The sequence below is a fragment of the Momordica charantia genome (genome assembly GCF_013281855.1).
Source record: "Momordica charantia cultivar OHB3-1 chromosome 11 unlocalized genomic scaffold, Mcharantia_2.0 BLBB01000011.1, whole genome shotgun sequence".
Taxonomy (NCBI): Eukaryota; Viridiplantae; Streptophyta; class Magnoliopsida; order Cucurbitales; family Cucurbitaceae; genus Momordica; species Momordica charantia.
In genome coordinates, this window is record NW_028275159.1 from 9,741,787 (window position 1) to 9,803,452 (window position 61,666).

Below are 61,666 nucleotides of genomic sequence, written 5' to 3' on the forward strand. Positions count from 1 at the left end.
AATTATCATTATCACTCAGTAAAAGCACGACTCAAATCATTTCTTGTTTTCTTTTGAGTAGGCAAGAAATCATTACTATGAATTAAAAACAATATCTTTTTATTAATATATTATAAATAAATGATTATAAAAAAATGTAGTAAAAAGAAAGAAGCACGAGGTTCACACTACTAGTTGTGTGTAAGTGCCAATAAAGTAAGTCCAAAAAGTATAATGCTAAGACAGTATACTATAAATTAAAGGGGTAATTATAGCAAAACAACAAAACTTGCTCTATCATACACCCCTTTGTAGTTTTTTAAATACTTTATTTATATTTTATGGTAATTAAGGTAGGGTTGGGATGTTTTCTCCTTTTCTTAGAGGGAAATGACCGGGAAATTTATGGTACCTGCTTTATTCACACAATAATTATTTATTTATAAATACTTTAATGTTGTTGGATCCTACTTCATTTTTAAACGATGATGATGTGGCACACAAAATAAATGACATGGTATATGTAGTATAGGGAATTTTCCCTTTGAACACTACGATGAAACCATTCTTGCAAGTTTGTGAGCCTCGACGTTACCTTCACGAAACGTGAAACAAAAATGGAGGGAGGTTGGACTTAAAGATGGGCTGAGATGTCTTTTCAATCTCTCTTTACACAAATATCAATTCGGATTCTATTTCTTCTTTTTAAATTCACTGAATTAAATTATGTGTTTGGTAGATTTATTTTTAAAATATGTTTTTGAATTCTCTGATCAAACAGTGGAAATTCTGAAAATAACATTGGTATGTTTTAAGTGTTTTTTCAATTTTGAATTTGAAAATTTGAAAATGCAAGAATTACAAATTGGAACTTTTATGAACCACATATCCCAAAACTTTTGAAACTTGTAAATTCAGATTCAAATTTCAAATCTGCTATCAAATAGATATCCCAAAACACTTAAAACAAATAATACAACTTTATTTTTCATTGAATTTTTTTGTTTTCAGATCACCAATCAAACGCATCCTAAAATTTTTGGACTGCCCGATTCTTGATTTGAAGATCTAGGTGGGTTCGAAGATGTATGATGTAATGACCCAAATTTTCTATATGTATTTAATAATCTTAAATATATATAATTAATTTTATTAAAATAAAATAAGATAAAAACTTGTTATTTCATCTAAAAAATAAACGATAACTTAATAAAACTTAAGATATAAATCTCTAATAACGGAAATCATAAATTATCATCCTTAAACAAGACAGTAAAAATGTGGTCTAGTCATAATTAAAAGTATAAATTATAAATAAGATGCAAGTGTGTCTCATATCTCCTCCTCGTCAATGCCAAGGTCATCCTCAACGTTGTTCTCGTCAACTACATAACTATCTATGAAAAAAAATTGAAACAACATAGAGTGGGTATAAAAATACCTAGTAAGTAGTTCCCATCATAAGGAATCTTTCATGCTCAAACACACACACCACGGTTATATGCATGCATACCTCAACCCAACATATAAACCAATGAACAACTTAACTTAACATACTTGTGCTTGCTAGCATAAACTTACGTATATAAATCCTTAATTTGGCACCATGCTATGCAGAAATATCCTATACCATAATCGTCAATTCCGCATGTAATATTTATTGGGTAATTACCCCATAAATACCATTAACATGAATTAATTGTTTCCTAGGGCCCAGCCTTTAGCAGAAACCATACATGTCATATCATACATCTAGCTGCATAACATAACTACTTAATTTGGGTATTTCATGCATAACATTAATCTTACCAAATCCATGACACATAAGACTATTAACTCAACTACGAATGCAATGAATCACACGTCATGTCATGCTTTACTATTGAACATACTTAAAATAACATGATAAAGCCACATAATCATAACATGTTTTGCAATGCATCAAATTTTTCAATAACAAAATATATTTAAGCAACATGAATAACATAATTCATTAACAAACTAAGGTCACAAATAACATATAATTCACTTAAAATCAGTCAATAATACAACAAAACATACAAGACGGTAACTTATGATAGAATCCACTTACCTGAACTTCGTAAACTAAAGGTAATTCCTTAAAGCTTCCTAATAACAATTCACACAACTAAAATTAGGATTCAATTACCTAAACTAAGCTTTCTCCAATAAGTTCTCATAACTAGATAGGTTCATTATTCTACTAGTATAAATCACATAATAATTAACCTAATCCATAATAATCATAAAATTAATATTTAAATTTGTGAAAAGTAATTTTAAATCTTCATATTAGTCTCTTAATTTTATACTACAATATCTATAAAAATAATTGACTGATTTTACAAATTTACAAAAAAAACTAGAGAAAACATATAGCATTAGTTTTCACAATTTTAAGCCTTAGGTAAAACTTAATCATAAAAATCAATTTTAATATATTAAAATACATTTTAGGCTAGTTTAAAGGTGCTGGTCATAGTTTCAAAAATTTAGAATTAACAATCCAATTTTTGATACAAAACAAGCTAAAACTATGAAAATAACATAAACCGTTAAAAACGGTTATGAAGCAATTTTATGAACATTTTTAGCACCTTTTTAATTCTGATTTTCAGACCTCAAATTAACAAAAATAATGCCTAAACAAAACCTATTTTATCTTAATAATGAACCCTAAAAATAATTCACACAAGGAAGAATGATGTTTATCGTTAGTACGTTTTTCTCTCTACCGTAAAGAATAAAATGAGAAAATTTTCCAGCAACTAAGAGAACTTGAAATGATGATGGAAACCTTAGAAAAATTGATATGAACATGCTTAGGTTCTATAAAAATTATTAGGAAAAATCTATCGCCAAAACTAGACTAAAAGAAACCGTTTCTCATTGAAAAAGCAAACCAATTAACGACCTTTGTGTAAGGAAGGACAAATACCATAATCTTAATCTTTTGGCATCTTTCCGTGGATTTTCTGAAGGAACTTGGAAAAACAACTATTTCTCCCTCTAAGGTGTGATTTGCAGTACTATGATGGATGATGGAGAGAAATTTTCAGATTTCTTGAACGAAAATGAATAAAACAAACATAGGTAACTTAAGGAGAATGCAAGATGAAACAAACATAAATCTTGGAAGATGGAACAAACTTCTTCTCTCTCCTCATGTATGGTAACAAACTTAATTAATCAATGTGATTTTTGGGTGGAAGGTGGGTTAAATTGTCTAATTATGGTTATTGAGTTAAAGTAAAACTCTCTATATTCCCCCAATTAACTTAATTTGACTAAGATAGAAAAGTAAATAGCAAAAGAAAGGTAATTTGGGGTTTTACTTGGTTAATTACCTTATAATAGAACTTTGGGTAAAATGTATGAAACTTTATAAATACTCAAATAACTCCACTATTATAATTACTATAATTCACCACATTTATTTAATTGCTAAGGTACTATTGCTAATTTTGTTACTTAAGTACAATTATAATCTTGCTAAGTTTATTAATTTCTTAGGCATATTTATTTTTTATTATCATACACAATTAGTTAAACGTGGATAAATCACTCAATTTTGTTGTAAGTTTCTTTTAACATGTAAATAAAATTAACATGAGCCTAATTAGTTAGAGCATAAGAGGCCTACAATTATTAAATAAGATGGATTAAAGTTTATTGATATAAAGTTGATTAGATTTGACTAACTTAACTGAAAGACAATAATAATATAAAGTCACGAAAATATTCTTAAAGGTAATACGGGGCATTACATATGAAATATATGCGGGTATACATTTTCAATGTTAATATTGGTTGATTCTAAAGAATTTAGAGGAAATAGGTTAAAAAAGATTACAAAGTTTTATTTAATTAATCAATTATTTAATTCTAATTTATTATTATAATAAAATTGTTAATATAAAATTCATCATTACTAAATATTATAAGAAAAAAATAATAGTATGTTATATTACAAAATTATATGAATCTTTTTAACCCTGCGTTTGGAACGTGCAAGGATTGCAAATCACAATATTTTCAAAATCATTTTTGTTGTTTGGTTAAAGAAAAAGAAGGAATTTAAAATCATAAAAGATTTGAAATAATGTTTGGTTAAAAGCAACTTTTGACAGATTTGGAAAATTCCAAAGTTCCTATAAAAATATATATTTTTTTAAAATTTAATCACACCACTCCACTACCGTTGTTTTTTTTTTTTTTTGCAAATCCGCTTATCTTTTTTCTGTTGTCTCTCTTCTACCTACATTTTTTTTTTTTGACAGATAGAAATTTTATTAAAGCAAAAGACCGCTATGGGTTAAAGTTCCATAATTCATTCAAGCCATTTATGCTTTTTTGAATTTAATATTCAGCTTCGTCAAGAAGGGAATGGCAAAATTCAAGGATAGGACTGAAGATGTTGTGCGGCATTGTGCTGTTTCATTAGGGTATAATGAGGTTTGTATGATTTTTCTCAAATTAAGTGAGTTTCTTGGTGATGAGAAATTTGGACTATATATTTCTGCTGAAAAGATTAGCTCGTTTTCTTTCTAGCAAATGATCAGACTACACCAAATTCTAGGATGAGATGTGTGAATCACAATAGTTTTGTCCTTTTAAATTTTCAATATGCTCTTCAAGTTGATTGAAGATTTTCTTTTACCAGCAAGAACTACGGGTGTAGATTCCGTGCTGCTTGCTTGAGCTATTTGAGTTAAATCTTTAACATTGATGTCTCCAAGTGGCAGTACAGTTGACAAGAGTTTCCAAGTGGCAGTACAAGTTGGCAAGAACTTTGGGTCTCTCGGTCATACTGGTTTGTCTCAAGTTTGAACTTTCTAGTAAGCTGAATACTAAAAACCCTTGATGTCTTACAGGTTCGTGCTTTGGAGCGGGCGCTGGTGTCCTGGGTATAGGAAAGCAAGCAAAGCTCCGATTCCTAGTTCTAAAAAAAGAAAGAATAATAAAATTCTTTTAACATTGGTATTCTCCAATTTGCCCATCAACTCCCTGGTCCTGCCTTCCTTCATGGTTTTTACTGTTGGTGGAAGTGTCTGTTTAAATAGTTGTGGGTTTTCATCCTTCACGGATGGAGAGATATCCTTTCAGTGAAATGGTTGCCCTCCTTTATTTTGCGAGAATATCCTTCCCACACTCCCACCATAAGTAATTGTTCCATTGCTGACTTTGAAGTTTTCTTCTTTAAATACAGGTACTAATTTTGAGTGAGAGGCTCCATTCGGTAACATCACAATTTGATAAGATAAGAGCCATTCGATTTCAAGATATCATAAACAAAGCAGTACCAAGAAGAAAACCAAACCAGGTAACTAAACCTCGTTCTGCAGATACCCCTGAATATAATAATACGGAGCTGAAGGAAACTACTACTTTTGAGCATGAACCTGTCCGAGCCCAACAGCAACTGTTGGATGATGAAACTCGCACTTCAGGTAATTAAAATATGGAGGGGAAGAGCCAAGAGGAATTTTGATGAGAGTTATATCATATCAATTGTTAATTGAGTCGAGATTTATTCTCTTGGTGTGTAAAAGTTAAGAACTGAAAGGTGTTTTCTTCCAAATTTTTCTGGTTGAGTTGATTAGTCTTCTTGATGCAGTCCAAGAAACAGAAACTAAGATGGTTGAGATGTCTGCTTTGAATCACCTTATGTCTACCCACGTTTTGCAACAAGCACAACAGATTGAATTTCTTTATGAACAGGTCGGATTTTTAACTAAGTTTGTTTTCTTTTCACATTACTTCTCAAATCTCAATGGCTAAATACAATTGCACTTTCCTTTTTGTTGTCTTTCCGTATAAAGTTCAATCAAGCAGTACTAAACTTCCCATTTGCTTTCTTTTTTTCATTAAAATACGAATTAGGCTGTTAAAACTACGAAGAATGTTGAGCTCGAGGTAATAAAGAACTTTCCCAAGCAATTCAGCGGAATAGCAGCAGCAGAACGTTCCTTCTTCTTTTTCTATTTGTGCTCACCTTTTCAATTCTTTTTCTTGATTGGTATAGTTGATTGGATTGGGTGTTGTATCACATTTATGTTTTCCATTCACATAGAAGCAAGAAAAAGATGAAAGCACCAATGAAAATGTAGATCACATTTTTGTTACTGTAACTATTTTTCTTTTTAAATATCTAAACTCAAGTAGTTACATTGTAAGTGGATTCCAAGGTAAAATTTGGTGGGAAAGGAATCATATAACTATCTTCCTTGAAGAAACTAATCTACTTGAGGGCTGGCTTCTCATTTTGCAGCTGTTATACCACAGGAGTGAACTCATCTGCTACTTCAATTTCTCAACGTGCCATGCATTAATTTGTAGCTGCTGAAGCATGAAGTTTTCCTGTGCCAGGTGTACATCCCATGGCCTTTTCTCTGTATGACCAGATGATTTTCAGCCTCAAGATTTGCTTTTTTTCGAGCTATGCTTCTCACCATCAGACTTGCTGCAAATGCAACCAGGATAAGGATTGGCGTAGAACTTGTCCTCCAGTTTTGAAGACTTCCCGGGACGGCTTGGATATGGTAACCCCATTCTCTCCTTATGTAATTCAGTAACTTTGGAAGAAATTTCTCCCCAACTTAACGCTCCTTTGTCCAATTGATCAATCAAATCCACAAAATTTGTCCCGAAAAGAATTAAATCCACAAAATTTATCCTGAAATGGATGATAGTGTCGCTTAAATTGAGATAGAAACACTTTTCTAAATGATTTTTCCTGTAGTTTCAGCTATAAGTTTAGATGATTTCATCCTGTAGATTTAGATTCTCTAGCTGACATGCTGCTTAAAAGCTTGAGACCCATCAAATTTGAAAGAACTCAATTGTCTGACTATCAACTACTTGTAAGGAGTAACACCACTTATTGGACAGAACTCAATTAATTTAGGATTCAAATCTGTTTCCCTATTGTGTATACCTGTCAGGGCTGATGGTTTTCCGAAATCTTTCAAATCTCGTGTGACCTTGGACAGCTTTAGCCATGTTCCCATCATAGGTGTAAACGAAAATATCACTCTCTAGTGCTACAACAGAGTCTAAAGCAGCCAACTGGTTCTGATATTGTTTGAAAGGCTGGAATTCCTCTTCAGTTGCCAAAGATGAATGAGTGAAGATATTAGGATACTTAGCTTTTAATGGTTTGATCCCGCTTTTGCTGTAAATTTTGCCAGCAACAATGTAGATATTCGTATCAGAAGTATATCCCATTGCCTTGAGAAACACATATACCTCTCTTGGAGTCATGAGGCATTTGTTAGGGATAAAACAAGCTAACAAATATTATCTCAATCACAATTCCAGACAATATGCTAACTAATCCCAGATCAGGTTCTGGTTCCAATTATAACAGAAATAAATCAAAATCGGAACTATGCTCAAAGAGTAGATAAATCAACCTAAACTTCAAGCAACAAGAACAATAAAATATAGGAAAGAAAAATCGACATCGGATTTATACTGGTTTACTCAATGTGGGCTACGTTCAGTTCTCTGCTATCGTTGCAGGTTTCACTAAATGCCAGGAGTACAAACGCTCTACAATGATTTCTCTCACTTTTCTCTCAAAGAAAAATGCTCACGAATCACTCTTACAAGCTTCTAAAACTCTTCAATAGAGATTGAACATAAAATTTCTCACAAAATTTCACTCACAGAACTCTCTGTAAAAAACCCTCACAAAAACTCACGAAGAAGATGACCCTTTGTATGAAATCTCACTAAAAAAAACTCTCTTAGGGTTGTTGAAAAATAGGGCGGCAAGGATAATAATTTTACATAAAAATTATATAACTAAACTTCAATAAGAAGTAATCTAAATGTATTAGACCTTTTGTATTTAAGCCCCCTTCTTTTAATTTGGCTCCATTCTCAACAGCATTCCCTATTAGTCTTTTCTGGGTTGCATTTATCTCTTTTACCTTCCAGTGTCTTACGTTAAGCCTTAGATTCATTAACTCTTCGAATGAATTCAAGGATATGTACGAATTGGTCAGAGGCTCTTTTACCTTGGAAAATCATAGAGTTACCTCACGGAGAGTTAGCCGCACCCACAACTGATATAAATACTACCGTTGCTTTAGCTTTACTCACATCAGTAGCATGTGGATCTTGGATCTTAGCAGAAAAGGATTAGGTTATTTTGGTCAATACATTCAACCAACTCCAATCTTTCTGTACTCGTCTCCCTAAAAAGGTAGATGATCAGATGTTGGAAGCTTTGCAGGGGATGAGGTTCAGGGGAAAAGTCAAAGCATTATGGTGCTTTGCAGTGAAGGCAGTGTTATGGAAAACCTGGAAGGAACAAAACCAACGTATTTTTGAGGAAGTTCAAAGGATTCTTTTATGGTAGTATTGGTTACTTGGCTTCTTGGTGGTGTACTAGATCGAAAGCTTTTTGTAATTATGGCTTCTCTTTGATTATTAACAATTGGAAAGCCTTTTTGTAGCTAGATTTTGTGGGAGTGGTTGTCGCTACCCTTGCCCTTAGGTTGTCTTTCTTTTGTGCAGTTAATACATCCTTTTTGGTTTCTTATAAAAAAAAATAGATTCATTAACTCTTCATCCTCAGCTTCAGTAAGATTGTGACTGCAGCCTGTGAATGCTAGCATGTCCTTTTCGTATCTCAATCGAATATATTTCCTTTGACATCTTCCATTACATCTTATGCATGATGTTTGAGGAAGAAATGAAATTATTTTTATTTTTTATTATTTATTTTTGTGTGTATGTGTGTGGAAGTTGAAAATTGGTATCTCTGAAGTCTGGGTTTTGCAAACAATTTGATTGTAAACTCAGAAAGGTATCTTGGGTCTTGTTTCTTACCTTTAATGAAGAGCTAACTAAGGTTTTCCATTACTTCTGAGTCGAGCAGCCAACTTGTTTCCAAGGTGTTCGATCTCTGGATTAAACCTTAAAGCTTCGTACATTGCCCGACATCGTAGCTTTTGTGTCGATTCAGCGACGCCACTGTTAGCTAGACGAGAGTTGTGAAGAATACGCACATTGTGTCGATTCGAGGGAGATGCCATATGCAGTCTATAATAACGAGGAACCAAGAAAATGGGGCAGTTTCAAAGGACTTGATAGCAGCAATTTCTGAGGGGAGAGACTCTACTACATGAACTTCATCTCTCACAACTTGTATGAAGTTTTGCCTTTGAAATCACTGTAGAAAAGGATTCTTATTAAATTTTTTAGAATTGGAATAAGAACTCCTTTGACGTTGTTTACTAAATTGTCTGGAATTGATATTCTTTCTAGCTAATCACAAATACACTGTGTGCTAATTTTTTTTAATTACAATAATATTTTATTACTATATTATTGATATTAAATTTTATATTTTATAATAATATCACATCAACTAATAAAAGTGATATATATTTTTCCTAAAAGAAAAATTATTATTAGGATAAATGAAAAAGAAATAAAAAAGTATAAAACAATTAAATAAAAAGTTATGGATCTCATTAATCGGGAGAGAGAGGGTAAAAGTAGAAAAGTGATTGTAAATGTGAATGAGATTGATAAGGGTGTAGTAGAGGAATGAGATTGTCCCTTTTTAGAGGATGAGAATGAAAAAAATGGGTATGTCCCACCATTTAATTCTCATTCGAACAATTTGGAACGACTAAATGTTAGGAGGAGGGGCTAACCATTGGGCTACGAACTGTTGAGGGGGAGGGGACAGATTTATTTCGAACTCATAACCTCTTAGTAGGAGGTATATGCTAATAATTACCGTTGAACTATGTTCGCTTTGACATACATGTTGTTATTTGAAGTTTAATTTTGGAGTTTTATATACTGTTATATTCAAGCGTTGTTAGATGCTTTGAAGTTTGATTCCAGAGTTCATTTTTTGGGTATCTTGAATTATTTGGTTGTGTTCTTTTAGGTTGGGGTTCTAACATGTTTTATAAACTATACTATTATTACATATACTAATGTTGATTTATGTAACATATACCATAATATATAGTTGTCGTTTGATTTTGTCCCTACAATAGAATTTATGCTTATATAACAAGCTAGGTTTAATGTGATTCTTACAACGTTTTTTTTTTGTTTTTTTGAAAGAAAATTAAGACGAAATCATCCACGCAATCATGAGCTAAAACAAGCATCATTTTGAAAGTCCCTTCATTCCATATCGCATGTTGTTGCTACGCCAGAGCTACGTACACTAGATGAATGTATACTGTATTTACATTAGATGAATAATAATACTGTCTTATAACCTAAAATCCAAGATTACATAACATGGATAAAGACCAACAAAATTTACAAAGTTGATTAAGAAATTAAAAAAAAAGGAGAAATAACATTAAAACAACCGTAATTTGAATAGTGAAAAGCAATTGCTACAGTCGAAATTTGATACGCAGAATCTGTGGACAATGTTGATTTGTTGGAAATTTCAACTGCTTGATCGAAATTTTTGGGAGCTTGGAATAATGGAAGGAAATTTCAACTGCTCGAGGGGAAGAATTTATGATTGCAAGAAAGAAAAAAAAATCAACTTATAGGGAAAAAAAAGGTATTTTCCAACGAGGTAGAATTCGAATGATTTTGGATTAGAAAAGGAAGGATTTAGATATTAATTTGATAGGAGAAAAATATGAGATTTTTTTGAGTCGGCCACAAGAAAGAGATTTTTAAAATTTTGAATATATGGTATTAAATACATGGAATTAATTAATTCAAATATAGAAAAAATATAATAAAAATCAAATCTAATATTTAAAAAGTTATTAAACAGATTAAGTATAAAAGTAATAATTGAGGTCAATATTGAGATTAATAAAAAATTTCAGATATCGAAATTCAGATAGGTAAAATTTTAAAACATGCTACGTGTAAAATATAATTTCTAATATGATCGGTAGGATACCATTTCTCTTTTCTAAAACCTCACCAACCCATTCTCATTTCTTATTTGGTTGGTCCCCACAATATTTTTTAAACAATATATTTTTTATAGTAATTATTTTATTTTTGAGAATTAGTAGTGATTTTATTTTAAAGAGAAGATAAATTTTAATAGGTAACATTTATTTAAAAGAGAAAACGATTTATAATAAAAAATTCTATTGAATAAAAAAGAAAACAAAAGTGATATAATGAATCTGGGAATTCAAGACTAAAAGTAGGGTGAGAATCTTTGATAAAAAGAAAGGTTAGGCACGAATTTTGTCAAAGAAAAGAATAAGAAAAAAGATAAAACAAAAAGGCATTATTAAAAGCAGAATATCGAAAGAAATAGAATCTCACCGCCCAGCGTGGACACAAGATTCTCCCAAACGAGGGCATCCAAATATTTGATGATTGGCTTAAATACTAATGGTTTGTTACTTTTTTTGGATCAAATATGTCTCTTGACTTTTCTTTATCTAAATTTTTTCTTTTTCAATTTTCTTCCACCATTTTTTATTTATTTATTTTTCTCTCACAGATGTATCTTAATTTTTTTGGGGCGTTTAAGTCGTAGGGTGGAGTTGTTAAATCTGGAGTTGCTAAATGTAGGAAGTAAATTTGGAGAATTAATTAGTATGAGGTTATTTAATATGTATTCAAGTCCGTGTTGTGTTCAACGTGAGTTAGTAAGTCTGGAGTTTTGTAAGTGTCGTCTTTTTTTCTTCTAGTTGTTGAGTAAGATTCTAATAATTTTTCAATTAATTTTTCTGATGTCATTTATATTTTTTTCTAAAATTTAAATGTCAAGTTATATTGTTTTATGAATATTTTTTTTAATTAAATGTGTTATAATTACAATTATATTTCGTTTATTTCTATTACATCATCTTAGAATTTTATCTGAGTAATGATAAAATTACTTAAATTTTTTTAATACATTTTGTTATTTTAATTTGATTACTTGAAAATAAAATACATTCTTTAACTCATTTAAATCATTATAGTAAAAATAAAACAATTCATATCTAGATTATTTTAATTAACTAAATTCAAAATGAATATCATACATCTATATTTTTCATTTTGACCGTGTTTAATTTAAAAATTAAACATTTTTAATATATATTTTATTTTAGTAGGTTCAAAATACAATACAATTTATTTTGTTACTGAATATGACTAATTTAAAACATAAATATATTATTTTATTTAATATTTGTTCGCTTGAAATTAAGTATCTTTATTTGTATAAATTCAAAATGAACTATTATTTATATTTTAAGATCACTTGTTTAAAATTATATATTGTTACAAACTATAATTATTTAAACATGTATAAGAGATAATAATAATTAAAATAATAATAATAATTCGCTAAAAAAGTAAGCTAATTACTTGATTAATTTGATTTTTTGATGGTTTCAATTTAATTATTTAAGCTTGGAATTTTAATTTTTTTCTATAAGAAGACAAAATAAAAACTATATATATATATTTTTAAAACCTATGTAAACATGAAATTGAGTTATAATTGATATATTCTCTAAAAATTGAAAATTATATATATCTATGAATTAAAAAAAATACATTTGCTTTACAATTTAGAAAACTTCAATATCTATAATTATGAGTATGGTGGTAGGTAAAACCAAAAAAATTAAATTGTAAAACAAAAGTTGAATAATTGGAAATTAGAAAAATAAATATATGAAAGTAAAAATGATAGTGTATATATATATATATATATATGATTTGATGTGACACCAACTTGAGTAAAGATAAATAGATAAAATAAAATAAAGTGAGGAGTTAGATAGTAAATTGAGGGAGTTGAATAGTAAATTTATTGTTAAAATATGGACTTTTTAAATTCTTCGCTTGAACAAGGAGTGAAGTTTAAAAACTTCACCCCTAGTTTAAACCATTGTTAAAAGTCTCTTCTTTTATCAATGTGAGATCCTTAACATTCTTTACTTAAAAGACCCTTTTTGTTTAAAAAATTTTCTCGCTATAATGGTTCTTCTTTTTATTTCTTTCTCTAACATGTTTTTTCTCTCAACTTTATTCTTTTTCTTTAAAATTTTATCTTTTTTGTCTTTTTAACTTTTCTGTCCGTCAAAATTTTATCTAAATTTTTTATTCATCTCTCTAAATTTCTTTTTTAAAAATTTCTTTTTATCTCTCTAAATTTTTATTTTTATGTCTCTAGAGATAACAAAAATTATGGGTTGGGTAGCGTTGGAAGAATTATTTAACAAGAATATTTTCTCATTCCACAGTTCTCAGCGAAAACTAAGTCAATAGAGAAATATGGAAAGCGCACACAATAGATTTATACTGGTTCACCCCAACTATGAGCTATACATCCTATCTTCTGTAACGATGAGCAATACAATAATCTGTAAAATTTAGAAGCTTCAACAAAAGTCACATAACTTCTAAGAACTACAACAATAGAATCCTAGGAACCTTACCAAATTGTTGGGATTTTTAATATGTAGTCGATAACTTTCTGCAAGAAATAAAAACACAAGCACACAATAGAAAGGCAAAGACACCAAGATTTACGTGGAAAACCCCTAAGTGTAAGGGGAAAAACCACGTAAATCTTGGTGTCTCTGCCTTTCTATTGTGTGCTTGTGTTTTTATTTCTTGCAGAAAGTTATCGACTACATATTAAAAATCCCAACAAGTGGTATCAGAGCCAAGTTGGCAAGCAACCAAGTCGGGGTTGATTTTAGTGGTTGGTTAAATTTTTTGTGTGTAGTCATGGATGTCAACACAAGCCGAATGATCAATTTGAATGCAACAAATTGGCAATTATGGAAAGAGAAAACGGAAGACTTGCTATATTGCAAAAAGCTTCATGCTCCGATTAAGGGAGAGTCGGCTAGGCCAAAAGATATGTCCGATGAGGATTGGAATCTCTTGAATAGACAAGTAGTGGGATATATACGCCAATGGGTTGATGATAGTGTATATTATCACACCTCTAAGGAAACGTTGGCACACACTTTATGGAAAAAGTTGGAGGATTTGTTCGAAAGGAAGACAGCAGGCAACAAAGCTTTCTTGATAAGAAAGCTAGTGAATTTGAAATACAAAGAAGGGACTTTGATTGCAGAGCATTGTAGATCAGCTATTGAACATGCAGATAAACTTGGATGATGAACTTCAAGCATTGTTGCTCCTGAGTTCGTTACTGGATAGCTATGAGACATTAGTGATCTCTTTGAGCAATTGTTCGCCTGATGGAAAGGTCACTATGAGTATGGTCAAGAGTAGTCTCCTAAATGAAGAGGTGAGAAGGAAAACGGCAAATTCTTCGACAAGTCAATCAGAAGCTCTGGTCACAGAGAATCGTGGTAGAAGCCACAGTCGCAACAGGAATCAAAATAATAGAGGAAGATCAGCGAGTAGATCGAGTAAAAATATTTAATGCTTCTATTGCAAGAAGATGGGCCACAAGAAGATCCACTGTAGAAAATGGAAGAAAGATCAGAATAAGGAAAAGAATGACAAAGGGAATGAAGAAAAAGATACTGCAGTAGCCACAAATAGTGATGTATTGATTGTTTGTGAGGAAAATGTAGTTAATTTTGCATGTCAGGATACTGATTGGATAGTAAACAGTGGTGCAGCAATCCATGTTACTTGCAAACGCGAATTTTTCTCATCCTACAAGTCAGGTGACTTTGGAATAGTAAAGATGGGAAATAATGATACATCAAAAGTCATGAGTATTGGAGATGTGTGTTTGGAGACTAGTAGAGGATGTACCTTAATTCTGAAAAATATTAGACATGTTCCCGATATGCGATTGAATCTCATTTCCACAGGACAACTTGACGATGATGGCTATCATAGTCATTTTGGAGAGAAACAGTGGAAGCTCATCAGAGGCTCGTTAGTGGTGGTCAGGGGAAGCAAGAACCTCAACATGTATGTGATGACTGCGAAACTTGCACAGAGCATGGTAAATGCAGTGGAAGATGAATCTCAGATGGAGTTATAGCATAAGCGACTTGGGCACATGAGTCAGAAAGGGTTGGAAGTTCTTGCTAAGAAGCATCTCATACCACAAGCAAAGGGCGTGTCTCTTAAAACTTGTACACATTGCCTAGCTGGTAAACAATACAGAGTATCGTTTAAAGCTCGAGCAAATAGAAGCTCTAATGTATTAGATATGGTACATTCCGATGTTTGTGGTCCAATGAGAGAAAAATCTCTAGGTGGTGCCTTGTATTTTGTCACATTCATCGACGATCACTCTAGAAAGGTGTGGATGCGTATCATAAAATCTAAGGATCATGTCTTAGATGCATTTAAGGAGTTTCAAGCAAAGGTAGAGAGAGAGACAGGGAAACAACTGAAATGCATTAGATCTGACAATGGTGGTGAGTATAGAGGCCCATTTGATGAGTATTGTAAAAGGCATGGGATCAAACATCAAATGACAGTTCCTAAGACTCCCCAACATAACGGTGTGGCTGAAAGAATGAATCGCACCATTGTAGAAAGAGCCAAATGCATGTTGTCGAATGCAAAACTACTGAGATGTTTTTGGGGTGAAGCAGTGCAGACAGCAGTGGATTTGATAAATCTTTCTCCTACAGTTTCTTTGAAATGTGACATGCCTCATAAAATTTGGACAGGAAAATATTCTTCCTATGATTACCTGAAGATCTTTGGATGCAAGACATTTGTTCATATTCCCAAAGATCAGAGATCAAAGCTTGATAGTAAAACCAAACAATGCATATTCTTGGGCTATGGATATGATGAGTTCGGTTATCGTCTGTGGGATCCAGTTGATAAGAAACTAATCAGAAGTCGAGATGTTGTGTTTCTCGAAGATCAGACCATCGAAGATATCGAGACTGTGAAGAAACTAGAACCTGAAACAGGTGATCTGATAGAGTTGGATCCTCCTTCATCAGACTTTGAAGTTTATAATGAAGAAAATTATACACTTGCAGACAACGTCGATGATTCTGTGTTTTCTGATGAAGTACCAGTTCTAGAGCCACCAATTCAAGAAACCGTTTAAGTTAGGGATCGTCAGCCTTCCAAGATGTACTCTTCAGATGAATATGTGTTGCTCGCTGATGGGGGAGAGCCAGAGAGTTATGAAGAAGCTCTAAGTGATAGTGGCAAAGAGAAGTGGCTAGAAGCAATGCAAGATGAGATGCAATCCTTGCATGATAACCATACGTACGAATTGGTGAAGTTGCCGAAAGGAAAGAGAGCTCTAAAGAACAAATGGGTCTTCAAATTGAAGACAAATGAAAATAGCTCACAACCAAGGTACAAAGCGAGATTGGTTGTGAAATGGTTCAATCAGAAAAGATGCGTAGATTTTGATGAGATCTTCTCACCAGTGGTGAAAATGTCATCTATCAGAGTTGTACTTGGTTTAGCGGCCAGTTTGAATTTGGAGATTGAGCAGCTTGATGTGAAAACTGCTTTCCTTCATGGAGATTTGGGGGAAGAGATATATATGGAGCAGCCAGAGGGATTCCAAGTAAAAGGCAAGAACACTTGGTGTGCAAATTAAAGAAGAGCCTTTATGGATTAAAGCAAGCACCGAGACAGTGGTATAAAAAGTTTGATTCGTTCATGGGGGAGCATGGGTACAAGAAAACAACTTCTGATCATTGTGTCTTTGTTAAGAGATTCGCTAATGATAATTTTATTATTCTTTTACTATATGTGGATGATATGCTAATTGTTGGTGCTGATAGCAAAAAGATTAACGAACTCAAGAAGGAGTTGAAAAAATCCTTTGCCATGAAGGATTTGGGACCAGTGAAGCAGATTCTTGGCATGAGAATTTCCGGTGATAGGAAAACTAAAAAGTTGTGGTTATCACAAGAAATATATATTGAGAAGGTGCTTGAGAGATTCCATATGGACAAAGCAAAGCCAGTAGGTGCTCCGCTTGACAATCATTTCAAGCTTAGTTCCAAACAGAGCCTTTTAAGTGAAGAAGAGAAGAAAGATATGAGTAGCGTCTCATACTCCTCGGCCGTTGGAAGCTTGATGTATGCAATGGTTTGTACCAGACCAGATATAGCTCATGCAGTTGGCGTTGTGAGTCAATATCTTTCCAATCCAGGCAGAGAACATTGGGAATCAGTGAAATGGATCTTCAGATATCTCAGAGGTACTTCCAAAGCGTGTTTACAGTTTGGGAATGACAAAACTGTGCTAAATGGGTTTACAGATGCAGATATGGCCGGTGATGTTGATTCCAGAAAATCCACTTCGGGGTATCTGATCACTTTTGTAGGGGGAGCTGTATCATGGCAATCCAAGTTACAGAAGTGTGTTGCTCTTTCAACTACAGAAGCTGAGTTCATAGCGGCAACCGAAGCTTGCAAAGAAATGCTTTGGATGAAGAAATTTTTGCAAGAGTTGGGCATTAAACAAGAGAGATATGTGTTGTACTGCGATAGTCAAAGTGCTATTCATCTCAGCAAGAATCCAAGCTTCCACTCGAAGTCGAAGCACATTGATGTCAGGTATCATTGGATTCGAGACATGTTGAATGAAAATTTGTTAGAGATCGAAAAGATACATACAGATGATAATGGCTCGGATATGATGACAAAGACCTTACCCAGAGGAAAGCATGAAGCATGCAGACGGATAGCGGGTATGGTTGACCCTTTTGCGTAGTCGGGAGGGGGAGTTTGTTGGGTCCCGACATACATAAAGGCCTAATTTTTTTGGCCCATGTTTATGGGTAAGGTTTGACTTATTGAAAAGAAAAGAAAAGAATATATATATAATAAAATCAAAACATAGAAAAAGGTGAAAAACTTGTTGGGCAAGCTGGGTTTTATCTGGTGTGTGTTTTCGTGGGTCTCAGAAAAAAAAAAACAGAAAGAAAATTTGGGAGCTTCAGAGTGGGTGCGAAGAAGAAGAAAGGGAGAACTTGTTTTGTTGAAGGAACTGTGCAAGAGCCGAAGAAGAAGAAGAAGTTGGTTTGTTTGCTGGCTCGTTGTTGATTTAGTTGCTTCTCCCTCGTTTGAGTTTCTTCGTGCCGTCTTCACCGGTGAGACCTTTCCTTACTTGTTTTTTATTCCATCTTTGGTAGATGAAGGATTTTTGTGTATCAATTGTTGGCCAGGCTCTTGTCTGATGTATTTTGTTGTATCCTCTAGTTGCGACTAGGAATAAACTTTGTGTAACCCATTATTTTTATAGTGGATGATTTTCGGAGCTGTCGCGTGGTTTTTCCCCTTACACTGAGGGGTTTTTCCATGTAAATCTTGGTGTCTCTGCCTTTCTATTGTGTGCTTGTGTTTTTATTTCTTGCAGAAAGTTATCGACTACATATTAAAAATCCCAACACAAATATCCACGAGAAATGGTTGCTGACGACTTATTCCAACATCGATTTGGCTCCATAATTCCAACAGGTAGGATACCCACTCTAGGGGTAGGGAATGCATTTTCCACCTTGTCCCGACCCATCCCAAATTTTATTTTTTAAATAATAAATATTTATTTTATTAACTATTTTACTCAATTAAGAATTAAATACTAAATATTTTTAAAACTAATTATTTATAATAGTAAATAATAGTTTTTATATATTTATTACTCTTTTATTTATTAAAATTTGAAAATAATTAAATCTAATTACTAAACTGATAATTTTTAGCACGACAATCCCGTCCCAAAATAAGAATTCCTCGACTTGACCTCGATTCTAAAAATCGAAATATTATGTGGGAACAGGGACTAAAAATTTCCACTCGGACCATGATGGGAGGGTATGCCCCATTCTGGCCCCATATTGTTGTCATTTCTATTTCACATATTTTTCTCTCTCTAATATATCTCTTGAACTCTCTAATTTTTTAAAAGTAAAAAACCTACCACTGTTATCAAACAAAAACAAAAAATAATTATTAAACATAATCATATGTCTGTCTCTCTTTTTTTTTAATGCTTCAACCCATGACACAGTTATAAACCACACAAATTCAGTTAATCACAATTTTTAATTGTCAAGCCCATGTTTATGGCAGTGGAAAAACATACCCAAATTAAAAACCAAACACAATATTAAGCGGTAAGCACATAGATAACTCTTATTTTATTCTCACATCAATCATATATAAAGACAATGCGAAATATTAGACATAGATATATATAACTTTTATGTTATTCTCTCATTATTCATAGCTTTTCATAGATAGCTTTCATCTTGATTAGACTCCCATTATTCATAGCTTTATATCAGTTCTTGAGGAGAGGAATAAATGATATGAGCGTCCAGGAGTGCTCCCATGGCTTATCCCACACCACAGCCTCATAATTCCAAATCATCCCAGCCATATTTACTGCCTCCAAAATGAGACGGTAATTAGTTCCAGCCACCACTTGACTCCAACCTTTCGTCACCTTCAAGAACTTTAGATGGTTCCCTGTTTGCTTGTTGTGCTCCATCACTGCGAACCTTCCGATCTCTTGCACGTATGAATTCTCCTCGACATTCTCGATTGGGGTCCAACCACCGACTATGTTATCGTCTTTTGGACCTTGGAGTAGGGCATCGTTCTGCCGGGGAGCATTCGCCACAGACGAACTCATCGTAACCTTTGATATGTAGATGTAGTTTGGTTGAAGAAACTGATTTGCTATTGAGTAGGAGTTCGATATTTATAGTTGGGGTTGAACCTGGAAATTGATATTGTAGAATCTCATACGTGTACATATCAAAGGTTACGATGAGTTCATCTGTGGCGAATGCTCCCCGGCAGAACGATGCCCTACTCCAAGGTCCAAAAGACGATAACATAGTCGGTGGTTGGACCCCAATCGAGAATGTCGAGGAGAATTCATACGTGCAAGAGATCGGAAGGTTCGCAGTGATGGAGCACAACAAGCAAACAGGGAACCATCTAAAGTTCTTGAAGGTGACGAAAGGTTGGAGTCAAGTGGTGGCTGGAACTAATTACCGTCTCATTTTGGAGGCAGTAAATATGGCTGGGATGATTTGGAATTATGAGGCTGTGGTGTGGGATAAGCCATGGGAGCACTCCTGGACGCTCATATCATTTATTCCTCTCCTCAAGAACTGATATAAAGCTATGAATAATGGGAGTCTAATCAAGATGAAAGCTATCTATGAAAAGCTATGAATAATGGGAGAGAATAACATAAAAGTTATATATATCTATGTCTAATATTTCGCATTGTCTTTATATATGATTGATGTGAGAATAAAATGAGAGTTATCTCTCTGCTTAATATTGTGTTTGGTTTTCATGTATTAGATCTAAGGAAGAAAAAAAAAAAAAAACCTAGAATGAATTTTGATTTTGAAAAGTATAAATTAAATCGAGAGGGAAAAAATAACTTTCTAAAATTTTGAGCCTTAATATTTAAAAAAAAGAAAAAAAACTTAAGCCAGAAAAATCAAAATTGAATTCATTAAGACCTGGAGGGTTGTAGTCATCCATGAAGACCTCACAACAGTCTCAATTAACAGCTGATTTTTGAAAATGCCTTGTGATGCTGGAGCATCAAATTCAGCACAAGATGAAGCATAATCACTCTTATGGATTTTGTATTTAAAATATTAAAGTTAAGAAATAGAAGAATAATCATTTAATAGTGATTTTTGGTTGCCAAAACGAGTATAGCTCAACGGTAATTGGTATATATCTCTAAACAGGAGGTTGTGAGTTATTGAGTATAGATCGACCGTACTTGATACATACCTCTAACAAAAAAGAAATCTAATACTTTTACAAGTGGTGAAATTTTTAAGTTATTTTATGATTGAAAAAATATATTTTATAATTATTTTTGTTCTAAAATGTCACGTATAATTAGAATTCTTATAAAATTTTTAATTATTCAATATAAATTGGTAATTAAATTCACTATTAAAATTAATGCATGTGATCAAATAATTTAAAACATCACCTCTGCATGTCACATGTTAAATACCAGAACTTTCAAATGTTCAAATTTAGTCCATAAGCTTTCAATCTATCTTAAAATTAGTCTCTTCTATTGATTTATGATTAATTCTTCATAAAATAACTTAGTTTTTATTAACATTCCTTAAAACATATATATATATAGATTGTGTTTCTTTTAATACAAATTAATATAATCTTTTCAAAGTGAAATAAAAGTTAACTCCAAACTAACGATAAAGACTAATTTGTTGACTTTAAAAATTCAAGAAATAAGTTTACATAAAAGTACTTTTTTAAAATTAAAATGTTAGGTGAATTAAAATTTTCAAAATTCTTTTTATATATAATATATTTTGTTTGTTTGAGAGTGGGAGTGGTGAAGGGCAGGTAACGGAAACAAAAACAATAATGAAAGGGTTTTTTTCCCTTTTTTTTAACATAAATAATGGAAGAGTTCACGGGCATATTTTGCTTTCACATCATTTTTCTTATTCCTCGAATCTCTGATCTCTCTCTCTCAAATATTTAATATAAAGATATTTCCAATAATTTTTAATTATCGTGTACCAACCAAGGTCTGATTTAAAAAAAAGAATATCAATAAAAAAATATCGATGAAAACTGTTGTTGTCAATGAATATTTCTACAAAAGGAAAATATAACAATAAAAATTCATAACAAATAAATATTTTACTCGTTTTAAATAAATTACAAATTATTAATATTATATCTATATTAGTGATATTCTATTGATATTATTTAATATTTTATCATTTTTAATAATTTTATAGAAATATTGATCTGTCCGAGTCTATAGATATCATACAAATATGGATAAAAAAATATGCACAAGGTTGAAATTTAGTACATTATAACCAACCCACAACAGTTACTCGTTGGAGGCTGAAATTATAATTTTTTTTTTTTGTTAAATTATTAATTTAGCTTCCAAATTGTTATAAATTTTTGTACTTTATGATACATTTTGATGTCTATCTCGTCTATTATTACTTTAAAATTTTATTAACTTTTAATTTTATGTCCAGTAAGTGATAGGTTAGTTATGTCATTTTAAAATTATCCAATCTCTCTCATCTCCCTCCCTCATTTTAAATATGTTTTTTTAGTACAACACGTGGGGTGGAGATCGAACTCACAATCTCTTTGTTGGAGGCATATGCCAATTACTGCTGAGCGATACTCGCTTTAGATCATTTTAGATATGTTAAATCAGTCTAAAACTCAACTAAAATACATCAAACAAAATCGCTACCTACAAAATAGCTTCTTTAAACTAAAATAAGAGTGTGTTTTGGAGTGATTTTGACATCACATCCTTTTTCATTGATCATATTTGTCAGATTAGAAAATTGATTTTTGATTTTATTAGAAAATCGATCATTTATACTTAAATTTATTTTTTTTAGTATCATTCATTCTTATCATCACTTCCAAACATACTCTTGTACTCGCTAGCCAACTAAAAAAAATTATAAAAAATATAGTAAAAAATCAGATTCGCTCAATTAACTATTCTTTCCCAAATAATATTTTGATGTGCAACTTTCAATATTGTAGAAGTAATCCTTGGATGAAGACAAAAATGTCAAGAGTATCTTTTTATGATTTAAATAACGAAAAAGTATATCAACAATATATACGTTTTAGAGACCTCAAAACCTAATTAATAAGAAGTCATCACAATTTGAAAGAACAATACTCAACTAATAGAAAATATTAAGGGGCGTACACGGGTAAGAGAATTTTTTAGACACAACTCGAAAATTTAGGCTTGTTGCGGTTTTTCTACTCGAGGGACTAAAATGAAGTATAGCAACTCAACCCAACCCAATCCTTAGTTACAGAAGGCTGGAGGGCTGCCGTGGAGAATTCGAGGGAGATAAAAGAAACTTAGTGGGGTGGTGCAAGAAGAAAGAAGGGGAAGTGATGAATAAAATTAGAAAAGTATAACTTAGGTTATATAAATATAGATCCTTAGGTTGATTCAGGTTCAACTGACCAAAATTTCTCTCGGTTGGTTCGAATTAATTTTTTGATTTTGCAATAAATCAACCTACCTAATTTATTTAATTTTTTTAATTACTTAAGAGTCAGTGGTTCTTTGGCTTTGTGTCCCTATACTTGGAGGTATGCGCATTGTTCCCATATCCGTACATATGCAAGGGATCATTGCTTGGCAACCAACCCACCTAAATTGAAATCAGAAACATAAATGGACTCCTATCGATGTGAAAAATATACCAGATTAGTCTATTCAAATTGCTAATCCTCAAAACAACAATTCATTTTTTTCATAGAATCCTCTTGTTTTGTTTGTTTGCTTTGGTACATGTCTCGCTTAAAGATTCACCCACTAGAATAGTATTTATATAATATCTATTATATCCATAATAAATATATATTAAATATTATATATTTATATAGAGAGGATATATATAGTAGGAATTTCTTATTTAGGAACTTTTATTGATTGAATAAGAGAAGAGAAGACGACTACTTTGCTTTGTACTTTACTAGATAAGGTATATCAAGAGAAAAGCCTATTTGATAATGTCGACAATGAAAATTACCAAGATATATCTTCGTTTCTCAAAATCTAGCTTGTCGACAAATAAAATACAGTAAGTCGTTCCTAGAACCATGTGATCTACTACACTAGTGCATCCGATTTGCATTGGATTTTTAACTTAACTCAATTCAAATCCTTATGATTTGGGGTTGGGGTTTTTCAGATTCTTCGAGCTGTGGAGTTATTTTCAACACCCTAAAAAATACTAAAATTAGTTTCGGATACCCAACTATATTTAACTTCAAAGTTTAATGTAAAGTATATCTATTGCGTAACTCACGTCCGAATCAAATGATTAAGTTGGACTGATCCAACCAACTACACTTTTTTTCTTCTTTTTGGTAAAGGGATGATTTTTGGACCAGATATAATATATATTAGAATACTTGTATGTATGAAGACAAAAATATTCAGAGATCTTTTTATGATTTAAATAACGCAAAAAAAAAATAGTTGTCATTTGGTAATCAATTTGTTACAAATTTGTTGGCATCTCAAAGATGATGAAAGACGAAACGCATATAAAATGGCAACAATTTCTCCAGAGGAAAGAAAGACAAGTTTTGCATGTTTACGTTTTTGAAAACAAACACACGCAACTAATGCTATAATTTCCGTGTGAGGATTTTGGTGTTCAAATCAGCCTATAAAAGGGCTCTCTGTTCTTGTTCCCGTCCCGTTCGGAGAGCTTGATCGGTTTTGAGATGGCTCAGTCCGGGCGGAGATCAGGTGGTGCGGGTGCAGTGGCCGTGGTCGCGGTGTGGCTGATGATCTGGTTGGAACTTGGGGATGCTGCTGCAACTTTTATGGTTGGTGACTCTAATGGATGGAACTTCAACGTGAAGGGATGGCCAAATGGGAAGGTCTTTAGAGCTGGTGATGTACTCAGTGAGTTCTTACATCTCTCGTCACTGATGTTTCAATATTTTTATCGTCTTGTTTTTTGGTTATTATTTGTTGAGGGTCAATTACAAGTTTAGTTCATAGACTTTAAAGAGGGTGTGAACCATAAAAAGTCTTATATATGTCCAAAATTTTTTAATGTCATGTCTGATATATTGAAAATTTTAAAACATGTCTAATAGGTTTAGGAGCCTTTAATTTTTTTAATCCAATATAGATCTTTAAACTTTAATAATTTTGTGTTTATTAATAGATCTCTGATTTAAAGACAAATTTTAAAGTTTTGAGACTTAATTGTACACAAAATTAAAAGTTTAAAGATTTATTTGACACTTTAAAATTTAGAGGTTTAATTGGATACGAAAGAAAAAGTTCAAAGATTTATTTGATACTTTAAAGTTTATAATATATTAAAAACAACACCAAAGTTTAGAGATCTATTTAAATATTTTGTAAAGTTTAAGAATTGGTCACAATTCTAGATGTTCTAAAACTAAACTTTTAATTTAATCTAAATTATTTGACAGATGTTTGGCATGTGTCTTTTGTTTTGTTTTGTTATTATTTTATTTTATTTTATTTTTATTGATGCGGTGCCATGTGACAAATGACTATAATAAGTGATCCAATAGTAAATTTAATTTTTTTTATATAATTAAATGAAAAATTTATAAAATTTTAAGGATTAAAATAGTAAAATGCAAAGTTGAGACACTATATTAAAATGAGTGTGGGCCCTATATAAATATTTAGCTTATAATTTGAGCTTTTTTTTTTTCAATTACTGTATTTTTTGTTTATTTATCCTAGACGTTGAAATAAGTTTGAAACACATGTATGAAGGTGAGGGCAAATAATTTATCTTGAACCTAGCTTTCTACTTGTCAATTTTCACCTTTAAAATTTTAACTCTAACGGCTCAAAATGTACTCTTAAATAAGTGGTGAAATTAATATAGTTGTAATTGACATAATCTCCAATCAAGAGGTTGTGAGTTCGATCCTTCACCCTTACATGTTGTATTCAAAAAAGAAAAAAAAAACTTTCTCAAACAAATATTACAAATTATTCACGAACCCAACCGTGACTAAAAATCATTACCTTCTTAAAAGAAAGGTCTATAATTAGCGACAAATCTTAAAAAGAGTATCAATGTCATAATCATCCTAAATTGGCCTTTTAATTTTTAAATTTGTCGAAATCGATGTCGTGTGACTTACATTATGGATCTCTATAATCGAGACTCATTGTGTGGATCGAGATACATTATGATCAGCATAAGACTTGAACTCAATACCTCATGGTAGGTGATACTACCGTACCATATCTCCTAGGAGACAAGAGTATCAAATTCACGATCAACCCTAAGTTGGCCCTTTTCAAACTCATGCTAACCACCCGTTTATAGTACTAAAATCCTATGAAAATTCTTTAAAATAATTTAGGAACATTTGCCAATATGAACTTAGCTCAGTTCGAATCACCGCCCCACTTGTTGTGCTCAAAAGAAAAAAAAAATTGATTCGTTCCTTTTTCTTATTTTTCGTTTTCAATTTTTGAGAAATATAAGCGTTCTTTTAACTATTTCTTGTTTTTTTTTTTTTTTTAACAATACGTATTAAGTATTGTGTAGATATATTTTGGAAACAACGAAATTAAAACTTCTTAAAACTTCTTGTCTTTTGTTCTCATTCAAAACTTCTTAAAACTTTATTATTATGACATTTTTTATTTCAATAATAAAAAAGAGTAACAAGAAACAATTTACCAAACATAGACCTTTTCTTTATTTATTCAAAAATAGGAAACTAAGAATCAAGAATCAAGAAATAAGAACGCTAACAAACAAGTCTTAAATGTTACCGGGTTACGGGTTAGCCATTCGTTGGTTGAAATAATTTAATAAAATAATAAATAATTATTGTATGCAATTTTCTTTCAGGATTCAAGTACGACCCAAGAGTTCACAATGTGGTGGCAGTGGACGAGGAGGGCTACAACAGCTGCACAGCTCCAACAGGAACCAAAGTGTTGAGTTCAGGCAACGATGAGATCAAGCTCTCACCAGGACACAACTTCTTTATATGCACCACCCCAGGCCACTGCCAAGCTGGGATGAAGATTGCCACCACTGCCCTCTAGTTTCCCAAATTGCCCTCCTTAACGTGTCGGTGTCCATGTAAATGTTCACGTCTTCGCATTATATATGAAGGACGTCGATGTAATAGATGTTTTGGGAGAAGTATAGATATAAAAGAGAATTTATTAATGAATAAGTGTTTACACTTTTTAAAATGAATTGTTACGACCATAAATCTTATTATTAATATTTCATCCCTATATTAATTAGGAGTGTCAATTTCTCAGATCGAATTTTCTTTACTTATGTATAATTTGATATTTGAAACTTACGAAATTTAGTTCCATTTTGGCAAGTTTTGTTATAATATGATCCCAACTAAAATGAAATTTTGTTAAAATTAAAATCAGATATATTTATTTTTATTACGAATTTAAAAAAATTTAGTCATTTAAAAGGAGATTCCCAAATTAATCCTTAGAAGGAAATTAACCCGATTGAAGATTTGCTTCGCTCTCCCTCGAAAACAAAATTTGTAAAGGCAAAAAAATTATCCATTCCACGATTTTCGCATGAAAAATCTCCGTCCGAATCCCCACGAAATTTTAACAAAAAATTTCTTGAGAAATAGGGATTGATTGTACCGTTAACCATTAGATTTATATAAGTATTGATATATTTAGATAATATTTTAATAGTTCAACAGCGTATAAGGGGGGTGGGATTTAAATTTCCAATTTTTTATCGAAAATATATGTTTTAACTAGTTCAACTATGTGTTTAGATAATAATTGAGTGACGAATAAAGAAAGAGGTCGAATAAAGTGTAAATTTAATTAATTAATGATAGAAATAAATTGTTTGTTGAGATAATGGAGCTTGCCGAAGAAGAAAATATTCCAAGGAATTGGAATTACCATTAGGAAAGAAGTCAGATGACATGGAAAAAGCCAAATGGAAAAAGTTAGATAGGAAGATGTTAGGTACGATTCGTTTAACATTAATAAAAAAAAATGTGCAGAGCAACGTAGCTAAAGAGACTATCACAAAGGGGCTAATGGCTGCACTGACCAACATGTATGAAAAGCCTTTGGTAAGTAATCAGGTGTACCTCGCAACTAAATTTTTTAATTTGAAGATGCCTGAAGGTACGCTGCCCATAGAAATGAGTTTGATATGTTGGTTAACAAACTTGTTGCTATTGATTTAGAGTTTAATGATGAACTTAATGCTATCCTGTTGTTGAGATCCTTACCTGACAGTTGGTAGCCGATGAATACAGCTATATTTCAAATTCTTGTGGAAAAGAGAAATTGAAATTCAAAGATGTCAAAGATGCATCTCTTGGAGAGGAGATTCACAGAAAGGATTATGGTATTGTATCTACTCTTGATACGACATTGAATGTGAACAAAAGAATAAATAATAATAGAGACCATAAAAAATGTGGAAAATCAAGAAACAACATAAGCAAGTCTAGAAACAGCAGACTAGAATGTTGGAATTGTGGTATGACAGGATATTTGAGGAGAAACTGCAAAGCCACAAAGAAAGCTGAGGGGAAAGAAGCTAATGCAAATGTTGTCGCTGAAGAAATACATGATGCTCTAGTTCTTGTTGTTGATGGCACTAATGACACATGGGGGGTGAATTCAGGTGCGCATACTACAGGACAATGTGACATTCTTGAAAATTATGTTGCAGAAAATCATGGAAAGGTGTATTTTGCTGATGTAGAGCCTTTGAACATCATTGAGATTGGTGACGTTAATTTAAAAATGACGAACGATTCAGTTTGAAAGATTTGCAAGGTACATCACGTCCAGAATATGATGAAGAATCTGATTTCTGTGGGGCAATTGGATGATGAAGGATGTCAAATATCATTCGGTCAAAGAAACTGGAAAGTTATAAAGGATTCCATGGTGATCGCTCGAGGAAGAAAGTTAGGAACTTTGTATGTCAACAGCAATGTCAAAGAAATGGTGGCTATATATTGTAGATCATTCGAGTCAGACACAATTATGGCACAGTAAGTTGGGACATATGAGTAAAAAAGATATGAAAATTCTTCAAAGGGAAGTTAGGAGGACTTAAGGCGGTTGAACACAAGTTTTGTGAAGGGTGCATATTTGGGAAGCAAAGTCGTGTTAGTTTTTCAAAGATAGGATCAACGCTAAAGTCTACAAAAATGGAGTTGGTCCACACTAATGTGTGGAGGCCTTATGAAGTTGCTTCCATTGGAGGTTTTAGATACTATGTAACTAGCTTTCATAGACGACTCAAGTATGAAGGTACGAACTTACTTTATTAAACATAAGTCTGATGTATTTTCTGTTATAAAAATATGGAAGGCTAGGGTAGAGAATGAGATAAGCCTGAAAATAAAAAACTTGAGTTCAGACAATGGTGGTGAGTATGTTAGTATGTAATTCAAGAAATATTATGCAGATAGTGGAATTGTGATGGTGAAGACTATTCCAGAGACACCACAGTAAAACGGTGTGGCCAAGAGAATGAACATGTTGCTGAATGAGCGTGCCAAAAGCATGAGAATACATGCATAATTGCCTAAGATGTTTTAGGTAGAGGCAATCAATAATTGTGTGGTCTATTTGATCAATAAGAGTCCAACTATATAACTAAACTTCAAATTGCTTGAAGAAGTCTGGGTCGGTAAACATGTAAACCTTCTCATCTAAAGGTTTTTGACTGTGTATCTTACATTCACATTGATATTCTGCTACAGACAGAAGTAAATTAGATGTTAAATTCAAGAAATGTTTCTTTCTTGGATATGGTGTGTTGGAATAATGGAGCCAACAGATGACTCGTGTCCTATGAGGAAAAGGATTTTCAATACTACTATAAATTCCTACAATGAGTAGAATATTATTTTCTTATAAGAGTTACAATATTGTTTTCCTATAAATATTGAGATATTTGGCCTCTTATAAATAGAACCATTTTGTTAAGGTTTCATTTGTATAGAATCTAAATAAGAGAGACTTAAGTGGTTGTGGGCAGTGTGTGAAAAAGGAGTCTGTATCTCATGGGTTTAGTAAAGGACATTTTCTATTGTGTAATCTTAGGTAGCCGTTGTTAGGGTACTTAGAAGCAAGATAGTAACATCTTGAGCGAGATCTCCATTGTAATATTCTCAACTATAGTAGAACCTGTTTTTTCGTAGAAGATTGGATGTAGTCCCAAGATAGGGGCAAACCAATATAATCCCTATAGTGTTAAGTTTTTCTATCCCTATCTTTTATTCCTTTGTTATTGTTACTTATTTGCTTTTAGCCTGTGGAAGGGAAAAATCAAATAATTCATGTTTGAAGAACTTACAGGAGGATTGATTGATCTATATTTTTTTCCCATCATGGTGGAGCTGAGATAGGTTATAGATTTTGGGATGACCAAAACAAGAACATTATCATAAGTAAGAACATGATCTTCAATGAAGAAATCTTAGACAAAGACAGAACTAAAGTTGATTCAGGAAAGACAGAATCAAATTGAAGCATAGAAGATAAGACTTAGTATATAAGTCCTCCTGAGGTTGAGACCAAAAAAACAGAGATTGAAGATTAGAATGCAGTTACTTTTGAAGAAACGGTCATGGGATTTGATGAACAGGTCGTGGAATATGAGCAACCAGTTGCGAAAACTAATGAGGTTTAGAGAACACCCCAACAACAGTTAGAAAATCTAGCAGAACAATCAGCTATGAACTATATTTTACTGACTAACAGAGGTGAACTTGAATGTTATGAAGAGGCAGTTTAGTTGGAAGACTTTGTCAAGTGGGAGTTAACCATGAAAGATGAAATTGAATTCTCTAATGACTAATCAAACATGACAACTTGCTGAGTTACCAAGAGGTAAGAAAGCTTTGCAAAATAAATGGATATATAGAACCAAACAAAAACTCGATAGCAGCAAAAGGCACAAAGACAAGGCATTTAGTCAAAGGCTTTAAACAAAAGGAAGGTATTGATTTTAATGAGATTTTCTCCCATAGTTAAACCAACTACCATTAGGACTGTTCTATCGATAGTGACAGAAGAAAATTTGTTCCTGGAGTCAATGGATGTAAAAACGGCTTTTCTTTTGAGCAACCAGTTGCAGAAACTACTGAGTTTTAGAGAACACCATCAACAACAGTTTGAAAATCTAGCAGAACGATCAGACCACCATAGATGTATTCTGCTACTATGAACTATATTTTACTGATCGACAGAGGTGAACTTGAATATTATGAAGAGGCGGTTCAGCTGAAAGTGAGAGATTGTTGAGATAATGGAGCCAAATGGAGGAGAATTTTTTTTTTTCCTATAGGAAAAAAGTCTTTTTGAATTTTTCCATGTCTTATTTAGTTTGAGTCTTTTTATTATAATTGTCCTATTTAGTTTAGACTTTTTTCTTTTAAATTTTTCTTTTCTCCTTTGGTTTTTGTCATACTATTTATTATAAATAGAGATAGATAGGTTATGTGATTGTGTGCACAAATAGAGGGTCATGAGTAATTCTCCAAAGAGAGACAGTTTGAGACAAAGTGATTCGTGAGTGTTTTCAGTGGGAAGGAAAACTGAGAGGAATCATTACAAAAAGCTTGTAAACTCTTTGCAGATTCTTCCTGACATTGTAGTATAACCTACAATATTGTTAGTAGAGAACTAGAGTAGTTCCACATTGAGTGATCAACTAGTATAAATTCGGCGTTTAATTTTCTTCTCCTTAATCTTTATTTATCTTTCTTGTTACTTAGAAGTTTTTTATTGTTTTATCTAATCTTTTAAGTTGTATAAGTTCCAATTTGAAATTTGAATTCCGTTTTAATTAGAATCAAAACCTGATATGAGATTAGCTAACAAATATTGTCTGCATTTGTTTTTCAGATAATTATTAGTTGGCTGCATTTTGCACAACATTATTAACCACGTAGTAGGAATTTTTATTTTCAAACGTCGTTTCGCGAAATTAATAGTGGAATCTACATCGATTTAATTTGAATGTAAAGAAAAGCATACCTTCTTAATTAGCCAAAATTAATGCAAGTAACTCAATATTTTATCTGTTTATTCAACAATAAGGGAGAATGGATATTCAAACATCTCATATTTAGCATATATATATATATATACCCACACAATGCCTTAATCAATTTTTTGCTACAATATTACAACCAAATTAAAGATACAAATCCAAGCAGCTAGACAACCTAAAAAATGTAAAGTTTATTTTGTTCGGTGCAGACGACATGTCGAGAAGTTTGCATGAATTAAGTCTGAGAAAATATAGAAAAAGCTATTGTTTTTTAACGGGAGAGGTTCAAACAACTTGCAATTTCTCAATTATGTGAACATCATCCTCGGCCTCCAACGCAACATAGCCTGTCGACAGGTAGCCTTGAAGATGGTCGAAGAGAGCCGACTTGTCGACACTCTCTTGGTGATACGATTTGCAGACGAAATACAACACAATTCCCGCCACAAGCCTGATCCAAACGATCACCAAAAACGACAACAACCAGATAATCCCCAAAATACCCTTGCCCACCACTCCCGTCGGCGCCCCCGACCGAACCACCATACGATTAAACACGTTAACCGTTCCCAAAGTCAAACTCAGCGACAGCACAAGAATCACAGCCGCCGCCATCTTCCCCTTAAGCAGCGCCCTGCTTCTGGCCATGGCGCTGAACCCACACGACGAGGTTTCCAAAGCCGAAACGACACTCGACAGTTGCCAGATTATCGCCAAATACCAGAACGCAGCAAAGTAAAACGTGACGAAGAAGAAAAGAAATATTGCACTGCCGATCTTGAACGCAACGTCGTTTTCTCCATGTATTGAGAGAACGATGAATCGGATTGAGAAGATGGAAGAAAAGGCAATGACGTTGAAGGCGACGAGAGCTGCGAGAATGCAGAGGAATGTGAGGAGGAGCCGCTTCCAGAGCTTGGGAACGGCACGGATAACGTCTTGAAAGAGACGTCACGTGCTGCGTAGATGGAGGCGACGGTGTAGACGGTGGCGGAGGTGGAGAGGAGGGAGAAGGCGGCGGAGAAGATGGAGAAAGCGATGTAAAAGAGGGAGTAATGGATTCTTTCTGAGATTACGAGGTCGGATTGTTTGAGGTATAAGGGTGTGAATTTTTGTGTGTGGTGTAGAATTTGTTGGTTGTGGGTGATGTTTCGAATCCATAAATTGGATATTTCTAATTTGGCTAATGTTAAGAGAGAAAGGGGAAGAACGAAGGTGAGAGTGATTTTGGTGAACATCTTTCTCCATTTGTGAATCAATTTGATGGTTTCTTGGAAAATTTCCAAGATTCCCCAAAATTGCATTTTTTCTAGTTCTAGTTCTACCTCCTTTTTTTTTTGGCTTAGGTGGATGAAATGCGAAGATTGAAGAACTTGTGAAAATAGAAGGGAGATTTATAGCTACAAAATTTTGGTAAGGTTTAAAAAAAAATAAAACACTTTTAATTTGACCCATTTGAGCTAAATGATTCTAAGTTTAGTTGACTAATGATAAAATGACTTGGCAATGAAATTGTTTACGGACTTCATTAAATTGGTAAAATATATATTATTTTAGTGATATTTTGTTGGTAAGTGTTAAGGATCTCACATTGAACAGAAAAAAAGACATTTATAATAGACATGAGCTTCTGATATTATCAAAACTAATTGGTTTTGAGATGGAACCCATGAATATGGTATCAGAGCCCAAAACGCTCAAATGAGTAACCGATTCAAAAATAATATCTAGCCAAGATCGACCAGCTAAAAGAACCACAATTTGAAGGGGACATGTTAAAGATTCCACATTGAAAAGAAAATGGATCTTACGTAGGTTTATAATAGACATGAGCTACTTCTCTCAAAGTCAATATGAGCGGTTGCAGTAGAGGCCGGAGACGATGAGCTCAAAAAGAACTATTAAACTAGTATGTTTTGTCTTAATTAGTTAACAGTCAAAGTAACTTAAAGGACACCACTTAAAACGTTTTTTTTTTCTTTTTTTTAATTTCAGGTACTAAAAGTATTTTTCTTTTAAAAACTTTAGAGACATAACAGGTACGAATTTTAAACTTCAAAGATCAACCGTACATCTTGCCTTTATTATTATTATAAATTTTTAAGACTGATTCAAAAACTAGTGGACCTGAACAAAATGATCAAGAACTAGTAAACCCTTCTAATTATTGACTTGTAAACTTGTTCGTTGTTTGTTATAAAATAAATAAATAAATGATATATTGTAAATTAATTAGGCTGTGTCAATTGAACCATAGTCAGTAGATTATAATTTATTTATTTATGTGTAATGAAACTCTAATTAAACTGAGAAATCATGTCAAAAAAAAAAAATGAGAAATGAATTTTTGGATTAAGACAACTTTTTTTTAGTACAATAAAAGACAATTAATCCTTTTCAAAAAAATAAAAAATAAAAAATAAAAAAACAATTAATTGCTAAATAATATAATACCATTTTTTTTTGACTTCATTTAAGCTCGAAATTATGTCACTTCCTAAACACTCTTGAGAAAAACTGTATAATAGAAAGAAAGAAAAAAAAAAACCTTCTGTGTTCTTTCTTTCTTTCTTTCTTTTTTTAGTTATGGTCAAAATTATGAGTAATTCTTTTTTTAGTAGAATATGTGAGGGTGCCTCTTTTTAACTCTTAAATTGTGGTATTAGAACGTTATGTTATATTCTAAATCAATTTTATTTTCTCTTAATGTAGAAGGTATTTAAATTATAAAATCTTGATGAAATTATTTATTCATCTTTCATATTTCCAAAAGTGACCTTCATAAAAATGATAAGTTTGGAATAAGTATTTAGTTTATAATTAATTTGTTGATGTAATAGTTCTAAGATGAGTAATTAAAATGACAGACATTCAACAAATTTTGCGTGGTTGACAAGTTCAAGGTTGCTATAAAAAAAAAAGAAGAAGAAGAAAGACAAGTTCAAGGTTCCATTTTTAATTAATAAGATTAGTCATTATAAATATTTTAAATTATAAATTAATTTTATGAAATTCGAGAAGGTTTCAATTAGTTATGAAGATCTCGTTTGATAATCCTTTCACTTTTAGTTTTGAGTATTTGAAAATGTCTCATTTTTAGTTTTGAGCGTTTGAAAATTATGCTGGTTTGCTTACAATTTTTTCCATGTGATTTCACCTCTCTTAAAAACACACTTTAATTTTTAGCCAAAATTTAAAAACAAAAACAAGGGGTCGAAAACTATTTTTTTAGTTTTCAAAATTTAGCTTAAGTTTTGATAACACCTCTAAAATTTAGATAGTTAAACAAAGAAAATACAGGCAAAAATACAAATTTAATTTTTGAAAATAGAAAATCAAAACCAAAATAGTCATCAAAGTTTGATTCTAATAAATCTCTTTTTCTTGATATAATTACAAAACCCATAACGAAAAATGGACAAGCAAATATGAGAGCAAACTGCAACTGAATCACAAGTAAAGGAGAATGCTATTATACGTTAAGGAATGATAATTATTATGTTTATGCTTTTTTATTTTAAAAAATTAAACTGATAAATTGTACTACATTATTTTTTTTATCAACATGGACCTAGTTCAGCGGTAATTAACATGTACTCCTTCCCTTGTGATCGGAGGTTCGATCCTCATATCCCTAAATTGTTGTACTAAAAACTGTACTACTTTCAACTATTTTTTTCTATAGATCTATTTTAATCTAATCCAAATTTTGAAAATTAAAGTAGTTTTCAATTCATAAGCTGAAGTAGAATAAATCTTAAAATTTAACATCAAAATAGAATTTAAACTTTACATGTGTCCTTATATATAATTTAATTATTTGAATAAGAGATATTTTTTTAAAGCAACAAATATGGAGTCGAGGAATTAAACCTTCGACAATAGTGGAAGGAGGTGTCCTTTTAACTCCTAAACTATACTAAAAATAATGTTCATATTGGATGTTTTTATTTAATTGTAAAAGTAATTTTGACATGGTCAATTATAGAGATAAACTATACATATATATTTTTTTAATTTTGTCATTTAAATTTGAGCATATTTTATTAATAGAGGAATCAATTTCTTTTTTAAAGTTTTAAAAATATAATTTGGGTTGAGAAGATCATCTAACTAAATAGAGGTCTTAGAGGTCTCGTACTAATGTGATCGTAGTTCAACTTGTTAAGGCACTTATTTTAACTTAAAAATAGTGAATTCTAACCCAATCTCATATGTTGTATTAAAAAAGAAAAAAAAAAAGAGAAATTTCATAGATAAATGACCATTGTCATATTCTATTTTAACTTTTCTAAATTAACTAATTGATTAACTTTTGTTTTATTATTTGTATATTGTATATGGGGTGGAGATTCAACCATAACCTTTTGTTCAGGATTATATGCCTAATCAATGAATTTATATAATAATTAATTGATTTAATTAATTAAACTTTACCAACTCTTCCTTAAAGTGTTATTTCTAACTTTCTAAATCAACCCAAATTAAGAGTTAACAATTTATGCCATAAATTGGTGATAGTTTATTGATGCATATATAAATTTTTTTTATTTTATTTATATATGGAGTAGGAATTCGAAAATCTAACATTTTGGTCGAGATACTTACTATAGTCAATTAAACTATGTTCAAGATAACTATTGATGCATAAACGGATAATTTAGATATAAAAAAATTAAGATCATGATGCAAAAATGGAACATAAAAAATTTCTCATCTATCCTATCTTTTAAACAAATAATTTTTTTAGAATATTACAATTAAAATGAAATAGCCGCGTGAGGATTCTAGCTCATGACCCGTAAAAATACACAAAGTCATGTTTTAAAATAATTTTTATAGAAAAAAGGGTATATATTAGAACCATTCAACCAAAATTAGTTTCGTGAGAAATTTACAACTTATTAGAGTGGAAGTTATTTGAATATCCCTAACTTAAATACTTATAGGGACATTGCAGGTTTCACCTTCAGTGGCCCATTAGGAAATAAATTCAAAGAAAGTAGGCAAAAATTAAAATGACAAATATAGCCAAATTGTATCTAAATTGATTGAGTAAACCAATCATTAATTAATACTATTATATAATTTACTTTTCTTAATAAAAGTCCTTTTTTCAAATAATAATAATAACAATAATGATAAAACTATTGATTTACTGACATTAAATTCTGGCTTCTTAATTATATATATAACTTATTCACAAACTAGCTTGTATTATTTATAAACATTATATTATTTTTTATCCTCTTTGCCTGGTAAATATCACCAATTAATATTGCTAATTTGTTATGATGATTGTGCTTGAAATAGCAACAGGCGAGTATATCAACTAGTTAATTTTATTTATTTATCATTTTTGCTACGGTTGAAATTTTCGAAGCTCCCTTTCAACTCATGTTTTAAATATTCATCGATACGTCGAATTTTCATCGACAGATTCATGTTTCTATAAGTTCGACATTGATATGAGGGGTAAATCAACATTTCCATCACAGTAGAAGAAAATCGACAAAATATATATGAAAAATATCAACAAACTATCACTAATATATATATATATATATATATATATATATATATATAATATTAATATTAATTATTTTTAACTAATTTAGAAATAGGAAAATCTTTATTTGTTAATTTTAATATTTTTAGGATTTTTTAATTTTTCTAACTTTTATAGAAATATCCATCGACATCGACATTTTCGTCGATATTTCCATAAAATTGAGATCTCAACGTTTTCATCGACATTGACATTTAAAATCTTGGTTGAACTATATTTATAGGTGGGTCAATATTAACTAATCGTTATTGACTAGATATTTTATTGTAATATATTAGCTTCCCAATTTTTGTTAATTAATTATTAATAATAGATATTTTATCATAACATATTAGCGAGAATCATTTATAACTAATTTTTTGAAACAAATATTTATTACTCCATTATATATTGACAAAAATTTTCAATTAATTTTAACTTTCCAATTTCAATTTCATCCGACTCAACCCTAAACTTTAAATAAGAGACGCCAAAACGAGCATAGCTCAGCGGTAATTGACATATACCTGTGAAATAATACCCATTAGTTTACTTTTCTTTTCTTTTTCTTTCTTTTTTTTTCCTAAGATTTTATTGGTTATCTATGAGCATCAAAACTTTTTCAATTTGGAAAAATTAATTATTTTGGTTATGTTAGATACTTTAATATAATTTATTTATGAGCTATTTTCAAGTGTAGTTTTGAAAAGCATGTAGTAATTTCATCATTTATTCAAATGTAGGGTTGAATTTTATGAAGTTAAAAGTTTAAGGTTAAATTTATGTAAAGCTGTACATATGAGTATAAATTAAATTTGTTCAAATTTCTTATTATCCTGAAATTATTTGTGATTAATATTATATTATCTCTTATTATTGTTGATGATGAATTCACTTGCTATCATTTTTATGTAATAAATCAAATGTCTGGATGATAAATCTCTTATTATAGGATCACTCTGCTGCAGAATGTAACAGTTATTGTACTAAAGTTTGGATGATAAATCTCTTATTATTGTTTATGCTCTCATTTCTCGTTTCTTATTTTCTTCGGGTAGTGTCTCAATGCTGCGATGTGACAAGGCTTTAAATACTTCCTTTTCGTTTTAGGTTTTGTTTTTAAGTGTTGTTGCACAAACCTTTGAGTGGCGAGTTATGTTGAGGCACAAAAAAAGAGGGACAACATAAGTGTTTTGGCAGAGAGACAGAGACAAGATCCCGGAGTTGTAGTGCGCATCGTCAGAACCAATTCTTGTAGCCCTAGATCGGATGCTCGCTTGAGCATATTTTGGACTCTAATACCATATCAATATTTCATGAGATTCCTTTTCAAAACCAATTAACCATCAGAGGGGTAACTCATGTCTTATTATAAACCTTTATTAAGATCTCTTATCTTTTCAATGTGGGATCCTTACACTAAATACTTATGTTTCTCTAAAATAAAAAATGAGCAACATAAAACAAGAAACAAGAACATGATAAAAAAATCCTATTGACCTACAAACCTATAAGCTACAATTATTTGAATTAATTAAATAATTTAGATTCTATATCAATTTTAGTTGGAGGCCACGTCAACCACCTCAAAAATAGTGAGTTCGAATCTCAAATCTTGTCATATTAAAAGAAGAAAAAACCTCAAATTGATGGATATGTGTTCATCCCATATCATAAATCTTATTCAAAAAAGATGTTACATAGTTTATTACAAATAAAGCACCAATAAACCCATGAATAGTGGAAGAGGTTCAAATTAAACAACTTGCAATTTCTCAACTTGAACATAATCCTCAACATTCAACGGAACATATTCCGCCGACAGATACCCTTTAAGATGGTCGGAGAGAGCCGACGTGTCGACACTCTCCTGATGATGCGATTTGCAGACGAAATATAACACAGTTTCCGCCACAAGGTTGACCAAAACCACCAACAGAAACGACAGCACCCAAATAATCCCGAAAATACCCCTCCCCACCAATCCCGCCGGCGCCGCCATACGATTAAACACAGAGTCAACCACTCCAAAACACAAGCTCAACGACAGAAAAAGAACCGTCGCCACCACCATCTTCCCTTTCAGCAGCGCCTTGGCTCTGGCCATGGCTCTGAACCCGCTCGACGACTCTTCCAAAACGGAAACGACATTCGCCATTTTCCATATCATCACCAAGTACCATAACGCCGTCATGTATAAGATGGTGAAGACGGCAACAATCATTGCACTGCCGATTCCGAAGCTGAATTCGCTCGGTTCGTAGATTACGAGAGCGATGATCGTGAGGAAAGTGATGATAAAAGCGGCAAAGAAGTTGAAGATCAAGATAGCGGCTATGAAGCAAAGGAAGGTGAGGAGAAGCCGCTTCCATGCCCTGGGGACGGCGGCGATCACGTGCTTGAATGAGATGTCAGGTGCTGCGCTGTAGATGGAGGCGACGGCGTAGATGACGGCGGAGGTGGCGAGGAGGGAGAAGGTGGTGGAGAAGATGAAGTAAGCGATGCTGATGAGGTAGTAATGGATTCTATCGGAGGATACGAGGTGGGATAGTTTAAGGAATTGGGGGGTGGATTTTTGGGTGTTGTTTAAGAATTGTTGGTCGTGGGTGATCTTTGTGATGAAGAAATTGGATATTTCGGAATAGGCTAAGACTAAGAGAGAGAGAGGAAGAATGAAGGCGAGAGTGATTTGGGCGAAGATTTTTTTCCATTTGTGGATTAATTTGCCGGTTTCTTGAAAAATTCCACAGATTCCAAGAACTTGCATCTTTTGGAGTTCTACATCCATGGTTTTTCTTTTTTTGGGTTAGGAGAGAAAATGGGATGAAATAATGGAAGTGAAGATGAAGAACTTGAAGAAATAGAAGGAAGATTTATAACTACAAATTATTTGGACTTTTGTCCCTCTTTGAAGGTTCATTATTATTCCACAAAAGGATTTGATTAAAAGACTAATTGATATTTGGAAAAAAAGGACAAGTTGTGGACCTTTCTAATCGTTGACTTATAAATTCATTAATTAGGTTAGGTCAATGAAAGAACACGTTGGCTCGTAAATTTGCACAAGACACTTCAACAAGCAAAATTATCTCCTACTCGAATACACATTAAACATTGTTTGGAAGGGAAATAGTCGTAACACGTGGAAGACATTAATTCGTCCAGAGCCGAATAATTCAAATTGACAGCTCCACCTCGGACCTACCGAGGTGAGAGACTTAGTCACTTAAATTCATTTCCATACTTGTTGAATGGTTCAACCTGCTCGGGTTCGACTGAAGTAGCCCGAGAGGTTTGATCTGCAAAACGACAAGAGTAACCGCTGGTCATGAGATCTGTCAGACCCGTACTTATAAATAGAGGGCCTCATTCTTACCGCAGGTATCGAATTTCTTCTCGAACTTCTTATTAAGAACGAATAGCTTACTGATTTGAGCGTCGAAGTTTTTGCCCTCTTGTGCAGGTTAGTCCGTGCCCTCTTGTGCAGGTTAGTTCCAAGAGGTTCGAGATTCCTAGTTTCCGAGTTCGATTTTGACTAGGTCAAACCTTGTGCAAGTTCTTACATAAACAAAGATGATTAATACTACCAATAAATCTAAAAGCTTAAATGGATGAATTAGGATAAATTTAATACATTTATGTGTATCTAACAACAACAACAAATTAACATTTGCTATTCTTGTTCACTTGGGAAATCTAAAGTTTATCTCTTGAAGATGGATGTTGTTATGGGTGAAATTATAATACTAAGTTCTCCAATCAGATCAAACCCAACACGACAAGGTCGAGCTAGTACACTCGAACCAACTTGAGGACACTCTCTTTGTATAAATAAGAGCAGAGATCTAGAACGCAAGGTATGTTCTAGCTAGACAACTCTACGTTCTTTGCTACTCTCAATTAAATTTTTTATCTGATTTTGACATTAGAATCTGTTAGACTTAGCACCATTCTGGCGTATAGATATCTTGTGTGTGGAAGTATTCATTAGAAAATTTGACATTGGAGTTCGGATTCAAATAATCCTACCTAATGTATTTAAAGATTCCACATTGAAAATAAAATGAACGTTATAAAGGTTTATAATAAACATGGAGTACTCCTTTCATATCAATTGGTCTTGAGATAGAACTCCATGAATATTGATATGATATCTGAGCTATAAACTCAAACCGAAGACGTGTTAAGAATTCCACGTTAGAAAGAAAATGAACATTATAAAATTTTATTTTACGTTTTTACAAAATATAATGATTCATTCAACAAACTTTCGGGTGGTTGACAGGTTCAATGTTCCATTTTTAATTGATAAGACGAGTCTATATATATATATATATATAGATTTAATTTATAAACTTAAAATTTTTAATTATGTTCTTAGAAAATAATCATGTTGGTCAACTGTGACATACTAGTTAATTTGATTTTTCTGTGGGTGACAATTCTAACATGACAATAGATGATTCGAAGAAATAAAAAATTTAGATAAAATTATAATGGTCTAAAATGTATTCTATAGACCCACCCCACGATTTTTTATTTTCTATTTGACCAAATTCACTTTATTTTACTGTGTTCACATGCTCTTATTCCTGTTGTGTTAAAAAATCATCAAATGTTTAAAACCCTAGAAAAAAATCTAATTTTTGTCCATTTTTGTCCATTCCACTACGAGTAGGTATCCTTTGAATCTTGGAATTTCGAAATGAACACTTTTAATTCAAATCATTTTAAATGATTAATTATTTTTAGTTGACTAATATTAAAATGAAATGGTATTTAAATTGCTACGGAGTAAAATATATTAATTTAATAATATATTTTTGAAAGATGGGACTTCTCGCCTTTTCTTTCTGCTTTGTTTTTCTTTTCAAAGCTTGCTAGAGGGCGTAGGGGGGATAATTTGTAATAAAAAAAAAAACAAGTTGAATCATTTACATTTCAAAAGAATATTATCAAATTAATATATTTGGTCTAATCACAAATTTAAAATGCTGCTTAGGGAGACAACTATTTCTCAAATTTTAAATATAAAAAGTGTCAATTTTAAAACTTCAAGAACCATTACCGTTACCATTATCGTTGAGCTAAGGTCTTGGTAATCGAAAATGTATTTTTTCCCGGATTTAATTTAAATTTTAAAATTTTATAGTCAGATTTTATCATCAAAGGATAATTTTTTTTAATTTAATAAATATGTTTGCTTAAGATCATGCATTTTGAATTTTACAGAGAGACAAATTTACATTCGAGCCAAAGGAGTAGAAGCACAATATATCAATTGTTGCGGGCGAGGGAGTTTTCCAAAACTTGCGAGTTAGGACTTAAAAAATCAAGGTTAAAGAGTCTATTGGTGACATTTTTATCTCTTATTTGTATTTCTTCAAAATTAAAATTGGCTGACGTATGTAGATTTAAGAATGATAAATAATATTATTTCTATTTATGTTTTTGAACACTACAAAATTCTAGACATTCAGCGACGAAAAATTTTCGTCACTGAAGCCTCAATTTCGTCTTTGATGGATTTCAGTGACGAAACGTTTACGTCACTGAAGCCTAAATTTCGTTGCTGACGGATTTTAGTGATGAAACGTTTACGTTGTTAGTTTTGTCGCTGATTCCGTGTCGCTGAACGGTTTCAGCGACGAGACCACGTTTTTGTCGCTTTATTAGCGACGAAATGGGGGCGACGAAACGTATTTCGTCGTTTGTGTTTCGTCACCTTTTTTATTGGCAGGCGACGAAAACATTTTGTTGCTTTTTTTTTTTTGGCAGGCGACGAAATCGCTTTTTGTTTCTTTTTTTTTTTGTATTAATAATATTATTTCATTGTTTCTTTGTTTCCTAATTTCAATCCTAAATTTCCACGATTTTCATACAAACATTTTAATGTTCTGAATTCTCATACGAAATTTGCTGAATATACTTTTTCCATAATAATAAAATTTGACCTTAAAATTTTTTGCTAAATTTAACAAATATAGCAAATATCACTGAACAATTGTATCATTCATAACATTGCAAGTGTGTAAAAATAAAACTCATTATAAAATTAGAGTACAAAAGAAAAATAACGTCAAGCATCTAACTAAATTCACACAAATAATCCTCTCCAACGTCCAACATCAATCCTGCAGAAAGAATTGTATCAATTAGTTTTGTAGTATAAGTATAGAAGTAGACACGAATAAATAAAATCAAACCAATAAACTAAACTAACTAACATGATAGTAAAACTAACTAACATGATAGTAACACAACAACCAAATGCATAATAAATACCAAATCCATCCAATGTCACAAACCTGTCCCTTTTTGTTACAATACCAAACACATAAACTTATAACCCAATGTCACAAATTCATCCAATGTCACAATACCAAACACCCCCCCCCCCCCCCCCGCGTCACGAACGTCTCCGCTCCAACCAAATGTTCTAAAACAGAGCTCCAGATAAACTCAGACATATTCCAAAGGTAAAATATATTCCAAAGAAAGTCAGATATACTCAATACATACACATATCTTCTTCTCCTAAAAATTACACGAGATCAACCATTTAAATTACAACACTTATTAAATAAACTCATTTACTCTCCAACCAAACGTTTCAAAACAGAGCTCCAGATAAACTCACATACTCCGAAGGTAAAATATATTCCAAAGAAAATCAGACATACTCAATATATACGTAAATCATATCATACTCCAGACAAACATAATCTAGAAGATATACTCTCAAAACATTCGTAAAGTTTTAACACTTGAGCACATAACCATAAACATCAAGAAACTAATTTCACGACATACCTTACTATTCAATGAACTTCCTCCCCTCGAAAGAAACATTTGGTGCATTTCGAGAAGTTTCCTGTTAAACTCCTGGCTTTGGGCCTCCAATACTTTTTGTATTTGTTATTGGGTGGCCATTTGTTGGTCTTCGTTCTCCTTTAATTGAGATGTCAATTCTTCCTCATGCTTCTGAATACGAGCCTCTAATGACTCAACATATTCATCAGAGTATTTTGATGATGATCCTGGGTTTCGGTCCATATCCCATTCCTATTATATAGTTCGATCTTCTCCCAAGGACCGTCTCCATTATTTCTTCTTCTGTTTTTTCGTCTCCTTGAGAAGCATGATTCGCCTTTAAGGTAATCATTTCTTCCTACAAAAAATAAATGTGTCGTTAAGAGCTTTAAGATATATCTATCTTACATCAATACTTTAAGTCTGTCAAAATTAAACAAATACTTACATATGAATTCCTCGCTTACTCGTTAATCCAACATTTTTCCTCCGAATAATGCATATTGAAGAATATATGAATGAGACTTAAATATGTCCCATCTTCTTTTCTCTATTCAAAAAGATTGTTAAGTTGTAGTAAAAATAGTAAGAACCTAAAATCTAAAGTAGCATACAATTCAAATAAATTATTTGATTCATACCGAATCTTCTCGATGACACTGAAATGGTTTTGGTTCACCTCGATGATTGAACCTCAATTTACTACTTGCCATCTTATTTTTGGCAGATTTTTCCTACAAAATTACATATTTAGTTAAGAAACGATACTTATAAAATGATAACAAAGAATTAAGATCATATAGTAGTTACCTTCCATGCAGGAAATTCTAATCTATCACATAATATGTTCCAGTCTTCTTGTTTTATGTCTTTATACGGCTTTTGACGAGCATGTGCTTGATCACGTGACTTTTTGTAATGACGATGTAGTTTCGCTCGATAGTCTTTGAATCGAGTTCCAATCTCGTATAAAATATATCTATGCACATGTGGCTGAGATATAACGACAACAAACTTCTCCTACAAAATGTAGTCATTAAAACCAGTTAACAACATATTCAATTATTAGTGGTCAATAAATACAACATAAGAAAAAATGGTTACCAGTAACATCTGAATGATTTCATTAGTCTTTAGGACCGTTATCTCTTTTTTCTTTGCACGCTTCACATCAATATAGTTGCGTGCCAAATAGCCTACCTCGCTGTTAAACGAAGCTGACCCAGGTCCAACTGGTCTACTTTGTTGGTCCGTCCATTCGAGCTTGATTTTTCCAAAAAAAAAAATATATGTAAAGTATATTTTTATGAGACAATGAAAGGGGGAGAAAAGAATAGATAGAAAGCAAAGCATGACCCAACTTTATACAATTGTTGCAAATTTTTTTATGTTTGTATTGCCATCATCTACTCATTCCAACAAAAAAAAATATGTAAAAAAAAGCCACTAATATAAATGAAAAGCAAACTTCAAATAAATCAACCGGTGAAATTGACCATTGAATAAATGTTTCAAAATCCCCTAATCTGAATTAAAAAATATATATATCTTAGTGTCAACCTAATCAAGACCTTTGTTTATTGAATCCGTCTAATCTGAACCGATTTTCTTTTTTTTTTTTTGTTTTTAAACAATTCTTTCAACAAACATTTAAATAAAAGGTAAAAATTATAACACCGCTCAGTATAATTGAGTGAAATTAAAAGTTTACGATCAAAATTGACACCATAAAACCAAATTTTCTTATTAAAAAAGGTTATGAATTTTGGAGTTACACTGAAAGAATATAGTTTGTTTACTGGAAGGTAGATCTAGATTCCACAATGCCAAATACCAATTTCCACGGAAAAAATTAAATTTCCTAGATTTATGACACTGTCAGTGCTCAGATTGTTGAAGATTTCAAGTTAACGGGTTCCAATTTTAACACCCAACAAAATTTCACAAAACAAAACAACATTTCAAAAATTCACTGTAAATATGTTCATATTCTTCAGTTCTGATACAAAGTTTGAAGAAGAACAACAACAAAAAACAGAAGGAAAAAAATACCCTAATCCGATCATGAAAAGTTTGATCTGGGTTTCCCACATCTCGGAGGAAAATTATGAAAAAAAAAGTGTTACCTTAAATATTGGAAGCTGCAAATTCCAGTAGAATCCCACTATACTCGCCCAAATCCTAGTGAGGTAGACTTCTGCAACAAATCAAACTGAAGATCAAATTAGAAAAGAAAGAAAACAACGAAACCCTAGTAATCTCAAATCACAAATTATCACAGGCAAAGCGTTACATCAATCAAGCTTCTCTTCTCAAGTGGGACTCGCGGCAGCGGTAGAGGGAGGAGAAAACGGGAAGAAAGGAGGGGGGGGGGGGGCCTCCCGGCAGCGGTAGAGGGAGAAGAAAACGGGAAAAAAGGGGAGACGAAAGGGAGGGAGACGAAAAATTGGGGCGGCGTGATTTAAGACAAGGGGCTAAGCACCACGACGTCGTTTTGTCAGCGCGTTTTAAGTTAAGCGCTAGAAACGGCATCGTTTAAGAGCGACGAAACGCGTTTTCGTCGTTTTTAAATGAGAAAAAGCCATTTTCGTCGCTTTTAAAAGCGACGATATATATTTTCGTTGCTACATATGTGACGAAATCCGTTTACGTCGCCTTTCATGCATCGAAACAGTTTTCGTCACTTATTTTCGTCGCTGAAAGCTAGAATTGTGTAGTGGAATAAATTATAAACAACAAACAAGAAACTTGTTTTTTGGTTGTTTCCAAAATTTCAATATAATTTTGAAAATGTTTCTAAAAAGATTAGAAACAACACATATAAATAATTTTCAAATACTTGCGTTTGTTAATAAAATTAGAAACAACAAACAACAAGATCTTACAAATCCAAAGTATTGAGTGGTAAAATTGTGAGGTAAATATGAATTAGACTATGATAATCCCAACCTTTCTCCTCAAACTTCTTGGGAGGGAGTGCCAAACTTATTCTCAATTTATTGTAAGAAAAATATAGTTTTTGTTGGGATAATGGAGCCAAAACAGACCCGTGTCCTACGAGGAAAAAGATTTTCAACACTACTACCAATTCCTACAAGGAGTAGGATATTATTGTCTTATAAGGATTATAATATTGTTTTCCTATAAGGATTGAGATATTTGACCTCTTATAAATAGAACTCTTTTTGTTAAGATTTCATTTGTACAGAGTCTAAATAAGAGAGACTTGAGTGGTTGTGGGTAGTGTATGAAAAAAGAGTTTGTATCTCGTGGATTTAGTGAGGGTATTTTCAATTGTGTAATCCTAGGTAGCCATTGTTAGGGTACTTAGAAGCAAGATAGTAGTATTTTGAGTGAGATCTCCCAACTATAGTTGAACCTGCTTTTTTGCAGAAGACCGGACGTAGTCTAAAGATAGGAGCGAACAGTATAATCCCTGTGGTGTTAAGCTTTTCTATCCCTATCTCTTATTCATTTGTTATTGTTACTTACTTATGTGTTGTTAGCCTGTGGAAGGGGAAAATCAAATAGTTCATGTTTGAAGAACTTACAAGACGATTGATTTATCTATTTTTTCCCCAACAATTGGTATCATAGCGTTTGGTATAGAGATCATGAGATTAGCAGAGAAGTCAGGTTTTGAAGGAATCATGAAGTTCGATGGGGCCAATTTCGAATATTGGAAGATGCAGATTAAGGATTACTTGACCTGCAAGAAGTTGAATAAAGCTTTAAAGGAACGACCAGTAGGGATGAAAGATGAAGATTGGTAGAGACGAATTAACAGCCAGTTGCCTTTATCAGATTGTGTTTATCGATGAATGTGGCAAGTCACGTAGCAAACGAAACGACAGCAGTAGATCTTATGAAAGCAAGAATAGGTACGAGAAACCCTCAGCTAATAATAAGGTATATCTCTTAAGAGTGTTCTTTTAACATTCAAATGGAAGAAAATACTATTGTCAATTCTCAGATAAATGAGGTCACAAAATTAATCAATCAATTGACATCAGTTAAGATTACTTTTAGTGACGAAGTGAATGTTATTCAGTTGCTAACATCTTTACCTGAAAGTTGGGAAACGATGAAGACAGCAGTGTCCGATTCATTAGGAGACATATCTTCGAAATTTTTGGAAAGAATCTACTTTCGAACAAGACTGAGTATTGACTGTCGAAAAAGGTAAAGAGAAGGTTGTGTCTGATGACAGGCAGCAGAAGCATAGTAGGAGGGATTGGAAGAGAGATGCTGAATGTTTTCATTGCCACAAAAAATGCCACATCAAGAAAGACTGTAGAATATTGAAAGAGGATCTGAAAAGGTATATGGCAGAGTCAAATGCAGTTGTAGACGATGCCCTCGTCTCTGTTGAAAGCAACACAGAAACAGAAAACCAGTCATCAGAGCGAGTAATAGACAGCGCAGTTCCAGTACACATATCTCTAAATAGAAGATTATTCACATCTTTCAGAAGAGGCAATCACGGCCACGTGAAGATGGGGAATGGAAGACTTTTCAAGACTAAAGGGATTTGAAATATATGATTGAAGACCGATAGTGGGACTGAGTTATTACTGCAAGATGTCAGGTATGTACCCAGTATCATAATGAACCTTATCTCTACAGGTAAGTTGGACGATGATGGTTATTAGAGTGAGTTTGGTGGGAACCAGTGGAAGCTCACCAAAGGATCCAAGTTGGTGGCAATTGACCATAGAAGATCTACAGTTTACACGTTGCAATTGAGTGTTGCCAGAGGATCATTGAAACAGTGGATGCAAGTTACAGATGGTGTCCAAAGAGGTAGGACTGAGCCAACAACAAAGACAACTAGAACAGATCATGAGGATCTGCCATCAATTCAGGAACAATGTCAATTGGTAAGTCAAAGAATGAGAACATGTTCTTTAGGTTGTCTGGGATTATCTCCAGTTATCAGACGAATGGGTGAATTGATGAAGTCGCGTCAGCGAACAGTTGCATCAGAGAAGATGAACTCAGTAGTTGTTGAGGTAAAGACTAGAGCTTCAATTCTGGCAGCAGGCTTGAATACAGTTGTCAAGTCATCAGTGAGAAGTTCTTTCTTCAAGAATCAGTGTTTGAGAACAAAGAAGGAAGCTTCAGATATCGCCACTTAGTTTGAGTGGGAGCACATGGCTGTGTCTCTTGCGTCTGGGAGACAAGACCACGTAGATTGCCCAACCTCAGGGCAAAGACAGATGAGATTGATGATTTCTGACATTTTTTTTTACAAGTTTTTAAACTTGCAGGAGAAGCCTTGAAGATTTTTTCAAGAAGATCAGAAGTTTTTGCAGAAGAAGCTTTGGAGTTTTCCAAGATTATCAGAGACTGCTGTTGCAGTAGGCGGCAAGATCGATGTTTTGTTGGGAGATTGTTGGGATAATGGAGCCAAAACAGATGACCCGTGTCCTATGAGGAAAAGGATTTTCAAACACTACTACTAATTCCTACAAGGAGTATGATATTATTGTCTTATAAGGATTACAATATTATTTTCCTATAAGGATTGAGATATTTGACCTCTTATAAATAGAACCATTTTGTTAAGGTTTCATTTGTACAAAGTCCAAATAAGATAGACTTGAGTAGTTGTGGGAAGTGTATGAAAAAAAGAGTTTGTATCTCGTGGGTTTAGTGAGAGTATTTCCAATTGTGTAATCCTAGGTAGCCATTGTTAGGGTACTTAGAAGCAAGATAGTAATATCTTGAGTGAGATCTCCATTGTAATATCCTCAACTATGCTTTTTGCAGAAGACTGGACGTAGTCCCAAGATAGGGGCGAACCAGTATAGTCCTTATGGTGTTAAGCTTTTCTATCCCTATCTCTTACTCATTTGTTATTGTTACTTACTTATCTGCTGTTAGCCTATGGAAAGGGAAAATCAAATAGTTCTTGTTTGAAGAACAATATTCGATTTATCTATTTTTTCCCAACAATTTTTTTTTCCTTTTTTAACACTCATAGTTTCCTAAACTTGCATCCTAAATGCGTTTTCCTTAAAATTAGGTTTTTTAAACCTCAACTTAAACTCCTAAATTTATTAAGCTAAGGCTTGAGGTGTTTCCCTTATAGGTTTTTGTCTTCTTTTTTTTTCCCATTTTAAGAGATTTAAACCATAAATTCGTCAATAATGGATCGTCTAAATAGTTTAATTTGTTAACAAAAAAAAAAAAAGACCCTATTGTTAGGCTCCTTGGCTACAATTGTTTAGACAATCTTTTGAATTAAATTTTAATTGTTTGAATATCACATTAAAAATTAATTTGAACTATATTTGAATACTAGTTACTACATTTTCAGTTTAGTTCATTTTGGTTTACTCTACTTTCAAAACATCCTTTTTTTTTATCTCATTTCTTTGAATCACAATTTTAAGATGACACTTCAGCTAAATTTCTTGAAATATACTATAAATTTATAATAAAGAGTTTTAATTATATATACAATTTGTGTTAAACTTTGACAAATAAGGACAATAAACTAGACGTTTGAAAAGAACATAAATTAAAATAAACAAAAGTTGAGATAGTGGAAAGTGTATTAACTAAAATGAACTAAGGTGGAAAGTTGATGACCAAAATGATATTTAAACTTAATTTACATTAAAGAAGAAGTCACCCCTTATAAATTTAATTAACCCTTCCGTGTATTCAACGGCCCTTTTGTGTTGACAATTTCTCAATATTGAAAAGATCATCACTTTTTGTTTATTTTACACTTCAAACATGGACTCCCCTTTGTTCTTCTTACCAATTCAACACTTGTCCATTTTGACAACTTCTTTACTCTCTTGTTTCTTCCACTTCAAACAATTGCCTTATTAGCTGTTGTTTCATTCCCCCATCTTCCATTACAAAACAACCTTCATCTTCTCCTTCTTCCATCTTCTTTGACAAAAAACATGTCGTCGATCCTCGAACTCTTCGAAATCTTTCAAGAAACCTACGAGATCATCCGCACATGGAGAAAAATCTTCGCCCAAATCGCGCTCGCCTTGATCCTCCCTTTGACCTTCATCTTCTTGGCTCACATGGAGATTTCAAATCTTCTCTTTGGCAACTTCTTCCACCAGCTCTCGTTCCTACACAAACACGACAATGATCAAGACGTTCACAAATACAACGACATGTCGGGGCTCATTACCCCTAAATGGACCTGCTTTTGGCTCTTCAACATCTCTTACATCGTCTTCCTCTTTGTTTTCTCCCTCCTTGCCACCTCCGCCGCCGTCTACACAGTTGCTTGCATACACATAGGTATGTCTCAATAAATTTTCAAAATTATATATGAATATCGGGCTAAGTACACAGTGTAGTTTTAATTTTAAATTTTATCTCTTACCTTTTAACATTTTTCAATTATATTTTTCTTGTTGATAAACATACATAACATAATATTGAGTGAATTGACAAAAACTTAGAGATGTACTTACTTCTGCTATATATACTGGCTATGTGTTAAAAAGGTAAGAAATTAATTTGAAACGGTCAATATTCATGAGATTTCATCTCAAAATCAATTGACAATGAGAAGAGTAGTCAATATTTATTATAAACCATTGTAAGATCCATTTTCTTTCCAATCTGGGATCCTTAACATGTCGTTTGAGATCGTGGTTCTTTTGACTCATCGATTTTGGCCGGATCCCATTTTTGGACCGGATATTCGTTTGAACGTTTTGAGCTGATACCATGTAAAAATTTGGAAGGTTTTCCATATCCTTTCTCATTGATTGAAAAATTAATCTATACAAAAATGGTCTAATACCCAATTAGGAAACAAAATCACAAAAAGAATATACAACAAATACAATAATAAACCATTATAACCAATAGAATATTATATCTGAAACATTATTTTAAACTATATTGAACAAATTTGAACTATATAAACATTAGCACTAAAACATGTATTTAGTCTAAGCTTAAAATTTTGCTCATATTTAGTCTAAGCTTAAAATTTTGCTCATGCAGGAAAAGAAGTGTCTTTCAAGCTGATCATCAGCGTCGTGCCGAAGGTTTGGAAGCGCCTCATAGTCACATTCCTTTGTGTTTTTGCTTCATTCTTCGTCTTCAATTTGCTAGCAGTCTTTGCTTTCATTTTGCTTCTCTTCATTCTCCTCATACAATACGGGCCTTACGGCGACGTCAATGGCTCAATCTTCGTCGTCTTCTTCCTCCTCTACTTCGTCGGGTTATTATACCTGAGCGTCGTCGTGCAACTGGCGAGTGTCGTCTCCGTTTTGGAAGAGTCGTGCGGGTTCAAGGCAATGGCGAAGAGCAGGTCGCTGCTGAAGGGGAAGATGGTGGTGGCCACAGTCATGTTGTTGCTCATCAATGTCTCTTTGGTGATCATTCAACAGGCCTTTTTGAAGCTGGTTGTTCATGGGGATGGGGTATGGCTTGGGATGGTGGGCAGGGGTATTTTGGGAATAGTGTGCTTGTTCTTGCTGTTGAGTTTCTTCCTGTGGCAGCTTGTGCTGGAGACAGTGTTGTATTTCGTTTGCAAAGAATTCCATCTGGAGAATATCAACAAGTCGGCTCTCTCGAACCATCTCGAGGTTTATTTGTTGAATGAGTATCTCCCTTTGATGGCCAAGAATGTTGAGCTTGAAAAGTTAGAAGAAGTTTGATTTGTTCAAATATTTATGGCTTGGCTTGTTTCTTTCGTCTCTTTTCAAAGATAATTTACTTGGGGATATATAAAGAGTTTGGATTCTATTTCCATATTAGCTACTCTTTCTATTTATATATGAAGAAAGTTCGAGAAAGGAAGACATTTAGAACCTCCTCGTCAACGTTTCTAATTTAATTTAACTAAATTAATATGTCACATTAATTTAATTAAATCATATTTAATTAAATTAAACAACTATATTAGAATCAAATTTTAATATTCATCTCTCTTGTAATAATTTTGAATCCAATTCAAAATTAACTTCACTTTATATTATAATGTATCAACATAAATTAATAGCATCTCATACAATTAATCTTAATTCCCTTTAACTAATTTGAACAATTCAAATTCTTTTCAAGATTATATGTTCTTAACTATCCTTTTCGAGTTAGCAAGGGGACCTAATGGACCTACAGATCGGAAGCTCCAACGATACGAGATTAATTGATTAAACTCATTAACCATATTAATCAACATTCGTTAACTGTCGGTCATTTCACTAAAGACCCACAGTTGCACTCTTCTCAATGTAGAATATTTTACGTCCATGGGTTTTGACCATTAACGGTAAATCAATCATTCACTAGTGTTCATAACCACAGCTTTGTCAAATTACCGTTTTACCCCTGTGTTACATCTTATAACTTAAGTACCGTTGATCCTCTAATAAACAACCCGGTTATGGTCCAACCAATAATCGGAAGTCCTCTCGGGCCAATGAGAGGGTGGGCCCCATGTTCAAGTCCCGGAGTCAGCACTTAAAAGAACACTCATCTATTTACCCTAAAGTCGGAAAAGAGTGAATTCCATCTTGTGTAGTTATATTCTCAGCTCCCCACTTGGTCTCGTCCCCAAAATAGTAGGCATATTGAGTCAGCGACTCGGGCCACTCTCACCCATACAAATCAAAAGACGAGCCCTAATAGGCAGGAGTCCATAACTCTGAGAATTGAGATTGAGTTACTTGGTCATCCTATTGAAATATTAATCTATTAGCTAACGGTGTTATAGCTAAAGATTAATTATTCCACGATCCGGTCTTATACAAACTCATTGTATAGGATACCCCCACTCGCATGTCTCCACACGAGCGACCTGAATCAAGTCATTTGTAACTATAACAAAGTAGGTCGTATCCATAGTGTTGCCAGGATAAGGTACCCAACCTTATCCATATAATATAGACCCTTTAGGTTACTATTGGAACATTATCCACCTGTATATCGAATATTACTGTATATATATACACTGTATGTCAGATATATACGCTGTATATTAAATATATACTGTATATCTGTTATATACTGTTCTAGTTACATGACATAACCTCGAATGTTAGTTTATTGGATTTGGATTAATGCAATTCTATCAATAACAATTTTATTGAATGAATATTTGTTTTATATTTACAAACCACGAGTTTATGGCGTAAAACCCAACAATAGAACCATGGCAGAAGCCAAATAGGTTAGAAACCCAAAGAAGTACCACTGGCCCTGCTGAGAAGTTAAATCTCAAAACCAAAATCTAACAGTAAAAATTAACCGTATAACAATGTCTAAGAGACTTGATTGTAACGAACTACAACAAAAGAGAATGGGGCTATGACAGTCAGTCCATAAAACGACAACCGACAACAACAAAAGGGTATCGACTGGACTTAAGGTATGAAACCATTGGCAAAAGCCAAATATGTTGGAAACCCAAGAGTAAACCCTAGAGTATAAAACCCTGGGCAAAATCCAAATAGGTTAGAAACCTAAGGGGGTACAACTAGCCCAACTAAAAATTAGATCCCAAGGAAAAAACCTCAACAGTTAGAACTAACTGTACGGTAGAGCCCAAGAGATAAATTGACTACAGTCAACTACGACAAAAGGTTATGTGGGTTATGACAAGCCAGCCCATAAAAACGACAACTGACAACGATAAATACTCTCAACACTAAGAGACTCGATGGTGGCCAACTACAACAAAAGAAAATGGGGCTAGGAAAGTCAGCCCAATTAAGACGACAATCAACAGCGACCAAAAAGAGGGATATTCCACAAAAATAGTCAACCCATGAACGACAAAATACTCTCAAAGCGGAACTTTGACAACCTTCAACTTTGAGAGTGGGGCTATTGTTATGGATGAGAAAATCCATATTTTTTACAATCTGATTTCCCTTTATTTAAGGAATTCAAAAGGAGAAGATATATCCTGATGATCTTAGGATTTCCCCTAGATTCAGGAGAATGAAGAAATCCTAATGGCTTAAAGATTTTATCTTATAAATAGAAGGTAAAATACTCATAATGAAGGTACACTACAAATCTCTACTCTTTGCTATGCTCACAACACCCTACACTTTATACTCAACTAGTCTGATTCTGACTTAAGCATCAGAGCCTTTATGGCAAGAGTCACATCGGTCTTTAATGCAATTCTGTTTTGCAGGTCTCGTCGATCCTTTTATTCTTAAAGATTGGTGCGAATTTGGTGGAATCTTAAGAGGTCAAATTTCTGCATTAACAACTAATTCATTTATAAGATAAGTGGCCATGAGGTGTGAGCCCATTTACACTTAATTAACTATAGTTCTTTTTTATCAATGAGACATCCATGATAGTTTAAAAAATAAATATGCAAAATAAGTATTCATTAAATCCATTTAATTAGTGAATCTGAAAATAAAAACAGAATCTGATTGCATAACAAACATGCCGTGAACTTTTATCAATTTAATTTATTTCTTCATGTTTCCTAGGATAGTTGTGTTTCTCATGTTAGGGATCTCACGCTGAAAAAACAATGACCTAACAAAGGTTTATAATAGACATGAACTATTCCTTTCCTTGTCAATTGGTTTGGAAATGAAACTCATGAATATTGATATGGTATCAAAGCAAAAAATCCTTGTTAAGGGACCTAATAAGGATTTATAATAGACATGAGTCCATCCTTGTCTTCTATTTTTTCAGAATACTCTCTATCTTTTGAGATCATTTTCAATTTCTAAGGTGTGTTTGAGAGTGATTTTAACATGGTCACAATCACTTTGGCATCGTTAAATTCACTTCTCTTTCCATTGGTCATGGTTCGACAAATATAAAAATTAATTTTAGGAAAATTTAAAATCACTTTAAATTGATTTTTCAAATATCAGTTGCACTGTGATTTTTGAAAAATAAATTATATTTGAATCTCTTTTCTCAAAATCACTAAGCTAGGGTGTGTTTGGGAGTGATTTTGGTATGAAAAAATCACTTTAATGACAAAAGCACTTCCATTTCCATTGATCACGTTTGACAAATTACAAAATTGATTTTAGGAAAACATAAAATCACTTAAAATTGATTTTTAAGCTATCACTTAGGGTACGTAATGATTTTGGAAAGTCAATTATTCTTAAATTTCCTTTTTCAAAATGACTCTTTCTACCGTCACTCCCAAACACACCATAATTCTACCACTATTCCCAAATACATCCTTATTCTTCTCACCAAATGTAAGACTTGAAATTCTATACTCTTGAAAGTAGGAAGCCTATAAGAAACTAAACTTTGAGGGCATAGTGATGTAAACTTCGTTTAATTTTGAATAAGAAAAAAGAGACACAAAACAGAACAAAGAGAAACCTGATAGATTCACAATAGAATTCTATAAAAAAAAAAGTCTTGGAATGCTTTCAAGTCCCAAATTTTGAATTCTATGGCATTATATAACCCTGCCTCTTCCATTTGAAGTAACATAAAACGAAGTGTATGGTAAAGTTGTAATAACTGGTCAAAAACTATAATTAATTATTCATTCATTTGTCACAACATCTGTATTATTCATAAAATTTCAAACTAAGAGCCTCTCTGTCTCAAGTTGAACATCATTTGTTTTTAACGACACATAAACACCAACTAAACCTGAGACATCTGACGACATGTCGATATTCTCACAATGATACGATTTGCAAATGAAATACAACTCTACCTGCACGACAACTTTCAACAACAAAACATGGACAAGAAACACGAAACACAAAATCCCCAAAATACCCTTACCCACGACCCCATTCACAGCCACCTTATTGCACAAAAATTGAACCAACACCAAACATGAACTTACAAAAAACAACAACACTGCCGCCGCCGCCATCTTACCTCTTAAAAGCCTTTGGCTTTTCATCAGCGCTTTGAACCCATACGTCTCCTCCAACACAGAAACAACCCTCGACAAAATCCATATCGTGTCTAAATACAAAGATCCAACGAAAAACATCACCATATACACAATAAATATCGAAGCTTTGAATCGCGCACAAAGCCAAGATATCGTAACAAGAACGAGAGCCGCGACTGAGCTATAAGTGAGAGAGAATGTTAAGGTATAAAAAGACGTGACCAGAACTCGCTTCCAAACCTTGGCCACAGCTTTCAAGCTGTCCTTGAAAGAAGCTTCGCCGTTGCCGGTATATATACTGGCAACAGCGTAAGCCACGGAGGCGGTGGAGGGGATGGAGACGACGGAGAGGAAGCCGCTGTATGCGACCGTGAAGAGCCAAAGATAGGCCCATTTGTAGGACATGACGAGATCGGAGAGGTTGATGAATTTGGGAGGATCCTTTTGGGTTTTGGTTAGAATTATCTGGAAGAGGAAATTTCGAATCATATGATTGAAAATGTGGAGGTAAGCCAAGAAGAAGAGTGAGAGAGGGAAGATGAAGAAGAGTGTGATTTGAGAGAAGATTTTTCTCCATGTGAAGATGATCTTGTGGGCTTCTTGGAGAATGCCAAAGGCCCCAAGAAATTGCATCTTTTGGAGTTTTATGTCCATTTTTTGTTTCGTGTTCTTCTTCAATGGCGTTGGAGATGGAAGATTGAAGATGGAAGATTGAATATGGAAGATGGAGGAGCTTAGTATAGAAAAACCAAAGCGTACATTGGGAATATATGGTTTAAATATTATTTTAATCTTGCATTTTCGTTTTAGTTTATTTTTATTCACGTAGTTTCAAAATATTCATTTTAATTTCTGTATTTTAAATTTTTTTGTTAATTTTTATTGTTTTATTTTGGTATGAATGGTTGAATGATGGGTTCTTGATCAATTTGGTTATATTTGCAAAATTTTATACACAATAGAAACCCTTTAATAAAAATTTATTATTACATTTCAAAAAAAAAAAAAGTTAGTTAAGTGCTATACTAAAATTATGATAGAAAAAAATAAGATAAAATGAGAATGAAGAGATCAAAATAGTTACTTTTTAAAAGTAAATATGGATTAAGATGGATGTTTTGAAGGTAAATGGAATAAAATGAAAATGTTTAAGCCAGTCGATTTTTTAGTTTTGCTAGTTTTATAAGTTTGAGATTAATTAATCAAATCAAAACTAATTATTGTTATTTTCATACAGTTGGGCAAAAGATTATAAATACCTCTACTCTATTGTTCATTTGATATAGAAGAAAATCAATTCATAGTTATACTGTGAGTATTCTAGAACCCAAAACACTCAAACGAGCAATCGATCCAAAAATGAGATTCGACCAAGATCGACAAAGTTAAAAGAATCACAATCTTGAGGGACGTGTTAAATACCCCAAAGTTGAAAGTACAGACACGAAGATGACGAATTCAAAAACCAAAATGAGTATAGGTTTTATCTACTCTCGACTTCATTTTTTCTTTTGTTTAAAATAGCAACCTAAGCGTAAGCAAACAAAAAATGATGGTGATCTTTTGAATTAAAAATGGAACATTTGAACTTTTCAAACACGCAAGAGTAGTTGATTGAATAATTATTTTAAAATTAGAATATATATTAGTTTGAATCTTTTAAAAACTTAGTCTCTTTATAATTTAATATTTCAAATTTGAAGAAATTTATTTTGCTTCCCCCATATTTTATTTCAATGTCAATGTCACATGAACACTTGAAAAAGTATAATCATTTTTTTGTCTTGTTTTGTTGTCTACTGTCGATTGATTAACAAATTGATGATAATAATGTGACTTTGAATATATGTATTAAAGTGTTGATGCGGTTAAACTGAGTATTAGATGAAATTTGTCTTAATAACTAAATAGGAGTCCTAATTAGAACTTATTTTGTAAAAGTATGTTGCACAAATACTTTTTGTTGGATAAAATCAAACCCTAATTACAATAAAATATAATTTTTTTTTATCAATGTGGACACACTATAATAGATATTCATGTTTCTATGTTAATGTATTGAAATAGCTACATTATTCATCTATTAAACAATTTACGTCGGATAATGAATAAGAATGACAAATTATTTATTATTATTTTTTTAAGTTAAAAAACTTACGTATAGACATCTAAGGGAGGATTGGAAGATGATATTTGATAGAAATTGAAAAAGAATAAAATTGCAAGCCTCGGAACCCATAAAATCCAGATGAGTAACTTTCTAAACTCTTAAAATTTTTCAAAAGTTATTCCCCCTTCTACGATGAATGGAGCAAATAAGTTAGGGTGTATTTGGGAGTGATGTCAAAATCACTTTTGTCATTGTCAAAATTATTTCAAGATTATTTTCGTTTCCATTGATGATGTTCGGCAAAAGAGAAAATTGATTTTAGGAAATAAAAGAGGTTAGGATGTCATTTGTACAAAATCCAAATAAAGGAGACTTGAGTGGTTGTAGGCTTTTCTGTATTCCGTGGATTTAATGAGTATTTTTCATTCCTGTACCTAAGTATTATTGGGTTTATAATACTTAGAAGGTAGGGGACTTCTGTTGGGACCTCTACGGGATATTTAGGAGAGTTATTGTAACTCAATCATTGACAATATTAGTAAATTACTCACATCTGAGTGGAAGAACTGGACGTAGCCCTTAGTGGTGAACTAGTATAATTTTGATGTGTTGTATTATTGTGTTTTACAGTTTCTTTCTTATTTGCATATTGTGGTGTATGTATGAATATTTATGTGGAAGGGGAAAATATACATGGCTATTAATTTTCCATCAAGTGGTATCAGAGCTACGGTAAAAATAAAAAAAAATAAAAAAAGACCTAGCTGTGTGGGAGGAATCTTCGGGGGCTGGACAAGACTGATTGGTAAACGTAATAGTCATTATGGAACTTGTAGATGGATCTTGGAATCGAACAAAAACTGCTCGAACTGGTGAGCAAAGACATGCTCTGTGCTCTGGTGACGAGCAAGACATGCCCTATCAAGTTGGGGTATATTGATAGGAAGCCTATCATAGTCGAGGAGACTGGTAGGAAGAATGGTGTAGCTTTGCTCGAGGGAGGAGATTGAGGGAGTTCCCACAATGTGGTCCGTGTAGCAAATGCTCAATCTAGACGTGCTGAATAGAAGCGGACTCCCATTCCCATCCGGGAGTAGATTAGTTGCATGACTAATCGAGGCAATATACAAGTGACACTTTGTTCGAGAGGAGGGTTGTTGGGTTTGTAAGGAGTGCAAACAAAGTCCAACATTGGTTAGGGAAAGAGGTGCACTCCATGATATATAAGGAATGACAGTTATCTCCATTGGTATGAAACATTTTGGGTGAAACCAAAAGCAAAGTCATGAGAGCTATGCCTAAAATGGACAATATCATACCATTATGGAGATATTCGGGATAATTGGGGTACCGTTGTCCTTAACAGTTTGTTCTAAAAAAGAAAGAAGTTGAAAGACTTTAAAATAGTGCATCATCTAAAAATAAAATGCTAACTTTAGGACTCAAAAGAAAGCTACATCAAATGAGTTTCTCAATCCCTCGTGGACTTAACTTTTTTTTTTACGGACTGATCTAAGAATTTGGGCCAAAATAAAATTGGGATTTTGGGTTGAATAGTCATTTTAATGAGGTGATATTGTTTTTTAATCACTTTTTTTAAAATATATGTTTTCTAATCGTTCGTTGATGTCAGACCATTGCCAAATGACCATCCATGCCCCCTTTTCAGTCTTCTTAATCTCTCTTCTTTTAATCGCCACAAAATAAAACACTTTATCTCTCATCTTTACTCTAAAAATCCTAAAATCTTTAAAATCTCTCTTCTCTATCTCCAAGCGCCGCCACCCCTTGCCACACATTTTCTCTCTCTTCTTAATTCACCCATAAACCCTAGAATCTATCATATCTATCTTCCATATCTTCCATCTTCAGCAGCCACTTCCTCCATTTTTTCTTTCTTTTTAATTTTTTAATTTTTTATGTTCAAATCTCTCAGATCTATTTCCTTCTTGCTTTAATCTGTCTCGCTCTTGCTCTAGGTACGCTCTCGTTCTTACTTTCGCCCTCTTTCTTGTTCTTACTCTCGCTCTCTTTTTTGTTCTTACTCTCGCTCCGGTTCTCGTTTTCGCTCTCGGTCCATTCTCGCTCTCGCTCTCGCTCTCGGTGCACTCTTGCTCATTTGAAGACAAGCGTAGGGAAAATAGAAGTTGTAAGAGTAGATTTGAAGACGAGCGCCGAGAAAGTTGCAGTTTCGCTCTCGATCTCGCTCTCGTTTTCACTCTCGCTCTCGATCTCTTTCTCGTTTTCGGTCTCCATCCAACAGGAGGACAATCATAGATGGCAAAAAAGAAAAAAAGAAAAAAAAGAAGAAGAATGGGCGGCTGAGGAAGATGAGGAGAGAGAGATATAAGTTTTAGGGTATTGTTAGTGAATAAAGAAGAGAGAGAAAGTGAGTTTTGAGTTTTTCTAATGAGTAAAGAAGAGAGAGAAAGAAGGTTTTAAGTTTTTTCATGTATGTATTTATTGTGTATTCTAAATAAAGAAGAGAGAAAGATGAGATTTTGAGAGAGAGTCTGGTATAAGGAAAAGATAGAGGGACTCAATAAAAAAACTAAAAAGAAATTATTTTTAGAGAGAGAGTGTTTATATCGAAACAAGGAAAAACTATTCCAAAATTGTTTATTATTATTAAATATTTCAATAACTAAATAAAGTATTTTTTAAGATGACTAAATAAATCATTTAAATATTTCAACTCTGTTTTTATTTATTAAATCTCCATATGATTAATTTAGTCAAATTAATAATTTTTCAAAAGTTATCCATGAAAGGTAAATCTTTTAAATCATTAGTTGATTAAATTAATTTTTATGAATTCTACCATTATACACATGT

The 61,666-nt window shown here is 32.7% G+C and overlaps 6 protein-coding genes, 1 long non-coding RNA gene and 2 pseudogenes across 18 annotated transcripts; 5 read left to right on the forward strand and 4 right to left on the reverse strand.

Annotated features, from left to right (window-relative positions):
• The first annotated feature begins 4,203 nt into the window (after positions 1 to 4,203).
• Positions 4,204 to 9,305, forward strand: LOC111021163 (syntaxin-81). 10 transcript variants are annotated; one of them, XM_088119782.1, is made up of 7 exons: positions 4,204 to 4,980; positions 5,210 to 5,450; positions 5,618 to 5,721; positions 5,884 to 5,916; positions 6,272 to 6,369; positions 6,480 to 6,542; positions 8,891 to 9,305. In XM_088119782.1, the coding sequence occupies exons 1-5, from the start codon at positions 4,864 to 4,866 to the stop codon at positions 6,344 to 6,346; spliced, it is 570 nt and encodes a 189-aa protein (XP_087975908.1). In that variant the 5' UTR covers positions 4,204 to 4,863; the 3' UTR covers positions 6,347 to 6,369; positions 6,480 to 6,542; positions 8,891 to 9,305. The 10 variants fall into 10 exon arrangements, 6 of the variants coding, with proteins under 6 accessions (XP_087975908.1, XP_087975909.1, XP_087975907.1 ...); XM_088119783.1 differs by lacking the exon at positions 8,891 to 9,305 and adding an exon at positions 7,993 to 8,884; XM_088119781.1 differs by having other exon boundaries at positions 6,272 to 6,542.
• A 9,709-nt stretch (positions 9,306 to 19,014) lies between these two features.
• Positions 19,015 to 19,592, reverse strand: LOC111021157 (cysteine proteinase inhibitor 1 pseudogene; annotated as a pseudogene).
• A 72-nt stretch (positions 19,593 to 19,664) lies between these two features.
• On the forward strand, positions 19,665 to 20,202 carry LOC111021156 (cysteine proteinase inhibitor 1 pseudogene; annotated as a pseudogene).
• A 3,925-nt stretch (positions 20,203 to 24,127) lies between these two features.
• Positions 24,128 to 26,674, forward strand: LOC111021165 (basic blue protein). Its single transcript, XM_022298021.2, has 2 exons — positions 24,128 to 24,360; positions 26,318 to 26,674. Exons 1-2 carry the CDS (start codon positions 24,177 to 24,179, stop codon positions 26,515 to 26,517), a joined length of 384 nt encoding a protein of 127 aa, XP_022153713.1. The 5' UTR covers positions 24,128 to 24,176; the 3' UTR covers positions 26,518 to 26,674.
• A 12,021-nt stretch (positions 26,675 to 38,695) lies between these two features.
• On the reverse strand, positions 38,696 to 39,901 carry LOC111021155 (uncharacterized). The gene has a single exon (XM_088120002.1). It carries the CDS (start codon positions 39,835 to 39,837, stop codon positions 38,806 to 38,808), a length of 1,032 nt encoding a protein of 343 aa, XP_087976128.1. The 5' UTR covers positions 39,838 to 39,901; the 3' UTR covers positions 38,696 to 38,805.
• A 3,063-nt stretch (positions 39,902 to 42,964) lies between these two features.
• Positions 42,965 to 46,277, reverse strand: LOC111021138 (uncharacterized). 3 transcript variants are annotated; one of them, XR_015789086.1, is made up of 8 exons: positions 46,156 to 46,277; positions 45,989 to 46,059; positions 44,967 to 45,125; positions 44,673 to 44,882; positions 44,504 to 44,596; positions 44,311 to 44,412; positions 43,863 to 44,220; positions 42,965 to 43,183 (listed from the first exon to the last, which is right to left on the reverse strand). XR_015789086.1 is itself a non-coding variant. In XM_088120303.1 (6 exons), the coding sequence occupies exons 3-6, from the start codon at positions 44,973 to 44,975 to the stop codon at positions 44,326 to 44,328; spliced, it is 399 nt and encodes a 132-aa protein (XP_087976429.1). In that variant the 5' UTR covers positions 44,976 to 45,125; positions 45,989 to 46,074; positions 46,156 to 46,277; the 3' UTR covers positions 44,310 to 44,325. The 3 variants fall into 3 exon arrangements, 1 of the variants encoding a protein (XP_087976429.1); XR_015789085.1 differs by having other exon boundaries at positions 45,989 to 46,074; XM_088120303.1 differs by lacking the exons at positions 42,965 to 43,183; positions 43,863 to 44,220 and having other exon boundaries at positions 44,310 to 44,412; positions 45,989 to 46,074.
• Positions 46,278 to 50,636: 4,359 nt separating this feature from the next.
• On the forward strand, positions 50,637 to 52,551 carry LOC111021137 (uncharacterized). The gene is made up of 2 exons (XM_022297988.2): positions 50,637 to 51,140; positions 51,858 to 52,551. The coding sequence occupies exons 1-2, from the start codon at positions 50,786 to 50,788 to the stop codon at positions 52,514 to 52,516; spliced, it is 1,014 nt and encodes a 337-aa protein (XP_022153680.1). The 5' UTR covers positions 50,637 to 50,785; the 3' UTR covers positions 52,517 to 52,551.
• Positions 52,552 to 56,394: 3,843 nt separating this feature from the next.
• Positions 56,395 to 57,126, reverse strand: LOC111021136 (uncharacterized). The gene has a single exon (XM_022297987.2). It carries the CDS (start codon positions 57,124 to 57,126, stop codon positions 56,395 to 56,397), a length of 732 nt encoding a protein of 243 aa, XP_022153679.2.
• A 3,270-nt stretch (positions 57,127 to 60,396) lies between these two features.
• LOC111021135 (uncharacterized) lies at positions 60,397 to 61,338 on the forward strand. The gene is made up of 2 exons (XR_002602795.2): positions 60,397 to 60,810; positions 60,957 to 61,338. It is a non-coding gene; the product is annotated as an uncharacterized LOC111021135 (long non-coding RNA).
• Positions 61,339 to 61,666: the final 328 nt, after the last annotated feature.

Coding starts and splice junctions, on each gene's coding strand:
- LOC111021163 (XM_088119780.1), top strand. CDS start 4,387: ATGGCAAAATTCAAGGATAGGACTGAAGATGTTGTGCGGCATTGTGCT. Junction 4,456..5,209: donor TTTCATTAGGGTATAATGAG/GTTTGTATGATT, acceptor CTTTAAATACAG/GTACTAATTTTGAGTGAGAG. Junction 5,722..5,883: donor TTGAATTTCTTTATGAACAG/GTCGGATTTTTA, acceptor AATACGAATTAG/GCTGTTAAAACTACGAAGAA.
- LOC111021155 (XM_088120002.1), bottom strand. CDS start 39,837: ATGGATGTAGAACTCCAAAAGATGCAAGTTCTTGGAATCTGTGGAATT.
- LOC111021138 (XM_088120303.1), bottom strand. Junction 44,597..44,672: donor TAGAATTTCCTGCATGGAAG/GTAACTACTATA, acceptor GTAATTTTGTAG/GAAAAATCTGCCAAAAATAA. Junction 44,413..44,503: donor AGTGTCATCGAGAAGATTCG/GTATGAATCAAA, acceptor CTTTTTGAATAG/AGAAAAGAAGATGGGACATA.
- LOC111021136 (XM_022297987.2), bottom strand. CDS start 57,126: ATGTCCTACAAATGGGCCTATCTTTGGCTCTTCACGGTCGCATACAGC.
- LOC111021137 (XM_022297988.2), top strand. CDS start 50,786: ATGTCGTCGATCCTCGAACTCTTCGAAATCTTTCAAGAAACCTACGAG. Junction 51,141..51,857: donor AGTTGCTTGCATACACATAG/GTATGTCTCAAT, acceptor TTGCTCATGCAG/GAAAAGAAGTGTCTTTCAAG.
- LOC111021165 (XM_022298021.2), top strand. CDS start 24,177: ATGGCTCAGTCCGGGCGGAGATCAGGTGGTGCGGGTGCAGTGGCCGTG. Junction 24,361..26,317: donor TAGAGCTGGTGATGTACTCA/GTGAGTTCTTAC, acceptor ATTTTCTTTCAG/GATTCAAGTACGACCCAAGA.